General features: G+C 36.9%; 1 protein-coding gene across 2 annotated transcripts; it reads left to right on the forward strand.

The window, feature by feature from the left end:
- Positions 1-26,229: 26,229 nt before the first annotated feature.
- Positions 26,230-52,360, forward strand: LOC125241457 (M-phase inducer phosphatase 1-like). 2 transcript variants are annotated; one of them, XM_048149961.1, is made up of 7 exons: positions 26,230-26,359; positions 33,381-33,562; positions 46,023-46,525; positions 47,074-47,890; positions 49,291-49,439; positions 50,744-50,907; positions 51,098-52,360. In XM_048149961.1, exons 2-7 carry the CDS (start codon positions 33,472-33,474, stop codon positions 51,342-51,344), a joined length of 1,971 nt encoding a protein of 656 aa, XP_048005918.1. In that variant the 5' UTR covers positions 26,230-26,359; positions 33,381-33,471; the 3' UTR covers positions 51,345-52,360. The 2 variants fall into 2 exon arrangements, with proteins under 2 accessions (XP_048005918.1, XP_048005919.1); XM_048149962.1 differs by having other exon boundaries at positions 46,032-46,525.
- The last annotated feature ends 19,729 nt before the right edge of the window (positions 52,361-72,089 follow it).

Genomic DNA, 72,089 nt, shown 5'->3' on the forward strand with positions numbered 1-72,089 from the left:
CGCTGGGCGGGTTCTTGCAAGCGGGCGGTTATAAATTACGACCAGTTTTGATGCAGTGCGCCATTTTTTGTCTGGTAGTAGGATGTGAATGTGTTAACAATAAAATAAAACTTCTGTGAACTTAGATCTGTGTTCGCAATAGTATTTTCAGTACAGATGGTGTTTTTTTTACGCACTAGTGCGAGAAGTGGTTCATTATATGCCAGGTCGAAACTTCGAAGGCTCATCTGTACTGAAAAACGTCGTACGATACACGTGCGAAAAGGAAATTCCTCCCTTCGGTCGTGTTTTAATTTATCGCCACTCGTTTCGAACTTCCTTTTTTACGCACTTGTATCGTAAAGTTTGGGTTATTTTAACATAGGATTGTTTCTTGTAAATTTTGGTTTTGTAAATTGTTCCTTGTCCATCATAGGAGGTACGTAGTTTTTCGGTTCCAGTAATGGACACTCGCTAAATAACGCTATTTCTTTATATCTTTGGAGCAACAAACTAGTATGTTTTATACCTTATCTCATGCTTAATGCAGTAAGTAAAACGCATTCAAGTTTACACCGAGCATTATTTTATTATTATTTTATACGTGAACTCAACTCTCTTAACAACATTACTAAGAATTCGTCCTGATATTTTTTTCAGTAAACTGGTGAATTTTATCTTGTCGCCAAATCCTTCAGAAATAGCCGAATTAATTGAAACTTCAAAATGAAACAGCTCTACAACTCTAGTTTATGGTACATAGGCGTCAGTTTTTAGAAACTAATTTTAGATACTTATTTTTAAGGATTTGTGTTTTTTTGTCCATAATGGCATCACCGTCCATTATGGGGTATTTCACCTTATATACATAGAATTCAATTCATCCATGACTCAGGAACAAATATCTGTGCTCATCACACACACAAATAAATGCCCTTACCGGGATTCGAACCCGGGACCGCGGCGTAGCAGGCAACACTACCGACTGCGCCAGACCGGTCGTCAAATAATAATCCTTAGGCCCTACATTTTTCAAATTTGCCGCCATGTCAGTGTCAAGATTTACTTGACCGGTCTATGCTTCATAAAAAAATAATTGTTTATGACATAGTACGTATAAGCAAAGAACTTCGTATAGACCGATAAAGTCTAAGAAAAAAACGTACCACAAAACCATACAGAAAAAGGTACGGTGAGCTAGATGGCGATACACCTTTGGGGTACGCTCGGCTAGATGGCGCTAAATATTAATATTTGACCTTTTAAAACATATCAAACTAAGAATATGGGCCAAATTGTCAAAATTGAGGTTCAAAAGTTTTAAGCCTGTGTCGAGAGATGGCAGTCTATGCACTGTGATTACACATTTTACTTTGACAGTAAGGCTCCCCACAGACAGTCTTAAAAATGCATAATCTTAAAAAAAACTTGTATGCAATCTGACAGTTCAAACTGACACTGACAAGACACTGACAGATCTGAACTGTCAGATTGCATACAAGTTTTTTTTAAGATTATGAATTTTTAAGACTGTCTGTGGGGAGCCTAACTCTCTTTAATACTCGATCCTCTTTGGTATAAGTTAGTCTATGGTTTGCGATAGTGGTGCACTCTGGCGGCAAAACATTGCAGCAACACTCCTGTAGAGAATTTGCAGATATTTTTGAATTCTCGTTTGTATAGATATTTACGTCTAACTGTACACGAAAGAGTGGTAAGAGGGTTCAGAAAGTTGTGTTAAAGAATTTACTTTATATACTTACAATATATACATGTTTCTTCCAAAATTATGTGATAGGTGTATAATAAATGCCTAAATATGTAAGGTCAATACAGGTAAGTGTGTCATAAGGGAAAGTGTGTCTGGCCTTCACATTTGGCCTGTTTGAACAATGATCAGTCTTTATTGAGAGTTCAATACGTCTACCACTAATCGTGAGTAGCAAGTAGCAAAAGTATGAGCTCGCAAACCCACTTGTGACAATGAGTAAAAAGGCAAAATGTGAAGGTGTCTACTTCACCTTATGACACACTTATCCGTATTGACCTTACCTACTGGAAAATCTGCTACTACGTGACAAAATTGAATCGATTCATGTCGACATACAGTTTATGTAGTCTGCTTCAACGCGATCACGCTGCCATGGAATCAATAAGGTATTAATTAATTCATTATTTTTATAATAACATTAATAACTATCAAAAACATGATGCATATACACATTTGTCAGTGTCAAATATATAAAAACGTCAATTATATAAGTTAGGATTTTTAATGGAATGTTAGGTTTAGGAAAAGTGTAAAAATTGTACAGATGTAGTGCGAAAAGACTTTCATTCGTATTGTTACGGAAACGTACGAACACGTCATGCTATTTCAGTCAGTCTCAGTACAAGACGTACTAACACTGTCTGAACTAGCAGGACAAATACGAACGTTTCCGGAAAAATACGAAGGGAAACCTTTTCGCACTACATTTGTAAACACTTATTATACAAAATGCTTAGTTTCTCCGTCTAAATTAAAACTTACATTAAAAGGTACGTCGCTTTCTTTAAAGGCCGGTTTAAATAACTTTATAAAGGTACAGTCATCGGTAATAACATAAGCACAAAACGTAGGCCGTAAAAGTATGAGTGTCAGATGTTTATACACCCTTTATTTTTAACCCCCGACGCAAAAACGACGGGGTGTTCTAAGTTTGAGGTTGGAACCCACAATTTTTTGACGCATCCGCACACGAGGGATATTTGACCGAATAATAACAAGTTTTATTTTAGACAAACTTTTTTTTAACAATAAAAGTAATAACAATTAATAACGAAGGAATGTTAGCAATTTCAGGACACATATGTATAATATAATAAATAGACATTAAGGACTAAGGCCTAGTGAAAACCTTTTATAAATAAACGCCAATGGAAATTTAATAGAAAATGTTCATACTACGTGTTCTTATTCTTACAATGTTCTAAAGAAAATGTAGCCTCCGCGTCAATAATTTCGTATTCTTTGAGTGCGATAAGGGCGTTTTGGAATAAACTTAACATCTACTGCCAGGAACCCGCCTGGTGGGCACACGTGAACTTTGCTCAGATGCCGGACATGGAGAACCCGCTAAGCGGGTGGTCGCTAAAATAACAGTTATATTATAACATAGATTAAATATAAGAAGATCATACCATCCCATACATTAAAATGCGACCGCCTAAAGTATAATCGAAAGCTGCAAGACATTATTTTTGTGGCGCCATCTATGTGTGGTGTAGTGTATGCGCGTTCTTAGGCGGTCGCATTTTAATGTATGGGATGGTATGATCTTCTTATATTTAATCTATGGTTATAGATAACAGTCGGTTTCTGCAACTGCATAGAACTTCACAAAAGATCGTCTCTTTTCATTTCGATTGGCATTTTCCGATATACAACTGACATTTAGTCATCACATACAATCATACAACTCGGTTAACTCATTAAAATTCGGTTTTATAAGTCAAACCCGGTTTTTATTGAAAACCGATTAAAGTACAGTAAATGGCCATAAAGAATGCACATCGCTTTCTTCGTAGAGCTTTGTCTCTTTCTTGCTCATGTGACGTTAATTGTCTCTTTCCAAAGACCGAACTGCATTATTTATGGCCGTTTACTATATGTGTTGAGCGCGTAGGTTACATACCTACATTTAATTACACTCATTCATGGTGCAACAAAGTGACTATATGTATATGTATATATCTATAAAATCTTTTAAAACAAAGGCGCGGTACGCCGCATCTGTGTCTTTGTATGTTCACGATAACCCAAAATTATCGTAAATATCGTCCATATTACTACATAAGGTCAATATGGGTAAGTGTGTCATAAGGTCAATACGGGTAAGTGTGTCATAAGGTCAATAAGGATTAGTGTGTCATAAGGTCAACACGGGTAAGTGTGTCATAAGGTCAATACGGATAAGTGTGTCATAAGGTCAATACGGTTTAGTGTGTCATAAGGTCAATACGGGTAAGTGTGTCATAAGGTCAATACGGGTCAGTGTGTCATAAGGTCAATACGGGTAAGTGTGTCATAACGTCAATACGGGGAAGTGTGTCATAAGGTCAATACGGATTAGTGTGTCATAAGATCAATACGGGTAAGTGTGTCATAAGGTCAATACGGCGAAGTGTGTCATAAGGTCAATACGGGTTAGTGTGTCATAAGGTCTATACGGGTAAGTGTGTCATAAGGTCAATACGGGTCAGTGTGTCATAAGGTCAATACGGATTAGTGTGTCATAAGGTCAACACGGGTAAGTGTGTCATAAGGTCAATACGGATAAGTGTGTCATAAGGTCAATACGGGTTAGTGTGTCATAAGGTCAATACGGGTAAGTGTGTCATAAGGTCAATACGGGTCAGTGTGTCATAAGGTCAATACGGGTAAGTGTGTCATAACGTCAATACGGGGAAGTGTGTCATAAGGTCAATACGGATTAGTGTGTCATAAGATCAATACGGGTAAGTGTGTCATAAGGTCAATACGGGGAAGTGTGTCATAAGGTCAATACGGGTTAGTGTGTCATAAGGTCTATACGGGTAAGTGTGTCATAAGGTCAATACGGGTCAGTGTGTCATAAGGTCAATACGGATTAGTGTGTCATAAGGTCAATACGGGTAAGTGTGTCATAAGGTCAATACGGGTTAGTGTGTCATAAGGTCAATACGGGTAAGTGTGTTATACCTAAAGGGAGGATTACTAATTACATCGATTTCTCATTTCCTTTCACATAATTTCAAATCATAATCGCACCACAGCCTACATTTTCTCGTATATATTTATATTTATGCGATAAAATAACGGTCGTCCATGTTTTGTTTAGATTGCATAATCTTCGTCCTGCTTTGTTTAAAACATAATATTATTAAATATGTGTATATAAACATTACTGAACAAATCGCTTTTTTTTTATTTACATATGGAAACTAAGAGTCTAGGTAATAACAAACAGTTTAACATTTAGTGACCAAATTTTTAACATATTTTATGGTCTCTTTTATATAAAATTCGTTCTTGAATATTAGAATAAGGGCATTTTATTCAACTATTACTTATTGAATTTGATTTTTAACTGAATTATGTGAATAAAAACATTTATAATCTATTTTAACCCGGAAACCGCAAAAAGAACTAAAAAAATAAACATTATTATAAACCTCGTTATACCTGATTGAAAATATTATTCTTTGAATGTTTTTTTTACGATTCTCATGTTATATGCTATAGAGTGCTCTTAGCTTGAATAGATATATACTTGGACTCTAGATATTTGATCTAGGTACACTATTATGTATAAATCTTTCTAACATTGTGATGAGACCTATTGAGTTTCGTTAGCGATTTCTACGAAGTCCTATTGAGACTAAATAAATAAACATATAAGTATGTTAGCATCGTGAGAACGAAGATGTTATATGACTTATATGTTAATTTACATATGTAAATTCATCATGGTGTCTTGATATGTCTAAACCAGTTTTAGTTTGTCTACTTTGTCTAATCATCTGTAAGAACTCTATAAATAAAATTAGTTTAAGCCAAGTTAAAACAATGTTAGCAACATAACATGTAAGATACAAGAGTAGGCCTAGTTTGTAATCGAGCAGCGTAGTTAAGGGAGCCTGAAAGGAGTAAATAGAGCTGGTTTTCCATACTTAATATTATAAATGGGAAAGTGTGTGTCTGTTTGTTTGTCCGTCTTTCACGGCTCAAACGGAGCGACGAATTGACGTGATTTTTTAAGTGGAGATAGTTGAAGGGATGGACAGTGACATAGGCTACGCTTTTTCTCTTTCTAACGCGAGCGAAGCCGCGGGCAAAAGCTAGTAATTTATAAAGATATAAAAGCACAATAGGCTAGGACATGGACGTAAAATCAAATGGTTGTTTTTAAAAGATGAGGATTTCGACATCACAAATAGACTCCACAAATTTCCTAAAACATGAAAATGGGTATTTTAGCTCTGAAAAATAGTGTTAGGTCTGTTTAGAATTTATTAGTTCTTATTTTAACCACAAAGCGCTCTTTATGAACTCATAAGTCATAACTCACAATAATCCAAAACATTCCATTTTCAAACTGTAAACCGCAAACGGTCGTTCTAAGTTTAAAACTAAGTCGTTTCAGCGGTGACGTCACTAACGGTTTCGAGTCTCCCGTCTCTTTCTTACCTACTGGACAATGTGAGATAGCTACATAGCACCCTCAGTGCGATATGCTCCAGGAATTGTTACTGTATTTATAGATTTTTAAAGTTTGTATTTGATTGTAAGTTTAATTTGGATGTTAATTTCAGATGAATGAGTATAAATGGAATGTCCCTTGTTTATGTTTTGGATTTCATCTAAGAAGTTACTTTTAAAGTACTCATTAAGTTTTTTTATTTCCTTCTGAACTTAGAATTTTCTTTCTTGCTGTTTATTTTCTATTGTTGTAGTTTTTAAATTAGACTTTTTGAATCCCTCGTTACGCTCGTGGCTCTCGTTTGGAAATTTCTGTGTGTAATTAGTATTAGCTGTGTAAACAACAGTGCTCCCTTGTAAAATGTATTAGCTGTGTAATTAGTATTAGCTGTGTAAACAACAGTGCTCCCTTGTAAAATAAATACCTACTGTTATAATCCAAAGTTCCAAAGACTCGATATAATACTTTAGTGTTAGTCGAAACAAATATAAACTAAATGGCCACAATGATCTCATTGTATACTTAAAGTTAACTAGGCCACTTAGTATGATTAGATTTATCGCAGTCTGCTCAAAATGAGGTCGTTGCTGTAGTCCTCAGATATAAAAAAAAAAAGTTTTGTCTAAAAAAATGAACATTCCGCCCACTAAAAAGTAAAGGAATTATACTTTTTAGTGGGCGGAATGTTCATTTTTTTCTTATCAATTTCAGAGACAATTGCAATGAGGAACGCTTCTAAGTTCAGTTGCTGGCCTATGATCTAACAAATTACTCAAGTGATAAGCGGATGTGTTGACCCATTTATTTCAATTGACATTTAGGCCAAGGAAGCTCTCAATGCCATACACAAGATAAAAAAATTGGGTGACAATTTAACTTAAACATTAGTATCTTGAGGTTGGTCGGTGATTATTAGAAAAAGCTCCTGTAATATACATATTTACTTGTCTGACTTTCGTTACGATATTATTGTTTGATATAAAAATCTAAAATCCAAAGTTTATCTAGTTTAAAAAAAAAGTTCAAGCAAAATTTGTTTTTTGTAAAAAGTTAAAAAAGAGGGTGTGATATAATGTATATCAAGTCAAGATACACTGCCAAGAAAAAAGGGGCTAACTTCATAACAATTTTGAGCAGAAAAGGGGCTGACTTGCGTGATGTTACTTTCCTAGAAGTGAACGATTTGCGAACTTGTTACTGAAAGCTCGGGCCTTCGCGAATTTAAAGCAAAATAAGCTTTCAAATAATTGAAATAAGAGCCTCGGGAATGTCACAAAAGCTGGCCAAATTTCGAGGATGCCACAGCCCGCCATAATTAAAACATTAGTCAAAGAGTCTCGAGGGCATCCTGTTTTGCTTGAATTCCAAAATGGCGTCTTGTCAGTTGAGAAAGGCGGCAAATATGCAAAAGGTTTTTTATTGCGTGAGTTATGGTAGTTTTTGTGGCTAATAATCTCTTAACGGCTTTTAGAATTTAAGTTACAGGGATGAAAATATTCACTTAAACCACTTGTGTGTTGATTTAAACCAAAGTTCTCGGCATCTATTTGCCCTTTCTAGAACTATTTTTGTGCTTTATAAATAACAACCTGAGTTTTGTTCACCAAATAAATTTCAAAATGAAAGAGTGAACTTTTTTAAGATTGAAGCTGTGTGTTCAACTGTTCATTTAACTTTACTTGTGATACCTACAATTGTGGCTACAGAAAAAGTGCAGAAATGTCATTAAAATACAATTCATCATACAATGTTGCAATCCATGCAATTAAATACAGCTTTACATTACAATGTAAAGGCACATTATTGAAATGAGAGGCGATTCAGCATTGACAATTAAATAGCAATAAAATTTACCGTATATTTAGCTTTAGTGTCGTGAAGACAGCTTGGTTTAAAAAAAAAGATGTTCAAAATATCTAGGCAGGTAATGTGGATTTATTTTTATTTATGACCAAGTCGGTGGTGGAAGTAATGGCTGTGGGAAACCGAGGAAGAGGACTGTGTGAGACATGATATGGAACGAAAATAAGTTAATGATGAGATGACGAGTGATATAGATGTATGGAAGAGGAAAGACATGCTGCGCCGACCCCAAGTGACTGGGATAAGGGCAAAAAAATTATGATGATGATGATTTATGACCAAATCGGTGGGAGAAATACATAAAATCTAGGTTTTTAAGGTGTTTTGAAACATCTATTCCTATTCCTAGCATGAAGAGACTGCCTGAAAATGACAATAAATATAATGAGGAGGCACACTCAAAGATTATGATAGATGGCGCCACCTTATTAGTCCATTGCATAGATAAGGAATTTCATAACACATGAATGACAGTGACATGCCTAGACACTTGCACAGGCGCCGCCTGGCGGGATAAAATGTCAATGTGCCTCACCATTTTTAAATATGTGTTTTTCGTCTGATTTTCTCAAAATCCAGTACATAATTACGAGTAAGTTCATCACGAAGCCTCTGTATCAGCCAGTCATGTTCTCAATTACTTGCCGGATGTGGCATCAACGCCTTATCCTTTCCGGTCACCGGACAATGGGAACGAATTTATCTTGTTTATGGTCTTTCATCTGGCCTGTCATTTAGTCCGGCCCGGCTTACGATTTTCAATATTTGAAAAAAAAAAAACAAATCATGCTTTGTGGCTGTGCGCTGCGAATCTGCATATTAAGTTGTTTCTAATTTCACCCATCTAGTCACTCTAGTTTTCATACAACTTTTCACATGAATATAATTTGGCGAACCATAGACAACGTTTTTTTTTTAAATTTAGGTATATAATTGTTGGAATTCACAAAACTAAATCTGTCTTACTCTTAACAAGTATATTGTTATACTTTCTCTCTCATACATGTAAACTATTGAATAAAAAACAACAGCCCATAGTTCCTAATCTTAAGGACTTCGTTTGTACTTTAGTCGCTTGGTAGCTATTAATAGGAGCACACCTTGCCTTACTATATTGCGATAATATATTTCAACTCTTATAAATCGCCATGTGTCTTTTAATTAATTGCCCTAATTCTAATAATAATTTCATAATTCTGGACATGTAATAAAGTTGTTGACTCTCTACGGCTTCATAACCGTTAGTGTAAGCCAATATTTGATTAAACATGCAAAATTTCATGTCCCATTGCGTACGCCATATGCTCCACGCGTGAGGGCTATAGTGGGAGGTCTCCTACATACATACAATATGGCGTCCAGCTCAGAATAAACGCTTTGCGTGTGACTAAACACTTATGTTTCATATTAATAATTGTAGGACATCTGCATAAACTAAAGTTACTAACTAAACGGCAACATACAGTACGAGCACCAATGAGCACCAATACAGCGAACATGAACGCATATTTGGATACACTAAGTTTTAAGTTCTGCAGGTATTTTATTCAAAAAGTAAGCCTTTATTTGGATTCTTTCTAATCGTCTGTCGCTAAGATTGTCTCGAAGAGATCTTTTTAATGTTAATGATTACGCGCCCTACTAGAGACCTGAAACATTATCTGTAGTCAATGACAGTAGCCAGACTACAGACGATAAAAAAGCTCTAATCAATGCCCTTGAACAGTGCACAATAAAAAACCTAACACATGTTCGAAGCGATTCAAAAACGGAACACAAACTTATAGTGACGCCGGGAAAATTTCAAATCACAATTCTTTCATAACTAAATTCAAGAATCGCTAAACGAATAGCTGTTTGACAACTGCAAATGTTAAGTTGGCAAGTCTGGAACCAATTCGAGTTTTCGTTCGGGATTCTGGATGGTGTTTGTCTATGGTTCAAGTTGAGACCACACACGCCTTCTTAGAAATGTCAGGTGATTTTGGGTTTCCGCTAACGGATTTTAAGTACATGGTACTTGAGTTTAGGGTAGAGTGGTACGCCAACCCACCAGAACAAAACATTTAAATACTGTAACAATTCAAGTAATATTTGTAAACAATATCATTAGATGTAGTTTAAACTGTCGTGATTCATATGTTCTTATGATTAAGCTAATCTTTTCCTCGGCATGTTTCGAAGAGTCTAGATATTAATGTTCAAGCACTATCAGTAACAGTGCAAGACGCGTACCTAAAAATGTCTAAATTGAACCGTAAGATACCAACATGATAAACGCAATTGAGCTTTGACATCCGAATTCCTTCGCACAAAGACAATTCGAGCCGATAAAGAACTTTAAAATAGTGAATGGATCCGTTGAATGTCTTAAGAAGGACTTAAGTACATTTTATAGTAAAGTCTCTTAGGTTATTTATGGGAGGGTATTCTACAACGGATGTCGTGGGCGACCGCAGGATTCAAGCTTGGCTTGCTTCTTGCCCCTTGCGCAGGACAGAGATTTCCGTCTATAAATTGCGTCATATTTTCCGGTTTTTAACGCTTTTCTTGGTAGAACACGGCGAGATGATCTGTCAAACTAACCAATCCAAGGGGGTGAGGTGCGCGGCGTCCGGGCAGCCCCGCCCGCGCGGCTCTGTTCGCTTGTCGCACACGGGAACTCAAATTCGCGCGGCAGCATGGCACAGACGGATCGCAGTATAATGATCGCCGTATTTTAACTGGGCTTTCTTAGTTTTTTCATGAAATAGGAGGCAAATGAGCAGCTGTATCGCCTGATTGTAAATGATCACCGCCTTTATTTTCTTTATTAGGTTTCATCATTTGTGTAAGTAATACTAATTATTTATAGTTACAGTGTGTTTGGTCAGCGTTGTCGGAGATTTTAAGGACGTACCTAAACTACAATCAATTTTATCGTTTTTTTTGCATAGTGACTTTTGAGGTCATTATGAACAACTTTTATTAAGGGTCCAATGCTGAAACCACGAAATAAAAATTGGATTTTCCATAGAAATGAGCTGTAGGTATCATGACAGTCGAAATGTATAAAAAAGATATTTTTTTTTGCGTTTTCAACATTAGTCCCATAGTAAATAGGAGCACAATTTGAAAATAACGAGTTACAACTATTTACCTGCAAAGATAATACTGTGTAGAGAATTTTATGGAAATATACCTACTTCTCCTAAACATCATAACTGTAGCTTTTACGGTTTTCCTGGATATATAAAAAAAACTGAAAATGAATATATGAAAAACTGAAGGGAGGAGGGGAAAGATTAACATCTCGGCGAGTTTTCTACTTCATGTAGAAGTTTTTTCTTATAAACATATTGTTAACAGAACACAGTAACCGTCAGCTTCTTTGACCATAGACTTTATGTAAAAAGATTATTATGTCATGTCACTGTTGTTTAAAAATACACATTAAATTTGTCAGTCGTGAATAAATAACGCTTTTTCATTTTCATATTGAAAGCTTTTAAGCTGTATACATGCCAGGGTCGAATTTTATTCTTGTTGTTTATGAACCTACTAATGGCAGGTTACTTACTTGTATATTTTGATGATCATCATTCAAACATGATGAAATCACTCATCTAGTCACTGATGAAATCTATGCTATTTATATTAAGATATGAATAAAATCTATCTAGATATCATATCCTGACAATTATATTTATCTGGTTTAAACCAGACCAAAATTTCGAGGATTCAGAAGAACGACAAAATGCTTCAACAAACAGCTTTTCTCTTCGCTTCACTCGTGTTGGCGTGGGCACTACCGCCACTACCGTACCTCCAAATAAAATACAACCCAGCACAAGATAAAGTATCAATACCATTCTATGCCTACCTTGAATTCTTAAGTATATTCATATCAAGTATCAACTGTTGTCAAAGGAGTCAGACAGCTTGTTGAAGGATTCATATACTTAATCTTGCAAATTAGGCAAATATCTGTAAATATAAAGTACCGTAATCATACCCACCAAATAAAAGTAAAAAAAATTGTCCAGCTTTATCAATGTATGATTATGGACTTTCATCAAAATTTATTGAGAAGTTAAAATACTGAAATCTTTTAACTATTGTGGAAAAATGGCGACAGTTGTCAAACAAAATTTCTGTCAGGCTGGCCACATGTTTGGCATAGACACAGAAAAAATATAGACGGAGGGTAGCACGATCTAATTAACCTTATACCAAATTTTGAAAGACAGAAATACCTACCCTACCTGATCTTCAATCAGTACTGTACCTACCGCCGCCTTTTCTTTCGAACAACTCAATATTTTTATAGTTATTTGTTATACAAGGGGGCAAAGTTGTATTTTAACGCCGAGTGTGGAATTGAAAAACGAGCAAGTGAAAGGATTCTATAGTTGAACCACGAGCGAAGCGAGTGGTTCGAGAATAGAATCCTGAACTTGCGAGTTTTTTAACACACGAGAAGTAAAATACATTTGCACCCGAGTGTAACACAAAACTTTTCTCCTTACTATAGCGAGGAAACTACAACGCAAAAAATGCGTTTATCACTGCTTCCAGTAGTTCCACAGGTGGTAAATCATCTTTATTACTAGATTCACCTACTTTTATCAATTTTAAAGCAGTTATTTTGACTTTATTCAAGGTCAAATTACTTTACCCACTAGTGGATAAAATGCGTTTTTACCCGCTGGTATTAAAGGACAAAACACGTGTTTCCGAGCTAGTGAGGGGAAAAGAAAATTATACGTAAGTTTCTTCACTAGCTGGACATCAGTCATATATTTTCCAAGTGGAAAAGTTGTGCTGTAATGACGTCACAGACGCGTCATCTAGGGGTTTCTAAAATCTATGATGTTTAGATATCGTAAATGTCACTTGATAACATCATATGAAAATGAAATACTTACGAGTATATATAAATTATCATTTTCCTCCCTTTTCACAGTCTTTGATTATAATTTTCTTTATTTATTTGTATTCTAGCACGCAATTATTTTTTCTGCCTCCTCAAACCTTTGTTCCCCATTGTTTCAATGACACGTGACCACGCGGAGAAAACTGACACAGGTCCATCCTCTGAGAGCGCCGCCGCGCGACTGAAGAGGCCATAAGTGCCATCGAAAATATTTTCAATTTCAAAAATTAAAAAAAAAATTTTTTTTTTGCAAAAACAGGATTAGTAACAGGTCTTAAAATTGGGTTAATAGTTGTTCCATCTTTCCTTTGCGGATTTGGTAGTATTTGGTAAATATTATATTATTTTAATGACGCTACCGGCACAAACTCATCAGATTCATCTAGATAATCTTATTACCTATATATTGAAGTAAAAAACAAGTCAAAAAAGTTTTTATCCTAGCTATGGAAACGATTTATTGTTAAAAGAAGAGGTAACTTTGGAGTCATTTTCTATCGAGCGAAGTTGTAACACTCATGTTGTTCAACTCCATAACATACTCACCAGATCCTGAAATTTAACATATATCGTTTTCAGATTTTTCCATTGCGTTTTCCTATGTTTTTAACGGCTTCAAAAAACGAGTGCGCGCAGCGTCTACGGAAATATATCGCCTTAAAGTAATACTTGGGGCATTTTATTTCCTTATAGCTCTTATAAGATACGAATGCTGAAGCTGCCATATCAAAAAGTAATAACAAATTATAGATGTTTTAATACTCAATGTGTTTGTTTTGACTAAAACGGTCTTTATTATAAGTATAACCAATGGTTTAAGGATATCCAATTAACCACAATATTTTATGTAGGGTAAAAAAATAAATACAATATTAATGGTCAACGCAATCAACTCAACTTGTTCAATAAAACCAACTTATCCTTGCTAACAAACAAATTACCAACTAACTTTAAACTCTATACAGATCCAACTCGCACTTCGTGAAAAATGCCGCTCATGACGGCAAATGTAACTTTGTAATGTACCACAGATAGTCAATACGTCATAATACCATAATGCACCCTTGATTTTGAATAGCGAACAATGCACAATGGCGGGTATCGATCGCTAACGGTCTTTGCTGCGGGGATGCGAAAAAAAAAGTTTAGTCGGGATTGTTTTTGGTTTCGTTTGGAAATCAGTTGAAACAATAAGATGTTCGTTTCAATATAGGTACTTTATCATGCTCGCTTTGTTATTTTAAGCTTGTTTCACCGACTCTTTTGGTATTTTATTTTTCTTTATTTTAACCGAAAAGTTTGTTTTATTCGGTTTCTTTATTTTTAGAGTCCAGTTATGAATATAAAATCTAAATATATTATTTTATTTGACAGCTAACGGTAACTAGGATAATTATCTCATAAAGGTGTCAATAACCAAGTGACACCATACACCATTATTGTCATACAACTCTTTCATACATCAATGAAAGTGAATCGGATGCGCGATCTATTATTTGAATGAAGCGCACGTGCTCTTCCGGTTCCATTTTTTCGCTTTCAATTGCGGTCTAGAAAAAAAAAAGTTTTTTTTGTTGTACAGTTTTAAAAAAATAAGACAAACAAGTCTGTTTCCTATAGTATGGACAAAATGTAAGTTAACCGAAAAAAACCCTAATATAGATAAAAAATAAATGTAAGTTAGTCTATTTACCTAATTTTATATCCAACGCGGAACCGGAAGTGCTGCAAACTTAATGGGCTCTTTTGCACCGGGAACGACATGGAACAGTTTATTCGGTTTTTTTTTTTATTATGAGTTATTAGATATTGTTTTAGGTTTTAGTATATAAAATTTGTTAGGTTATTTAGTTTTAGTTTAATTTACCTAGTTAGTGTACATTTTTTTTATGTAAATATTTTATGACAGTAAATTTAGTTTATTTTGAAAGAAGAAAGAGAAAGAAAAGACATTTATTCAGTACAGCACACATACACAGGACAAAATGGTGAAATTAAAAAAAATAAACAAATACAAACATTTTGTATTATTGTCTTCGGTTACCGCGATAGTTACTCATGAAATAAAACTAGTTATTAACTATTTAAACGGATTAAATCGAGATTATACTCGATTTAATCCGTTTCCATAGTTTCATTTTATTTTGTATTGTTTTGTGAGACAGTATCATAGTAAATATCAAATGTTTCATTATTTTTCGGTGTTCAAATTTCAGGGATATGTTCTTTCGAAGTTATTTCTTAAGAAAATTTGGGGCTACTTGTATTGGTCACATACTGCACAATATAAGACGCCTTTCAGACTCCCTTCGTTATAGTGTTTGGATCAAGCACAGATCAGTGATCATAGCAGCTGCCTGGTTACACTTGTTACTTATTGTTATGTTGGCAGATGTACCGCCCCCGCACGCGCCAAGATAACAAATAAGATTGTCTATGGTATTATAAAGAAATTAGATTTTCAAATTTTGAAATTCGAAGTTCCTTTTATAAAAGATTGAATGCAGTTTAGAATAGGGTGCAAAATGCGAAAACCGTTGGTGGGAACTTTGACCTAATGTTATTGTAACAACAAAAAATAATTATTTATTGGACAAAAATAACACTAAATATTTTACAACCCATTATCCGCAACGCAGGCTTCGTCATGAGGTTACAGCCATAAATCAGCAACAGGCGTCGTCCTTACACACAAACAATAAAGCTATCCACAACAGGCTTCGTCATTTACCCATATGTGGGTTATTGCAACAACAACATACGCGCAAACTAACTAGGACCCGCCCGAGTCGTACCGGGCCCAAAGGTTCCCATCACACTAGCAGCATTTCCACGCTGTATAGCCAATGAAATCCCCTGCACCAGATACGACCCGGAACGCGGATCGCAGCCCCTATCCCTAAGTCGGCGACCAAGTTCCAACAAAGGCTTTAGCCTCAGTTCCCCAGGGTCCCGCCGTCTCCACAGCAAGTGGCACAAATTTGTACATTGCTTCCAGGGCGCTGTACTTTGCGTGCTTGAGTCTAGCTGCAAACTCTGCAGCTGACCCAGCAGACTTAATTGTGAGGCCAAGGTGGGACGGAGCAAAAGTACTCACACACGTGGCGTCCCACAATAGGCACTGACCCTTCTGCCACGGAACCAACGTGAGTCCGTCTGGCCTCTTGCCGTCCGTGCGAGATAACCCTGGAGGTTCTAACACGCAAGGAATGTTGGCTGCCACCAAAGCCCGGCGAACCACGTCATTAATCGTGTGATGCCTAGAAAAACGCCCTGCGCACCTTTGGCAACTAAGCCCATGGTGACCATCCTCCTCGACAATGACGCCACAAATGCACCGGTGCGGCTCACACACCTTACAACCCAACCGCAAGGCCACCGCTATTCTCAAAGAATCGTTATCCAGCATGGTGCCTAGCTGAGGGGAAGGTAAAGCGTGGAGCCACGCTCCGGATTCAGGACTCGTTGCAGCTTTGAAATGTTATTGTTATATTGTGAAGATGCTGACTTTTATTGATACGTAACGTCTTTTCCTTCCTTCCTTATTTCATCATCTGCTACTGTAATAACGGTTTTTCTCATTTATTCATAGATTATCTTTTTAAAATAATTTGGTTAATTGGAATTTAGATGAATTGATAGTTCTGAATAATTTTCCAAATGAAAACTATTTTTGTAACATTACATGATTAAATTACACCAGTGGACGGTATTTACAAGCGCGGATCCAGCTTCGTGCCCAGGGGGGAAGGGGGGTCACGTGGTAAAGGCCCAGGCCCCAAGGGAGGTCACGTCGTCTATTCGTGGCCCCCATGACACCCCCCCCCCTGGATTCGCGAATGGGTATTTATACTATTTATCGATATCAGTATAAATAAATTAGAATTGTGGGCAAAAAAAAAGACAAGTAGGCATTTTTTCTACTTCCCATAAATAGTCTAAGACGTACCTAAGTTATCGCAAAATCTTCTGCATATTTAATTTGAGTACTTTCTCACTCTTTCTTATCATTGACTGACCATGACCATACCCAAGGGTCCAGTAGTATAATCGACCAGAACACCCCTCAATCTCCTTACAGTTACTAAAAACATAATTCTTACAGCAAAAACCGTGAATAAACGTCAAATTCACAATGACTTCCGTTATCAGGTCATAGGTAACGGCGCGTGCGCCCACATCTGCCAACATTACGAACTTAACGTAACAATACCATAGATTATGCGACAAGTGAATTTTCAATCTGAACGCAGCTGTTACAGCTGCCGGTCGCACCTTTGCGTCTTGAGACGAAGGCGTTACGTTCTGCCCTATTTTTTTTTTCTATTTTTTTTTGCTGTACGATGACCTTTGCTAGATGGGTTACACGTCGATATCGAGTTTTCTGTTTTTTACTAAATTTATAGCGGTAATAAATGTGTTAGCCAATTGTTTTGCTTATTTATTGCAATTCTGATATCAGTAATTGGTTATTTATCTGCTTTATGATTTTCTTCGCTCTTGATTATCATATTTATAGTTTCTATCTTATCTTAATGATCATTTTTTGCCACTTTAGATGCACTCACATTACACGTTTATATGAATATATGTATACATTTATTTTTAAATTAAATTACTTAAGTAAACATAACATTGACATATTTTATTGTTTATGCGGCTAACTTTTTTATCACTAGACCACCCGGCAATCATACAAAACAAAACTAAGTAAACACACTTACTTATTTAATAATTTGACTTATTCTTATAATGTTAACCAATAAAACACCCAATAATTATAGTAAACTTTTTTAAGGTTTCACAGACAGTCTTAAAAATTCATAATCTTAAAAAACTTGTATGCAATCTGACAGTTCAAACTGACACTGACAAGACACTGACAGATCTGAACTGTCAGATTGCATACAAGTTTTTTTTAAGATTATGAATTTTTAAGACTGTCTGTGGGGAGCCTAGACTGTTACACTAGGGTTGGGCTATACCGGTGCAGCCAGTAACGGTTTTTCGATCGATTTTCGCCTCCCCAAAGTTATATATGATAGCGTCCTGCACGGGTAGCATGGTCGCGCGATAGACGATAAAATATCAGGCCGTCCCTATCGCACTATTAGTAAGTGCGATAGGGACGGCCAGATGTTTTATCATTTATCGCGCGACCATAATTGCCTGCCTGGATAGGGTCTGATTTAATCATGCTTTAGTTTTTGTGGATTTTATATAATTGACTGATATTACTGGCGTCTGTAAACGTCCCTATTTTGTTTTGATTAACCGATTTTGCTATGAGGAAGACATTAGAAATAAAATAGTGTAGTACAGAGTTACAGTGTAATATTTAGGTATATTCTACTAGTAAATACTGTCATGTAAATTAATTAAATTAAATATTAATTATATAGTTTCTAGTGTGGCAGTGCCTAACGAAATGCGTATTTGGTGGGTCTACTTTCCCTGTATTACCGGTCCGAATTGACATGTTTCTGAGTTACAGCAATTTTCTTTGTACATGTAATTACCTATATCCATATACTACTATTGTATTTCTTTGTATGTCGTTGTAATACCCATACCACAAGCTTTATTAAACTTACTAATTAAATTTATTGTCCCAAGTTACCGCAAAAATGCCGCAAAACTCGATTTGACAACTACTTTCGTAGTGAAACCAAAATAGGCATTTAATTCTAGATCTGCAGGTGTTCCAATGTGGTAAAAACAGGAAGCCACGTCGCATTTGAGCCGATATCCTTCCTACAACCTTGAATCTATATTTGGCTGACACATGTGGTATCCGAATCTTTTGCCGTTAATCATAAGTGACATCTGCATATTTAGTTGTGTTTATATTAAATTAAATTCTTTATTTGCAAAAAATATGGTACAACAAGGTGACAATGGTAAGGTTCCTGTACAGTGACATATTTTGCTGGTTAGGCATGCAAAATGTGGTCTTAATCTAAAATACATTGCTTGTATAAGTGGACAAGACATAGGTTGGGTAGGTACTTAAAACTATAACTATACTAACATTATTACTATTATTAAGCTTGTAGAAATTCATTAATAGAGTAAAACACTTGTTTTTTCAGCCATATATATAAATTGAATTTAAATTGTTTCAGAGGCAGGGGCTTAAGATTTTCAGGAAGTGCATTAAATATTTGCATACATAAATAATAACTATTTTTTGTAAAAAGGGAACTGTTTGGGATATAGGATTTAGGGCTCGTTTAAATTCATGCATACGATGATACGATACGAGGCAACGTTTGTTGCAATTGAAGTCAGAGCAACACGCTGAAATCTAAGGTGATGTAAGGAAAGTGTAACAAATACTTTTGTAACGATATGCATGAATGAGACAAAATATTGCATGAAAATTAACGTAGGTACGTATATCAGTCTTTTATCGACTAGTTTTCATTGATAGATTTTTTTTTTTCACAAAAAGCCTAGTAGAAGTTTTATATGTCAACATTTTACTTTGATTGCTTTTAAAAAATGTAACGTAAACTATTGCCCGAAAAGGATCTATGTTACTTAAATGTTCATGTTATATTTTTTTACGTTTCTTGTCATGTCTCGTTTTGAAATGAGAGTACTCTATGGCGGTGGCTAGGTTCATGTGACTCTTAATAAGTTCATTTCACAATACAGTCGTTAGTTTGAATGAAGCTCATCAAAGCAACAAGTACCTAATGTCACTGGTCACTGCAACCGCCATATTGCCCATGCGCATCCTTCAGCGTAAGCGCCGACCCTTTCCCCGCATACTTAAACCTTATTTACATATGATAAAGTATGAAATGCATTGTAGTTTAAATGTCACTTAATACGTTATAGTTAGTTTATTGATGCACTTGATTCTGACAATAAAAGACGTAACGAACGATTTAAATAACTGTAATGTTTTGGGTTTTTGAACCTTAATGGAGTATTTGGACGGTGTTATGGAATAGCGAACTAAGCGCCAAAATCCGAAAAAAAAGTTATGAATGCAGTTCGGATATAAATGTGATAATCTATAGTATTGACTATTTCTTTGTTGAAAAATCATGCTTACAGCCTTATTTTAAGGGGTAGAATCAAGCGACATGTTAAAATTTGTATGGCCCTGTGTACTAAGTCGTTACGTAAAAACGAATTGAACGCCAAATTTACTTTTACAAATTATAATAAGCGTATATTCTAAATCGCAAAATCGAGTTAAACGCCATAAAAATGTTATTAATTCGTTTTGGTTTAAAGTTTTGATGATTTATAAACGCAATATCGATTTAACCGCCCTAATAGTGTCGTTTAATTCGTTGTTACATATTTGAAATTGCAGGATATTTCGCTTAATGAGAACTAAGTATCAAGAGGTTTTGTTATATCATAATATCTTATGTGTGTAATCCTGGCTAGTACTAATGAATTATTATTAGTTACAATGCCAATTTTGCCATATATGCTGATTTTTTTGACATATTAAAAAAGTTGATTGGAGAACAAAACTAAATTGTTAGACGGATTAGTCCTAATCATTGTGGAGGAAAACATTGTTGTTGATTTATTTACAATAGCACTATTTACTCAAATATATGGAATTTTATTTTATTCCAGTATTCACTTTACCTCTAACAATTTGCATTAAAGAATCAAGCGACAAAATATGTCTCATAGTACGCTACGACGAAATAAATTAACCTCATCCCAGTATTAGTTCAATAAAGAATCAAGCGGAAAAACGTTAATAACTTCGAAACTTGAATAGGTATGGTGTTATTTTTTTATCTATTTAAATTATGAACACTTTTATAGGTTCAATGTCAAAATTAACTTTTTTACTTTATAAATGAACTTACAACAACTGATTCAAATTTCAAATCTTTCTAGCTCATTTTCTCGATTTCAACTAACTGTCGCTTGATCGCTTATTCCATAACACTGTCCATTTTTAAAGTTGATTTGAAGTGAATTTGTGAACACTAGGATGCGGATGGGGTATTGATTTCTAAATTTGTTTTTTATTGATGATTGATTGAGGTAGCTGTTCATGTAAGTTAGTTACTACTTAGTTAGTTTATACTTCTCCATGATCTAATTAAAAAAAATGGTATTTACATTTTTCGGCATAAGGGAAGTCAGCAAGTCACATTATGGAAGTAAATTTTAGAAAAAAAATGAGCGGCAATGATCACTTACCATCAGACGACCTGTCTGCTCGTCTGCCTCCAACCAATTGCATAACAAAATCTGAGGCCTGAGCTAGGGCTCAAAAATTCATGTAGGTATGTTACATTTTTTTGTCAGCCTAAAGAATATAAATTAAAAAAATGAGTAAAAAAGCAAACTTTACGCTTATTAGCAATCTGCACCAAACTATTCATGGTGATTTAAGAAGGGCCGTTCAAACATTGCATAGGGACTTTTGAGGTCATAATGAACACATATTTAAAATCACATACAGGTCGAACGCGATTAATTTACATTATTTTACCTTTTTTCCCAACGCGTTTAATTAACATTATTTTACCTTTTTTTCCCATCGCGATTAATTAACATTATTTTACCTTTTTTCCGCGACCACGGCCAGTGCAACCTGGCCGAAACGTTGAGAAAAAAGGTAAAATAATGTTAATTAATCGCGTTCGACCTGTATGTGACTTTAAATATGTGTACAAAGCGCGAGAACTTAAAGTGTTATGTCATAATGAACAATTTTAATTATGGGACCAATGCTGAAATCCCGAAAAAAAAATAGACTGTTTCAGAAATGAGCGGCATCATGACAGTCGAAATGTATGAATCAGCCAAATTTTTGCCATTTCAGCATTGGTCCCATAATAAAAGTTAATTATGACCTCAAAAGTCACTATGCAAAGTTTGAACGGTCCTTTTCACCCTGTATATTCCGTTAGGCGTTTAACGGCATTCGTTGAGAATCCGCGAGTCCCCTCGCCGTTATAAAAACCACCCTTAACATTGTGATAAGAAAACGGTAAGTGCACCGAATGCAGCTATTGTTGGGGCAGGCTGCACGCGTGGTGATAAACGGAGCGGGGAGCGGACATTGACACTTAAGCACCTTAACTTCTTACTATTAACCATCACTCAGTACCACAAGGTCCACAAGTTCAATACGATTTGGATTCTGCGTTGCGTTAGGTTGTCAATTCTTGTATATCTTATCTCACGAATATACTTTCTTCTTTTGTTTTTGTCTCTTTTCTTTTGTTTGTCTGAAATAAATGCATTTTTTTTTACTTTCAGGGTTTTAAAATGCTGTTGTCGTTCATTCGGGATTCGATATATAGTGAAAGAGATGCTTACCTACACAAGTATATTCGCTTAATCCTAAAGTGACATGAGTTTTGTAGAATTCGCCCAATTTTCGCGATTTTGATAGCCCAGAAGGGCTAGTGTTAAGTAAACTTCATAGTTTCATAGAAGTTTGACATTTATTTTATCTGGGATATCCAAAATATCTGACAACTTTGTTCGTTTTGACTCTAAAGGTAAATCGCTTCCGCTTATAAACCCGCTGCCGCTAGTGTAGACCGCCCTAAAAGTCGTCCGACGACAGAAATCCTGCTCCGACACCGACCCTCGCGTCGCTAACCGTTGACGTTTTGCTCATTGTCGACAACTCTATACACTGATAAAAAGCTCTCTCTCAAAGAAATGCTCAATTGAAGACGAACCGTTTTAAAAAGCCGGCTTTCACTTTAAATCCCACCAAACTTACAGTAAAGTTGGACCTTTCTTCCACATGTGTAATGTACCTAATGTTTGAATTTACATACACATAGCCAGAAATATTGTGTCAAAACTTACCTACCCTACGACAGAGCCACACAGAGCAAACTTTGAAAAAACATACATACATACATACATACATACAATCACGCCTGTATCCCATGAAGGGGTAGGCAGAGCACATGAAACTACTCAATTTTCAGTGCCACTCTTGGCAAATAAATAAGGGGTTGAAAGAAAACGAAACTGTGACATTGCAGTGACAGGTTGCCAGCCAGAAAAAATACATACATATATAAATTCACGCCTGTATTACCAGAAGGGGCCTGTATTACGAAACTACTCAAGTTTCAGTTACACTTCTGAAAATTAAGCCAAAATAATTATATCTGTCCCAAGTGTCGAAAAGAGTAAATAAATACGTCTATATAATTTGTCTATTATTTACAATTTAATTGTTAAACACAAGAAAAATATCACAAGCGATGACTTTAAGAAAATCCATAAACGCAACTGTAAAAAAAGTTTCCGTTAAAAAATCAAAACGGTTATTCAAAAACCGATATTAATGAATGCGGGACCCCAACCCTATTTTACTTGATAAATATTGATCGTGTAACCGATTTGCTTGTTGAACGTATTACCTATTGTAAATAATGCACATAATTCAATAAAAAGCTAATTTCATTGAACGTCTTTTACGTAATAAAGGGAGACAGTGATATGAATATGATAATGTTATGTCTAGTCCTTTTTACATTAACGGGATTATGGCGATATGGACTTATAACAGTGGTAGGTTAAGTAAATACACTAAATTTAACACAACTGGGATTGCAGCCGTCCATTGGCTACGGTGACTGCTTACAATCAGGTGTTTGCCACCATGTAGTATAATAAAAAAGGTAGATACCTCAGAATTAGAAAAACAAACATTAAATTAGGCTGACATGCTGTCAAAACTTTGCATTTGGAATGAGCTAGAGCGAATAATTCGTCATGTATTTTATCTAAAGCAAAATATTAAACATTCATAAACAGACATCATTAAAAACTTTGCATATAAAGTACCTAAACGCGTTTCCGAACGAAACGCAACTTGACAGCTCAATGAAAAAAAAAAACAAAGCGCGCGAATCACATATCGCACAGCTGACCATCGACTTACAATAGGGACTGAGCTCACACTTTTTTTGCCATACTAAATTGAACCTTATCACCTGCGCATAAAGGCGTTCTTGACAGACTAGCAAAAGTGTGTCCACATGAGAGGGTCAAAGTTGGGGCTGGTGTCCCTCTCGCACGTGTGACCAGTGTTAAAAAATTACTATAGTAGTAGTATTTTTACCTGTATGATAACTAAGTTTATAAACTTCTTAAATTATTTTTGTATTATATCGAGGCAAGGGTATTAATACCTTGTAACGAATTGGTAAGTCATTATTACGAAGCCATAAAACCAAAAAATTGCGCAATTATTAAAAACCTTTAATTGGGTATTAGTATATTTGGTAGTAACTTTGAATATTGACTGGTATCCCCAAATGATGACAGTGATGACGTCATTCAAATGATTTTGATAGTGGTAATAAGTGCGAGAGGGACACCAGCCCCAACTTTAACCTCTCATGTGGACACACTTTTTGGCCTAACAACTCATTCTGGTTTAATTATAATTCTGTGCAGCTGACTGACTCATAACATCCCAGTGTTGCCAGTTCGGAGATTTTCCTCCGATTTTCGGAGAATTTTAGCCTTTAGCGGAGAATTGGCGGAGATCAGGTACGATCGGAGAATTTCGGAGATTATGAAAAGGTCCCTAATTTTTTAAAGTTAAACCGCTCGGAAAACCTGAATGCATGAATTAAATATTTCAAATATTCTCAATGTTCTGTGCATTTCTGATATAAAAGCGTTAAGTAATAAAAAGTATGTATTCACTATAAACATTTTTTTTGTTCATAGACGGTCAACCAAATCTTGGCAGTAAAAAAACCGGCCAATTAGTAAAATGTATCCTAAACATTGAAGTTGGAGGAATGGAATCATCGAGGAACTGCTGGCGTCCACTAGGCTCGCCGAGTCGAGCCTCGTTAATTCGTTTTCTGCATTTCTTATGAGACCGCGTCCATTAAAGCGGAGGCGGAAACAGCCGCGTCGAGTCGCATTCAAAATGTATGAGGACTCGATGTGATGCGGCTTGATTCCGCCTTAGGCCGGCAACAGACAGTCTTAGGCACGCCACAGACAGTCTGAAAAATTCATAATCTGAATTTGGATTTGTATGCAACCTGTCAGTTCAATTTGACAGATTTGTCAGTTTGAACTGACAAGTTTTATACAAATCCAAATTCAGATTATGAATTTTTCAGACTGTCTGTGCTGTGGCCTGCTTTATGAAATCAGATCTAGTGCACGGATTTCCATACAATTCACAACTGTCCGTCTTAGTTTTTAAGATTATGTTTTTTTTCTGATCGATCTGACAAATTGCGAATAATCTTAATTTTCAATGCACTCGATCTGATTCCATAATATTTTGATTTTTTAAGATTATGAAATGAAGACTGTATGCAAACTGTCAGTTCAAACGGACACTGACAGATCTGTCAGTGTCAGTTAGCATACAAATCTTTTTTCAGATTATGATTTTTTTCAGACTGTCTGACTGTTTCCGGCCTTAGTGGATGCCAGGCTTAAGACGGAATCGAACTGTGTCGAATCGAGTTCTCATACAATCGAATGCGATTCGACGCGTCGCTGATGGACGCTATTTCATAAGAAATGCAGAAAGAAGCTTAGAGGGTGCGCTCACGGGCGACTTTTCGAAGTGACTTTTTTGTCGCGACCATGGGCTAGTATGAAAGTGCGCTCATGAAGCAACGCAACTTTTCATACAAATACGTAGGTCGCCGAGCAACTTTGTCGGCCGTGGGCGCGCACCCTGAATAGATAATATGTTGTAAATAAATAAAAAAAATATTTTTTTTAGCTCTGTCGGTGACACTGACAGCTACAAACTGCGCAGCCATTAAATTAAAATGCGAGTACAAAGCTTTTGCGTGTAAAATGTAGTCGGTGAACCAAAATTTGGCACTAAAAATTGGCGGAATATTTGAAATGTTAAAAAAGGGGCTCACCGGCCAATTGTCTTAATAAAACGCGTGCCGGTTAGCCAAATGTTGGTACAAAAAAAGACGCGTAATTCAATATGCCCCTATATTCTGGGTTGTTGATTCCATCAACGTTAAGGTTTCGAAAGGCACGCGCTTTTTTCAGACCCCCCCTCGCCGAAAAAAAACTGGTTCTTGTATACGTTACGGAACATATGGATTGCAAAGGTCTGGCGGAGAATTGGTTGACATTTCGGAGATTTTTGCGACCGACTTCGGATAAAATCGTGGTTCACAGCTGGCAACACTGTAACATCCATCTACCTGAAATATCTTCATTAAAACAAGCTTTTCGACTCCAAAAACCGTGTGTTACAGTGAAATATGTGTATGACAATCGTTTCCGAGTGTTCGCACGAGAAATTGACCTTAAAATTCGGTTTAAGTTCTCATAACCTTAAAAAGTTTCGATGTCTATTGTTATCTTTGAGAAATAAAATACAATAAGGAGAAGGGTTTAGGTAAGGAACTGGTTTTTTCGATTTATTTACGGCCCTTGATAGGCGATATTGATGGCGGAGGGTCCCGATGAGCTTAAGGGCAGCATTGTTAAAACACTTTGTCTTTTACACCCGTAGTGGCTATTTGGTTTTTTTGTGAAACTTTGTGTCTTCGTATTTACTATGGATTGTTAAAAGCAGGTATATTTTTATAACAATCTTCATATTCATTTATTCATGCTTTCACATAAGTATACAATAGTGGGTAGGTACACGTTATATGACACCCTGTTAGGGCATAGCAGGTAAACTTATGATCTAGAACTTAAATACTAATCTATCCTAATGAAAATACATACTAGTTAACAATAAAAACAATATATACAAAGCTTAATCACAGTAAATTATAAGTTACCTAAATATTTGACATATTATATACACAAATCATTAATTTAAATTTTAAATTTCTTTATCTAGCAAAAAATCTTGTAAATTATAATAACATTTCCCTATAAGTTGATTTTTTAGTTTATTTAAGAAAGTATTGGTGTTTTTCTCTTCTTTTAATTTATTGCTTAATTTGTTATATATCTTGATAGACATGGAGTGTGGACTGTCACTATGTAATTTCATTGTTGACCCTGAAACTGGAACTAGGTTATTTTTGAACCTAGATTCATAACGGCGGGTCTGGTCTATAATTGACCTATACAATTGTGGGTTTCTTCTTATAAATTTACACACCTCATAAATGTACACTGAAACTAAAGTTAACATATTAAATTGTCTAAAATAAGGAGTACAGCTCTCTGGGATTTTTATGTTCGCTAGAATTCGTACACACTTTTTTTGAAGAATAAAAAGATCCTTGACATCTGTACTGTTACCCCATAGTATGATGCCGTATGTAAGCCAAGAATAGGCATAGGAGTAATAAGCTGTAATCGCAGAGTTGAAGTCAGTTGATCTTTTTATTTCTCTTAATGCGTACACGAAAGATGATAATTTTGGCTACATGATCCTTCCAATTAATATTTGAGTCAATAATGAAACCCAGTAAGTTTGCAGAGTCCACGAAATCCAATTTTATTCCATTTATGTCAAAGTGTTGTGATAAGGGTGTTTTTTGATAAGGCCTAAATTGTATGATTTTAGTTTTTGAAATATTTAGTTTTAAATTGTGGTCTTCCATCCATTCTGTTACATTATTTAAAGTATAATTTACGTCTTGATTTATATTCGTGTCATCATTGCATGAGGTTAGGATCGAGATGTCATCGGCAAAAAGTACACAAGACTGTGAAACTGTTTTAGGAATATCATTAATGTAAATCAGAAAGAGCAAACATCCAATTACACTTCCCTGAGGGATAGAATGCCTGACGGGCAGCTGGTCAGATATTACGCTTGTCATTTCGCCCGTTGTATGGTTCAAACATTCTATTGCGACACACTGTTCTCTGTTTTTGAGGTAAGACGTAAACCAGTCGTGAGCAATTCCCCTTATTCCTATCTCATATATTTTATTCAATAGTATGTCGTATTGGACCATATCATATGCCTTAGACATATCTAGTAATATGCCAATTGCGTACTTTTTGTCATTAAGTATATCTAAAACATTTAATACATATTTATATGCAGCCAGAGTAGTAGAACGGCCTTTCCGGAACCCGTTCTGAGCGTCATCAAAAATATTGTACCTTTCACAAAAAGAATATACGCGATTGTACATAGCAGTCTCGAATATTTTTGATGATGTGGGTAGAAGAGCCACGGGTCGATAGTTACTAGGGTCGTTTTTTTTGCCCTTCTTATGTATGGGTTTAATAATTGATTTTTTTAGCATATCGGGAAAGGATCTATCGGTAAAAGACTGATTGATTAATAGGTAGAAAGGAAAAGTTAATTCGTCAGCACAGTGTCGAAATAACATAGGCGGCAACTCGTCAGCTCCGGAACTTTTTTTATTTTTTAAATTCATTATTATTCTTTTTACCTCTGGCATATCTACTGGGCTTAGGTAAATTGAGTTTGTGGTGGGTAGGAGTACAGGTCGGCCGCGCGGCTTGGTACTTCCGGCTTCAACTTGTCCCACTGATGCAAAAAATGAATTGAATATGTTCGACACGGTTGTCTATTGTTTGCCCGACAGTCATTTAACATAATATTCATTTGCCCGAATCTAACTTGCCTGAATTTCATTTGCCCGAATGATTTGTTTACCATAAAAATCATATGACATACTCGTTGTTTATCCGAATATTACCTTCCATAATCATACAATGCCATACTATTTGTTAGCCATATTATTAAGTGCAATAATATGGTTTCATAGAATATTCAAACGCCATAAGCAATTATTGCCATATTAATTGTTGCCCATATTATTACCTAACCTAACCTACTTTCTGATAGCAGTTTCATTTTCCAGGGGTCACAGTTCTAACCTAACCTAACCTACTTTTCCAGCAGTTTCATTCTCCAGGGGGTCACAGTTCTAACCTAACCTAACCTAATACTTTCTGATAGCAGTTTCATTTTCCAGGGGGTCGCAGTTCTAACCTAACCTAACCTACTGTCTGATAGTATTTTCATTTTCCGGGGGTCACAGTTCTAACCTAACCTAACCTACTTTTCAAGCAGTTTCCTTTTCCAGAGGTTCACAGTTCTAACCTAACCTAACCTACTTTCTGATAGCAGTTTCATTTTCCAGGGGGTCACAGTTCTAACCTAACCTAACCTACTTTCTGATAGCAGTTTCATTCTCTAGTCTTTCTAGTACCTATTATAGTAGTTTTCGATTCTGCCAAAGCACATTATGGAAATTGACTTTTCTGGACGCTAATTTGTATGACAAATGATGGTATGGAATGTGGTAATTACGGATTTCGATGATTCTGACAAATGACATTATGGAAACTGACTTTATGGGAAACAAAGTTTCTGGCACTAGATTAATATAGTAAACAATGATTATGGCATAAGATGTTATGAGAAACAATATTATGATTGTTGAATAGGATGGCAAATAAAATTATGGCAAATGAAATTCTGGCAAATGGGGGTATCCCGTTCGACACTTGCTTAGGATCCGACGTTAGCTTATTATGGATCGATAACTCAATATTTTGCCGCGTTTGAGAAAAATTTTTGTTAGTGCGCTCTTTTATTATTTGCCACATAGTTTTAACTATATTATCAGATTTTTTAATTTTCCGTATATATTGGAGTTTTTTAGACTTAAATATGATTTTTTTCAATAATTTTTGGTACTGTTTATAATGTTTAGTAAGTGTTACGTCGTTTGATTGGGTAACCATAATTTTTAATAATCTTTTGGTTTTGCAAGAAATTTTTATACCCTTTGTGAGCCAGTTTTTTTTAAAGTTAGTTTTTACTTTAATAGTTCTTAAGGGTATACATTTATTTAGAATGTTTTGTAAGGTATTATGGAATTTGTCGTAATTATTATTTATATCATTTTCTGGTTTAATTACTTGCAGCCAATCAATATCTTGTAGCATAATTTTATAATTTTGAATATTTTTTATACTATATAATCTTTTTTTGCATATATAGAAGGATTTTTTACCTTGTTGTTGTGTTGATAGGCGGATAATGGTACTTTTATGATCTGAAAATCCGAAATCACACACTTCGGTTTTTATAATGTCATGTGTGAAGTTTGTAAAAATAAGATCCAAACATGTTGACGTAGTGTTGGTAACTCGAGTGGGATCCTTTATATGTTGGATAAAATTGTATTCCTTCATGAGGTCTATTAATTGTCGTGATTGTTTGTTATTTTGAATCATATCTAAGTTAAAGTCACCGCCTACTATAATTCTTTTCCCAGAATCTTTTTTACTTAACATTTCTAGAAGTAATGACATTTGCTTTAAAAAAGTCTCATATTCACGACCATTCCAATATATGACTACTATCAATGTATTAAGTGACGGCAGCTCAATAGAGGCCATTTCTATGATATATTCAATGGACATATCCACGATGTCCTCACGCTCGGTGTAAATACTCTAGTTGTTTACGCAGAAATATGCAACACCCGCCGCCCGAGTAGTTTACCCGTGAGAACGATGATGCGATGTCGTAATTGTTTAACTGTATTAATTTTTGTTTTTCCTTGGATAGCCATGTTTCCGTAAGACAGAGAACTTCAAAGTTATTATTTTTATCATCCAAAAATGCATCTAATATGGCTTGTTTATTGAAAAGGCTTTGTGTGTTTTGGAACATTATTTTAAAAGCATTTAGATCTGATTTATCATCCAATTCAGTGGCATCTAGGTTAGAGTAGGCCTCGAAAAAACGTGGTGTTTTGTGCATTTGACAAGTGAACTTCTGGGTTAACACTGTTGACTGTGGGCTGCTTGTTTTGTGTGAGATCTAGTGGCTGTGAGTTATCAAAAATTATGTGCTGATTACTTGTGCATGGTACTGAACATGTGGATTGCAGTGCGTAGTCATTTGTGCCGAGTGTGTTTGTTTTGGGTATGTATGTTAAAAAGTCTATTAAATCGTTATATATTGTGATGAACCCTTGCCGGTTTATATTTCCAGACTTAGAGAACATAGTGATATCATATGACAAATGTAGGTTCGAATCTAGAATGTAGCCAAATTCGTGTTTCAAGTTGCACTTATATAATAAATCATTAACACTTTCGCTACCAAGAACCCGACTGTCGGGCACACCGCTCGTAGAAGCGTAGCCGATTACATGGGTTTCCCCGTATGTAGCGAAAATGTCGTAGCGCCGCGTAGAGCCCGGTTTAGAAAGTGTTAAATGTTTCGACACGCTTATTAAACAAAGTACAATAGTAGTTTATTTTAAATGTTGGCAGGCAAACAATTACATTCGTGTGTTGGACATATCTTAATTGTTCTTGTATGTGATTTACTAAAATATGCTAGGCCGCTCACGTCGCTGCCGGGCCCGCCGCTCGACGACCGCAACCCGCACCGCCTGGACCGCTACCTGAGGCTGGAGCAGCTACGGCAACACTTCTGGAAGCGCTGGTCGGCCGAGTACGTGTCTCTACAACAGCAACGCTATAAATGGCGCGAGAGGCAACGTGATCTACAGCTGGGAGAAGTAGTACTCATCAAGGAGGAGGGCTTGCCGCCGCTACTCTGGCGCATGGGCAGAGTCGTCAAACTATACCACGGGAAGGATGGCGTACCTCGCGTGGCAGACATCAATACCGCCAGAGGGGTGATCAAGCGTGCGCTGAACAGAATATGCCCGCTCTCGTCACAACAAGAATCCTGAAAGAGAGTCTTTCAGCGCCCCGGAGTATGTTAACGCCCTGACTGGCAACACAGACAGGATAGCCAACCTCCGGTCACCCCGCTGATCCAATGAGCAGCGGCCAGAGCCCCGACTGCCTGACCAATAGGAATGAAGACTGAAGCGCCGCGGTTTTCCCCCGTCGCGACACTATAAAAGCACGGCACCAGCGCCCCTTTTTTTTTTACTAATCGAAAACTCTCTCTGTCGCGTGTCCTAGACAAAACCTGTAATTTAAAATCCATTAAAAGAAATGGTAATATTTTATACTGTTTTATTTAAACAATTGAGTTCAGGCTCAAACATTTGGCATCTTACAATTGTATCATGTAGCAAATATTTGAAAGTATATAATATAAATTTGTTGTTGAAACATTAGATCGATATTAAAATTTTCTGTATATATAATTAATACTACTTTAAATGTACATTTTTTATTTTTGTTTAAGTTAAGACAGTTTTGTATATTTTTTTCATGTCATACAAAAATACATATCATTCTTTTTTCGGGCCCATCCATAATTACGTCACATCTTTTTTTTTTTTTTATATATCAATTTCATGATTTGATTATGAAATCCATACTATCCATACTAATATTATAAATGGGAAAGTGTGTGTGTCTGTTTGTTTGTCCGTCCTTCACGGCAAAACAGAGCGACGGATTGTCGTGATTTTTTAAGTGGAGATAGTTTTAAGGGATGGAGAGTGACATAGACTACTTTTTGTCTCTTTCTAACGCGAGCGAAGCCCACCTAGTAGTGATAATTTACGCTATTTGACGCGTGAATGACGCTAGATGTCACTACAATAACGTGCATTTACTTTTTTTTTTTAATTTATTGAAAACAAAGATTACAGTTATACAGTTTCTAGTTTTTTCGCCAAACTTACGTTTAACGGCGAAATGAAGCACTCATTTTCAAAGTTAGTACCTTAAATTATATTAAAAGACTTATTCTAGTGTCAATAGATAATAATATCTAATAATATCTTATCAATTACTAATGGCGCTTTTCATTAACGCTTTAAAAACCTGAATAAGCCAAAAAATCGCTGTCCCTATCTGTCATGTTGACTTATGTATATGTGAGAAAGGGACCAAGCACCCCTTATCTAATCAGTTCAGTAACTATTTTAAAAATGCGAGGGTAATTGACTGATGTATGGAGTTACAACTCTTCCCTTTTATTATTTCCTCTATGGTACCATAGATTAAATATAACAAGATCATACCATTCCATACATTAAAATGCGACCGCCTAAGACCGCGCTTACACTCCACCACACATAGATGGCGCCACAAAAAAAATGTCTTGTAGCTTTCGATTATACTTGTAGATGGCGTTAAGTGTCACTTTTGACATAGATTTACGGCTCGGAATTGACACTTAATGCCAATCTACAAATAATCGGTGGCAACAAGGCATTTTTTGTGGCGCCATCTATGTGTGGTGGAGTGTAAGCGCGTTCGTAGGCGGTCGCATTTTAATGTATGGGATGGTATGATCTTGTTATATTTAATTTATGATGGTACCTATTGATATTGACTTGTAAAAGAACTATGTAAATATTTGTTTATTATATGTCATTGCCTGAGTACCCACAACATAAGCCTTCCTGAGCTTTGACTCAGTCAGTCTGTGTATAAAGTACCATAATATTTATTATTTATAACTCTGTGGTCTACTCGAATAAATGTTTAAATTTCGAACATTATCTTTCCAGGCTCATCACAGACACCTTTACCATCAACAGTGGCAACAGTGCCAGCAAGCGACGGCGGGATAAAGCGCTCCTGACCAGCTTCAAGTTTAAAATGGACCCACACACCCTTAACCTGTCGCCCAAGTCCCCGACACCGCCCAAACGGAGGTTGGGATCTAAAGAGAACTCCTCACCTAATATTGGTAAGATTTTTTTTTTTTAACCCCCGACGCAAAAACGAAGGGGTGTTATAAGTTTGACGTGTCTGTCTGTCTGTCCGTCTGTCTGTCTGTCTGTTTGTCTGTCTGTGTGTGTGTCTGTCTGTGGCATCGTAGCTCCCGAACGGATGAACCGATTTTGATTTAGTTTTTTTTGTCTGAAAGCTGAGTTAGTCGGGAGTGTTCTTAGCCATGTTTCATGAAATTCGGTCAACTATGTCGCGGTCGGGGGTTTTTTCAAAATTTTAATTTTGTGGTTAGGTTAGTTAATATATACACATGATGTAGTCAGTCAATTGGAACCCTAGGCCACTGTAGAACTATGTCATAGTGACGTTATTAATCAGGTCGTAAGAAATCTCTTACGGCTTGTCATTTTGACATGGTTGTAGAGTGGCCTGGGGTTCCAATAGGTTGACTGTACTTAGCAGCAGCGGCTGGTCCATACAAGCCGATTCCCAACGGCTTGCCTAAATGATTACTAGTACAGGTTTCTTTTTGCTCAATATTGCCTAGCAGAAATTTTCACCAACCGCCACTGGTACATAGTGTACATACATAATAGTACATTACGATACAAGTGCGTAAAAAAGGAAGTTCGAAACGAGTGGCGATAAATTAAAACACGACCGAAGGGAGTGTTTTAAATCGACACGAGTTACGAATTTCCTTTTCGCACGTGTATCGTACGACGTTTTTCAGTACAGATGAGCCTCTGCAGTTTCGACCTGGCATATAATGAACCACTTCTCGAACTAGTGCGTAAAAAAACGACCATCTGTACTGAAAAAATATATTGTATGGTAGAGTCGTAGAGAACTGGATAATACTAGCTCAGGACCGGGACAAGTGACGTACTGCACAGCAGTGGGCGATAAAGGGCTGATATGATGATGATGATGGTAGAGAATGCCTTCTGGCATTAAGTTCGCCTTTTGTGCACGTTTCACAGTGCAATGAAGTTTAAATAAATAAATATATGCAGTAAACGGCCATAAAGAATTCACATCGGTTTTTCGTCTTTGTATAGCGTTGTCTCTTTCTGTGACGTTAATTGTCTCTTTCCAAAGACCTATGTGCATTCTTTATGGCCTTTTACTGTACACATACATAAGCTCACGTCTGTATTTCCAAATGGGGTAGGCACTAGACAGAGCACATGAAACTTGTATTTTTAAATGAAATCAAAGTCCATAGCCCATGGTTTAGTCCTGCGGCGCTGGCTATATTTTGGGTCCTAAGTTAAAAAAATATTAAAGTTTATTTTGTTTTCGTTTATAAATACTTTGCTAACATATAAAATTTAATATTTCGTTTTGGGTCACATTCCTAGGGTGCTTTTTCAGTAATTTGGTAATTTATGGTTATAATTTTTAATTTCACCTAATGTGGTCAAAAAAATATTCGAGAGAAAAATGTAACTGTAATGCATTTAGTATGACATTTTTAGCGTGTATACGTAGTTTGTGTTAATTTCCTCGAATGCTATATGACAATTTGTCATACCTAGCGAAACAGACGCAAAAAAATATTCATGTTAAAAAAAATTAGTGAAGCCGCATTAGCTCCTTTAAATATATCAATAAACTGAAATTGTGTTTTTCTACTCCAATGCTTTATAAAATTTGCGATAATTTAGCTAAAATAGGTTCTTACCATTACAAAAAAATATTAAAGTTACTAGAGTTCACATCTTAATAACTAAAAAGACAGGGTAAATAAGATACATGAATTTGGGTCAGTTTAATAGAATGCTTCGAAAAATAATACGGTATTAATATTTGCGTTCGATCAAGTCAAGCGGGCGCGTCCGCGCGGCCGTGGCGCGGGAGCAGGGAAGGGCAATGACCTCTCTCGATATTCGACAAACCGCACGTTGCGTACAAAACGCAAATTTATTTCAACTGTGCAACCCGAAAAGGTTGTATTTGATAAGACCACTAGAGTAGCAATTTTAATTAAATATACCTATTTTCCACATGCATCAATAAAATAATTTCATTTCTAAATAATAAATTTAGTATGCAACGTGGAATCTACTACTACTAATAGTAGATGCGGCAGGCTGGGCTGACAGCTGATGTGGTCGCGTTCAATGTAATGTATGTAGTTGATAATGTTTTATTAAAATTTGTGTTCTGTTATGTTTTCCTTTTTTTCCCGTTTTTTGTGATTTATGTGTATTCTTGGTTTTTTTGTGTATTCTTGTGTATTTATGTGTATTCTTGGTTTTTTTATGTAAATAGTTTTATTTTTTCTGTCTCTTTTCTTCATTTTCTTTTTCTTTGTTGTGTGTTTGTTATCTGTCGTGGCATCACCGAATGGGCCCTACGGAAGACCAGCGCTGGCTTCCAGCTAGCATTATGCTGAGTTGGGTCCATTTCGTGATGCGCACTTACTTAATGTTCTGTTCTCTGTTTTTTGTCCTATTCTTGTGTGTACATGTACGTACGTGTTTGTGAGCGTCATGAATAAATGTCTTTTATCTTTTATCTTTATCTTTTACTACTGTCAAATAATTAGTCGATTTATCTTCTAAGTACTTTAAAATTATACTTATATTAAGCGTGTCACTCACTATGCAGATTGAAGAGCGCTTATCTTTCAATATGAATCCACATATATTGGGTTGGCACAAAAGTAATGAGACACTTGGTTTACGTTTTATATTTTTTATTATTATTACAATACAAAAAACTTAGTCGATGATGTAATCACCATTAGCATCTATGACTTCTTGCCAACGATCCGGCAAAGTTTGGATGCCTTTCGCCCAGAACTCTGATGGCTGTGCCTCGAAAAAGTTGTTCAACTCCACCTGTACATCATGGAAATCATTGAATTGTTTACCCCGCAAATGTCGTTTCAGGGCTCTAAACAAATGAAAGTCTGATGGTGCGAGGTCTGGAGAATAAGGTGGGTGGGGTATCGTCTCCCAGCCCAAGTTCTGCAGCTGTTGGCGAACGGTAGATGCGACATGAGGTCGAGCGTTATCATGTAGTAAAATTACAGTGGCTCGTCTTCGTCGTTTTTTCTTGATAGCAGAAGATAGTTCGGTTAGCTGTGTTGAATATTTGTTAGCGTTTACAGTTTCATTGTGTAATAGTTCATGAAACAGCATGCCTTGCGAGTCCCAGAAACAACAAAGCAAAACTTTTAAGCGGTTCTTTTGACTCAGCACCGGTTGAGTTGGTGGCGTTTCTTCTTGAGGCAGCCAAAAAGCACGACGTGTATCGTTCTCATAATAAATCCATAATTCATCTCCCGTAACCAGATCAGTCAAAAACTCTTTACGTCGGGGTCGCAGCAAAAGTGATTGACAGATGGCGACACGGACTGCACGACTGGCGTCGGTAAGGATGTGTGGTACCCATCGAGCCAAAACTTTTCGATACCCAAGCTCATGCAGATGGTATTCCACAGCGTGGTGACTGCAGTTAAGTGCTTCCGCTAATTCACGAGTAGTAGCATCAGGATTCGACTGTAGTTCGCGGCGTAAATCGTCATCATTGAATGCAGATGTGGTCGCCCTGAGCGTGACTGACTTTCAAGGCTCCTGTCTCCTGATTTAAAACGGTCAAACCATCTGGACACCGTGGCATGGCTTGTACTTCCAGCGCCCAATGCAGTGTTGATATTGTCAGCCGCAGCCCGCGCACTGTGGCCTAACAAGTACTCGTACTATAAGTAAAGTGTTTGAACTTGTCGCTCGTCCATTTTATTTCAATCTAACTAAACCAATCACGAGGGCGGCTTTATATACCCTCACATTAGAAGTACCTAGAATGTTCTACAACATACTAGAATATTATCGAAAACAATTAACTTAAGAAAGGAAATGTATAGAGTTTTGTAGAGTGTGTCATTACTTTTGTGCCAACCCAATATAAAATAATATATAATTCAATGAGCTAACACACGCACCGCCGATTATTTATATTTTATATTGAAGTACATGTGGGCATCGACGTAGGTACGTCTAAGCCTCTATAGACGTACCTACGTCGATGCCCACATGTACTTCAAAATATTATATCATAAAACGGTGAGGAATTTATCTGTATAAAATACAGGATTATAAAGCAAAATACAGGATGTACTTTTTATAACCGGCAATATTTAAGGAGGTGAAGTCATATAACTGTTACCGAATACAAAACACTAAGTAAAACTGCATCATAGTAAAAAAAAAACGCCCAATGGACTTGCCTCGCGTGACGTCACGTAGTGTTTTTAACCGTCGCCTCAAATCTTTCAAGAAGGACGGTTCTCAAGTCGTCTGTATGTTTTTTATTTTATGTTTGTTCCTCGATATCTCCGTCGTTACTGGACCGATTTAAAAAAAAAAAAAATTTATTGAATGAATATGCATACAGATTGGTCCCACTTTTCTCAGAACCCAGTTCTGATGATGCGATCCTGGAGAAATCGAGGGAACTCCTCAAATCTGAAAGGTGTACATATGGTGATTTTTGTGTTTTTAAAGGAACAGCATGCATTTACGTACGGAACAGTGACATTTGGTGCAGTGGAACTGCTGATGATGGCCAGAACGGAACTCTTCAAATCTGAACGGCACGCTTATAGTGACTTTGGTATTTTTCTAAGAACAGCATGCACTTACATCCAGAACAGTGACATTTGGTGCAGTGGAACTGCTGATGATGGTCAGAACCGGACTCCTCAAATCTGAACGGCACGTTTATAGTGACTTTGGTATTTTTACAAGAACAGCGTGCACTTTCGTCCAGAACAGTGACATTTGGTGCAGTGGAACTGCTGATGATGGCCAGAACCAAACTCCTCAAATCTGAACGGCACGCTTATAGTGACTTTGGTATTTTTACAAGAACAGCGTGCACTTTCGTCCAGAACAGTGACATTTGGTGCAGTGGAACTGCTGATGATGGCCAGAACCAAACTCCTCAAATCTGAACGGCACGCTTATAGTGACTTTGGTATTTTTATAAGAACAGCGTGCACTCTCGTCCAGAACAGTGACATTTGGTGCAGTGGAGCTGCTGATGATGGTCAGAACCAAACTCCTCAAATCTGAACATTGAGAAATAATATATAGATTACAAAAGGACTTTTAAATAAGACAATTTTTAATCATGTATTTCTTATATTTAAAAAAGAAACAACCCCAATGAATGATCGATTAACGTTACACCGTTACGCCACCGTTTTTGTCTTTCCCAAAAAAAAATTCTCATTCCTATTCTTGGCCTCCGGTTTTACCTCGTGCCAAATTTTACCGCGCTCGGACCGCAGATAAAAAAAATCAAAGTCGGCCATTTTGAAATAGTGTAGTTCAAGCTTTTTTGAACTTTTTCCAACCGTTACGGAGATATGGTTATTAAAAAAACTTCCATACAAATTTCAATTTGCCTTCAAAGACCGCCACTTTGTATCTTGAGGCGGCTGTCCACCCGTGTGCCGAATTTCAGCGCGCTCGGACCATTTTGAAATATAAAAAAAAAGTCGGCTATTTTGTTTTATTTTTAAATGTCATTCGATGGATCTCAGATGACTGTATAACATTTGTTCAAGCACTTTTAACTTATTTGTATTATTATGGAACCATGGCGACTAAAAAAAAACCTCCACACAAATTTCAATTGGCCCTCAAAGGCCGCCATTTTGAATTTTTCAAAAATATTCTTTTTGAATACTAATTTTGAGGTGGCCATCCACTCGTATGCCAAATCTCAGCGCGCTAGGACCATTTTGAAATAAAAAAAAAGTATTAGTAGTATTATTAGTAGCCATTTTGAATTATTTTTAAGTACAACTTTTTTCTACTCCCAGACTTGTATGACATTAATTTGGTCGAGCACCCCCGGCTAACTCTTACGATTTAAAAGTTGCCATATAAAACAAAAGTGGCCAGTTTTCTCACATTTGCAGCAGTTTTAGGATTCCGTAGTCAACTAGGAACCCTTATAGTTTTGCCATGTCTGTCTGTCCGTCCGTCCGTCCGCGGATAATCTCAGTAACCGTTAGCACTAGAAAGTTGAAATTTGGTACCAATATGTATATCAATCACGCCGACAAAGTGGTAAAATAAAACGTAAAGCGGGGACTGGTTTTCTTTTTATTCCAACCCCAACGTGTGATATATTGTTGGATAGGTATTTGAATAACGGTTTAATAAAATAGTTTTTTGGAAATATTAATATTTTCGGAAATAATCGATCCTAAAGGAAAAAAAAGTGTGTCCCCCCCCTCTAACTTATGAATCATAATATGTTTAAAAAATATTTAAAAAATCACAAAAGTAGAACTGTATAAAGACTTTCTATGAAAATTATTTTGAATTTGATAGGGTCAGTAGTTTTTGAGAAAAATACGGAAAACTACGGAACTCTACACTGAGCGTGGCCCGACACGCTCTTGGCCGGTTTTTCCAAAAAAATTTATTTCATTCCAATCAAGGCTGCTTGGAGATTCTACTACCAAAATTTGAGTGCTCTACGACAAACTTGAAAAATCGTCAAAAATAGTCGGCCACTTAGAAAAAAATGGCGGCGTCAAAAACAGCCCAAGATCCTCTATGACATTTGGTCGAACACCCCCGGCTATCTCCCGCCGTTTGGCCAGGCCGTCCAATATTTTTTTACCCGGAATAGGTAGACCGACGGTCGGATTTCTATAGGGTCGCAGGACAAACCTCTATACGGCCACACTAAACACTGCCACCGGCGGATCCTCCTTCTGGCTATTTTTGGAAAAATGTCAGTCGTGTTGCAGCTTTATATTATAATAGCTTTTGCACGCGGCTTCGCTCGCGTTAAAAAGAGACAAAAAGTAGCCTATGTCACTCTCCATTCCTTCAACTATCTCCACTTTAAAAAATCACGTCAATTCGTCGCTCCGTTTTGCCGTGAAAGACGGACAAACAAACAGAAATACTTTCACATTTATAATATTAGTACTTATGGATAGATAAATGTGAGTAAAAAAATTACATACCTATTTTGATTACCATTTTTTTTAAGGTAGGGTTAAATTCTTAACCAATTGGGATAATGTCGAAAGTCTGTGAAAAGGATTCTTATGCCATATAATGAGAATAATAACAATAATGGCTACCGCAGTCTCACCACCCGTGTTTGCACACACGCGCGCGCACACAGACACACGCGACTTTTGTTTTATAAGGTGTAGAGATATATTATACCGCCGTGCGCTTCGTGTCCATTATAAATGAAAATTAAGGAAAATATGGGAAATAATATTCATGTTACAATTTATGCAGATGGTATTCCACAGCGTGGTGACTGCAGTTAAGTGCTTCCGCTAATTCACGAGTAGTAGCATCAGGATTCGACTGTAGTTCGCGGCGTAAATCGTCATCATTGAATGCAGATGTGGTCGCCCTGAGCGTGACTGACTTTCAAGGCTCCTGTCTCCTGATTTAAAACGGTCAAACCATCTGGACACCGTGGCATGGCTTGTACTTCCAGCGCCCAATGCAGTGTTGATATTGTCAGCCGCAGCCCGCGCACTGTGGCCTAACAAGTACTCGTACTATAAGTAAAGTGTTTGAACTTGTCGCTCGTCCATTTTATTTCAATCTAACTAAACCAATCACGAGGGCGGCTTTATATACCCTCACATTAGAAGTACCTAGAATGTTCTACAACATACTAGAATATTATCGAAAACAATTAACTTAAGAAAGGAAATGTATAGAGTTTTGTAGAGTGTGTCATTACTTTTGTGCCAACCCAATATAAAATAATATATAATTCAATGAGCTAACACACGCACCGCCGATTATTTATATTTTATATTGAAGTACATGTGGGCATCGACGTAGGTACGTCTATGCCCACATGTACTTCAAAATATTATATCATAAAACGGTGAGGAATTTATCTGTATAAAATACAGGATTATAAAGCAAAATACAGGATGTACTTTTTATAACCGGCAATATTTAAGGAGGTGAAGTCATATAACTGTTACCGAATACAAAACACTAAGTAAAACTGCATCATAGTAAAAAAAAACGCCCAATGGACTTGCCTCGCGTGACGTCACGTAGTGTTTTTAACCGTCGCCTCAAATCTTTCAAGAAGGACGGTTCTCAAGTCGTCTGTATGTTTTTTATTTTATGTTTGTTCCTCGATATCTCCGTCGTTACTGGACCGATTTAAAAAAAAAAAAAAAAAATTTTATTGAATGAATATGCATACAGATTGGTCCCACTTTTCTCAGAACCCAGTTCTGATGATGCGATCCTGGAGAAATCGAGGGAACTCCTCAAATCTGAAAGGTGTACATATGGTGATTTTTGTGTTTTTAAAGGAACAGCATGCATTTACGTACGGAACAGTGACATTTGGTGCAGTGGAACTGCTGATGATGGCCAGAACGGAACTCTTCAAATCTGAACGGCACGCTTATAGTGACTTTGGTATTTTTCTAAGAACAGCATGCACTTACATCCAGAACAGTGACATTTGGTGCAGTGGAACTGCTGATGATGGTCAGAACCGGACTCCTCAAATCTGAACGGCACGTTTATAGTGACTTTGGTATTTTTACAAGAACAGCGTGCACTTTCGTCCAGAACAGTGACATTTGGTGCAGTGGAACTGCTGATGATGGCCAGAACCAAACTCCTCAAATCTGAACGGCACGCTTATAGTGACTTTGGTATTTTTACAAGAACAGCGTGCACTTTCGTCCAGAACAGTGACATTTGGTGCAGTGGAACTGCTGATGATGGCCAGAACCAAACTCCTCAAATCTGAACGGCACGCTTATAGTGACTTTGGTATTTTTATAAGAACAGCGTGCACTCTCGTCCAGAACAGTGACATTTGGTGCAGTGGAGCTGCTGATGATGGTCAGAACCAAACTCCTCAAATCTGAACATTGAGAAATAATATATAGATTACAAAAGGACTTTTAAATAAGACAATTTTTAATCATGTATTTCTTATATTTAAAAAAGAAACAACCCCAATGAATGATCGATTAACGTTACACCGTTACGCCACCGTTTTTGTCTTTCCCAAAAAAAAATTCTCATTCCTATTTTTGGCCTCCGGTTTTACCTCGTGCCAAATTTTACCGCGCTCGGACCGCAGATAAAAAAAATCAAAGTCGGCCATTTTGAAATAGTGTAGTTCAAGCTTTTTTGAACTTTTTCCAACCGTTACGGAGATATGGTTATTAAAAAAAACTTCCATACAAATTTCAATTTGCCTTCAAAGACCGCCACTTTGTATCTTGAGGCGGCTGTCCACCCGTGTGCCGAATTTCAGCGCGCTCGGACCATTTTGAAATATAAAAAAAAAGTCGGCTACTTTGTTTTATTTTTAAATGTCATTCGATGGATCTCAGATGACTGTACAACATTTGTTCAAGCACTTTTAACTTATTTGTATTATTATGGAACCATGGCGACTAAAAAAAAACCTCCACACAAATTTCAATTGGCCCTCAAAGGCCGCCATTTTGAATTTTTCAAAAATATTCTTTTTGAATACTAATTTTGAGGTGGCCATCCACTCGTATGCCAAATCTCAGCGCGCTAGGACCATTTTGAAATAAAAAAAAAGTATTAGTAGTATTATTAGTAGCCATTTTGAATTATTTTTAAGTACAACTTTTTTCTACTCCGAGACTTGTATGACATTAATTTGGTCGAGCACCCCCGGCTAACTCTTACGATTTAAAAGTTGCCATATAAAACAAAAGTGGCCAGTTTTCTCACATTTGCAGCAGTTTTAGGATTCCGTAGTCAACTAGGAACCCTTATAGTTTTGCCATGTCTGTCTGTCCGTCCGTCCGTCCGCGGATAATCTCAGTAACCGTTAGCACTAGAAAGTTGAAATTTGGTACCAATATGTATATCAATCACGCCGACAAAGTGGTAAAATAAAACGTAAAGCGGGGACTGGTTTTCTTTTTATTCCAACCCCAACGTGTGATATATTGTTGGATAGGTATTTGAATAACGGTTTAATAAAATAGTTTTTTGGAAATATTAATATTTTCGGAAATAATCGATCCTAAAGGAAAAAAAAGTGTGTCCCCCCCCTCTAACTTATGAATCATAATATGTTTAAAAAATATTTAAAAAATCACAAAAGTAGAACTGTATAAAGACTTTTTATGAAAATTATTTTGAATTTGATAGGGTCAGTAGTTTTTGAGAAAAATACGGAAAACTACGGAACTCTACACTGAGCGTGGCCCGACACGCTCTTGGCCGGTTTTTCCAAAAAAAATTTATTTCATTCCAATCAAGGCTGCTTGGAGATTCTACTACCAAAATTTGAGTGCTCTACGACAAACTTGAAAAATCGTCAAAAATAGTCGGCCACTTAGAAAAAAAATGGCGGCGTCAAAAACAGCCCAAGATCCTCTATGACATTTGGTCGAACACCCCCCGGCTATCTCCCGCCGTTTGGCCAGGCCGTCCAATATTTTTTTACCCGGAATAGGTAGACCGACGGTCGGATTTCTATAGGGTCGCAGGACAAACCTCTATACGGCCACACTAAACACTGCCACCGGCGGATCCTCCTTCTGGCTATTTTTGGAAAAATGTCAGTCGTGTTGCAGCTTTATATTATAATAGCTTTTGCACGCGGCTTCGCTCGCGTTAAAAAGAGACAAAAAGTAGCCTATGTCACTCTCCATTCCTTCAACTATCTCCACTTTAAAAAATCACGTCAATTCGTCGCTCCGTTTTGCCGTGAAAGACGGACAAACAAACAGAAATACTTTCACATTTATAATATTAGTACTTATGGATAGATAAATGTGAGTAAAAAAATTACATACCTATTTTGATTACCATTTTTTTTAAGGTAGGGTTAAATTCTTAACCAATTGGAATAATGTCGAAAGTCTGTGAAAAGGATTCTTATGCCATATAATGAGAATAATAACAATAATGGCTACCGCAGTCTCACCACCCGTGTTTGCACACACGCGCGCGCACACAGACACACGCGACTTTTGTTTTATAAGGTGTAGAGATATATTATACCGCCGTGCGCTTCGTGTCCATTATAAATGAAAATTAAGGAAAATATGGGAAATAATATTCATGTTACAATTTATTTTACTGTTTTTGGGTTTTGTATTTATTTGCATCCATAAATATTTACCGTCATAAAAATTACACCCTGTATTGTGTAACTAAAAACTGAAATCAATAGTTACAATAATATTAATCACGGTATATGAATAGGAGTGCCGGATCGAATTAGGCACTTCAATATCGGAACAAAGGGTTCCGGAAATTCGAGGGAAATGTAAAATAAAATAATAGTGCATTAGGGTAATTCCGAAAGTCGTCTAATTACGAAAGTCACATAAAAATCACTATTATTTCCATCATATCAAGATTCCCTTTTCGGAATTACCACAGCATTTTTGTCATTCGGTATTACCCTAATGCACCACAATAAAACTTAACTATAGTTTAGCTAGATTAATTCGTTTATTTTAGATACTTTTACGTGTTTTCGAGATTTATAATTGGTCTGTTTTCATTACTAATGTAATACAGTTCTTAAGGTTAGTAATGTATAAGTTTTAATTGGGAAGACATGCAAAAAAAAAAATCAGGAGAATCCCGCCAAAGCCCGAACTTCTGGCAATCTTAAATTATGTATGACTGCGCACGAGAAGTAGGTACCTACGCCTCGTGTCACAGCGCGGCGTCGCACCAGCGGCATGCGCCAACCTGATTGGCTATCGGTTGCGCGCCACACAGCGCGAAAATTTAAAATACTATTGCGTTGCGTTTTATTCTGCCAAATATTGAAAACCCATGGATGAAAGTGACCCAAATTAAAAATGATGACTTGATATCATATTATAATTATGTAGACGTCAACTTTTTAACATGAAAATTTTTTGAGGCTTTGACAGGGTTTTTATTAAAAAAATTTTTTTTTAACCTAAGCATTGGATGAATGTGACACACTTTTAAAATATATATATATAACAATGTCCTGAATAGTATAAGACTTCACTTACCAACTCTAATATTTTATTAGGTGTTTAAGGGCCAATATTAGACATTTTTAAAATATAATTAAACCCATCTATGAAAATGACCCAAAATGCATATGTACATCGGCAACCACGTTGTTTTTACATAGATACAAATAATTTCTTCTCGAATATTTTTTTGACTGAACACTGCTTAAAAATAGAAATACCTAAATTTCGAGCTAAGCAAGTACCTAGGACGACCCAAAATATTATTTTTATATTTGATCAATAGTCTGAAAACCATATGCAAAAAGTAAGCAACATGAATATTATCGAAACCTCAAAAGTTATCGCTACCCGACTAGTTGATGTCAATCTATTATAAACTTATTTATTAAAATTAATTTTTTCCCTCTACTTCATTTATTTAACGTAACTATATGTTTGGCAAAGGTGTTTACATTGCCATAACTTGTTCCAGGCCTTTCGTACGAAAACAGAATAGAAAGAGACTTCTCACTCACACCGAAACCATACAAAACATCATATGAGAACAGCCAGAAGTCACCGTTCAACCCGACACCTAGAAAAGTACTTGGCGAACAAAACTCTCCATTCAACCGAACACCAAGAAAGATTCTCGGCGAGCTCCAAAATTCTCCCTTCAACCCGACGCCAAAAAAGGTCCTCAGTGAAGTTCAGAACTCTCTACCGACACCGAGAAAGGTCCTAGGAGAGCTGCAGAACTCCACACCGACTTCAGCACCGAAAGACTTAAGCTCGCTAACTCGTTCTCCACTTTTCAAACTGCTTGATACCCCGGTGTTGTCTCCGGTGAGCAGCCAGCGTTCCTTCAAGAAGATTAACAGGATTTTTGAGGAGCGCAGTCAGTTCAAGATGGAGAATATGGACAAATTTGAAGAGGAAACTAGGGCTCCGTTCCAGTTTGAACAGGAGAATTGGACTGCTACTAAGGTGAGATTTTATACTTTAACGCGTTACTTATAGTATAAGGTGCAGTGGGGTAATTTCGATTAACAGAAATGCTCTGGTAATTTTGAAAGGGGAATCTTGATGTGATGGAAATAATGGTGATTTTTATATGACTTTTGAAATTACCCCATTGCTTACTCCATTTGAATGCTAGCACATGAGACTAGGCGTTAACTATAGGAGCAGTGAAAACAAAAGATATCTGGCCAGATCCTTTTTCGGCGTAGCATTTTTAAGCCCCGACGCAAAAACGACGGGGTGTTATAAGTTTGACGTGTCTGTCTGTCTGTCTGTCTGTGGCATCGTAGCTCCCGAACGAATGAACCGATTTAGATTTTTTTTTTAAAGCTGAATTAGTCGGGAGTGTTCTTAGCCATGTTTCATGAAAATCGGTCCACCAATAAATGGATGCATAGCGTGGATATGTCGCGGTCGGGGTTTTTTTTTTCAAAATTTTAATTTTGTGCTTAGGTTATCATAATGAACATCTCAAATAATTTTAATAAAAAATGTATATTTCTAATTTCCAGCTGGACTTCAGAGACGTCCTCCAAACGACCTTCATAGAAGATTTCAAGACTGAAGACACTTTCGTACCCGAGAAAGAAGAATTGGACCAAGAATTCGACACTCTCCACGATTTAGAAGAAAAATTCGATAACGACACATTCGACCAATGCAATAAGTACGAAATCATATCAACGGATAGCCCGGATATCATATCCAGAGGCAGGAACCCTTCGAACAGGAAAATCAATGGCAGTTTTGTCTTCGGAGCACCGTTAGCTGACACCGAACAGTCTACCTCCTTCAACCGGCCAGCGAGGGCTTTAAACTTCGAAGACAGCTTCGAATTCCCTTCGCCGGTCATCAAGAAAAGCTCAAGCTCCGGCTCGGTTAAGAAATCTCTAAAATTCAGCGAGACACCGACAAAAGACTCCATGAATCGGATATTCACTTCAGACAGCACTACTTCGATGGAGAGCGGATTTGTCTCCGAATTCGATGACCAGTTGTTAGATATTGAAGAGTCGAACTCTCCAAAAGTAGCTTATTTTGACACTTTGCTGTCAGGACAGATTATTAAAAATAATGTCATAAGAAGTGGTAAGCAGCCACACTATAGAAGTATCCGCATTAATCCGGCCCAGAGCAAAGCAAGAGTGTCTCTGCTGTCGATACTGGAGTCTCCGCAGTCTATCCTGGAGTCTCCACAGAAGAGGAGTAAGCGAAGTGAGCCAGGGGAAGGGGGGGAGAGTAAGAGGAGGAAGTGTGAGGAAGTCAGGCCGGTGCTGCAGAAATACTTCTCTGAGAATAACGCGTTGATTATGTCCGCTTTTGACCGATGTGAGTATCTTATACTTTTAAACGAGCAATTCTTGTATATTTATTTATTTATTTATTTATTTATTTATATATATATTTATTTACACTGACGATCTTGGAAACCGCTCTAACGATTTCGCAGAAATTTGTTATGTGGGGGTTTTTGGGGGTGAAAAATCGGTCTAACTTATCCTTAGGTCCCGGAAAACGCAAATTTTCGAGTTTTCATGCGTTTTTCTTCGCGCGCCATCTCGTGTGCAGTAGTTGTACTGTTAAGACAGAATTCTTTCGGTCGATGTAAGTACTATTTATTGCAAACACTAGATGGCGACACAGGTCAAGGCTAAAACGAATAGAAAATACACTATTTGAGTTTTTGTGGCGAAATGCGCGCCATCTCGTGTGGAGTAGTTGTGTTGTTAAGGCTGAGAATTCTTTCGCTCGATGTAGGTACTATACATTTTTGAACTAGATGGCGACACATGTCAAGGATACGAAACAGAACCGAGCGAAGCTCGGTTGCCCAGATATTAATTTTATTATTAAACATTAACATTCGTAGTTTGCTACACTCCTGGTCCATGTATGTAATACTAGCTTTTACCCGCGGCTTCGCTCGCGTTATGAAGAGACAAAAAGTAGCCTATGTCACTCTCCATTCCTTCAACTATCTCCACTTAAAAAATCACGTCAATTCGTCGCTCCGTTTTGCCGTGAAAGACGGACAAACAAACAGACACATACACTTTCCCATTTATAATATTAGTATGGATTCAGTGTCACAATGAGGGAGTTAAAATGTATCTTTCATCCATACTAATATTATAAATGGGAAATTGTGTGTCTGTTTGTTTGTCCGTCTTTCACGGCGAAACGGAGCGACGAATCGACGTGATTGTTTTTAAGTACAAATTGTTGAATTGATGGAGAGTGACATAGGCTACTTGTTGTCTCTTTCTAACCCCCAACTTCCCTAAAAAGGGGGTGGAATTTTGTATGGAGGATTCCGCTGTTCTTGAATTTACCGCGAGCGAAGCCAAAGCTAAGTTATTTTAGAATAGAATAGAATAGAATATAATTTATTTCAGTATAAAAACACAGTTATACAATGCATACACAATGAGATGAAAAAAAAGAAGACTTATAACTAACATGTACACTGTAGGTAATTACACTGAAAAAGGTGAACACTCAGCATAATGCCCGGTCCTACTGGAGTAGTACCCGACGCTGGTCTTCCGTGAACACCTGTAGGGAGCGTAGTTTCACGTAGCTATTTATAATTACTACATATAGGGTTATATACCTATATTATACATATATGTACTTCACAAAATTTTTGACGCTAACAATTAATTATGACGATTAGTCTATTAAGAGAAAGGACATTTTGTATATTAATGAAGTAATTTTGTCCCCAGCGGATGGGAACCCGGACCTGATAGGCGATTTCAGCCAGCCCTTCGCCCTGCCCCTGACCAGGGGCAATCACTCCGACCTCAAGAGCATCACGTGTGACACTCTAGCTGGTCTTATCAGGGGGGACTTTGAGAACATCACGGATTTTCAGGTAAATGATCAGGGTCCCGTGTGCTGACGGGTTAAGAATTTCACCACCCCCTTTCTTCCCGTGGGTGTCGTAGAAGGCGACTGTGGGATATGGGTTAAAGTGTGGTGTAGGCGAGAGGCTGGCAACCTGTCACTGCAATGTCACACTTTCGTTTTCTATCGACCCCTTATTTGCCAAGAGTGGCACTGAAACTTGAGTAGTTTCATGTGCTCTGTCTACCCCTTCATGGGATACAGGCATTACAGGCGTGATTGTATGTATGTATGATCAGGGTCATCTTAAGTACATATTTCGGCGGCTATATTTCCGAGCTCATATAACCCGGCAACCTTCAAATCAAGAGTGAACAGGCATCTTCTGGGCGAGCTCACTCCATCGTAGGCCACGTCTTTGCCTTTGGCTAGTCTGTGGCCAAGAGTAAGCCCATTTATAATTTTAAAAAAAATGAGGTAAATTTCTATCTATGTAAGTATTTGTAAGGTGCAGCGGGGCAAATCTCGACTGGGGGGCAATTGTAATTGATCCATTTTTTCCGTTATTACCAAAGACACATCCATAGAAAACATCCATGACTGAGGAACAAATATCTGCTCATCACACAAATAAATGCCCTTTCCGGGATTCGAACCCAGGACCGCGGCTCAGCAGGCAGGGTCACTACCGACTGAACCCATAGATTTAGAATTATTAAACTAGATTGTGGAATCACATTTTTTGCCATACTAAATTGAACCTTATCACTGAGACAGAAAGGTGATCGTATCAGACTAGCGAAAACGGTCCACATGAGAGGGCATTGTTTGGGCTGGTGTCCCTCTCGCACGTGTTGCCAGTGTTAATGAGGTTACCATAGTAGTAGTATTTTTATCTGTATATTACCTGACTTTATTACTTCTTATATTATTTTAGTGTTATATTCAAACTAGGGTTTCGATATATTTCAAAGAATTGGAAAATAATTATAATGTAATTATTTTGATGTCAATAAATCAAAGATTTGTATAATCAAAAAATATGTTCAAATGGGTATTAGTAGATTTGGTAGTAATTTTGAAAATTGACTGGTATCCCCAATGTATGACAGTGATGACGTCACTGAATAATGTTGACATTGTCAGTAAGTGCGAGAGGGACACCAGCCCAAACAATGACCTCTCATGTGGACACACTTTTTGACCTAACTACTCATTCTGGTTTAACTGTAATTCTGTGACTGAACCAGACTGGTCGTCAAATCATTTATTTCGGTTTATATTTCGCATACTCCTATAACTCCACGCCATAACATTATCCGTCTCCCACAGGTGATAGACTGCCGTTACCCGTACGAATTCGAAGGCGGTCACATCGCCGGCGCACAGAACCTCTACACACCCACACAGATACTACAACTAGTGCAAGGACCGAGACCCCAGGGCAAGGTCCTGGTCTTCCACTGTGAATTCTCTTTGGAGAGGGGACCTAAGCTGTAAGTAAACCTTAGAAAATGCATTTTTGGTTTGGTCTACTCGAAAGACCTTTGGTCTACTCGAAAGACCTTCGGTCTACTCAAAAGACCTTAGGTCTTAAAGTACTTTTAAATACATGAAAGTCTTGTTTTTTTTCTCGGATTACATTTGTTCTCACAGTTGATTGAAATTTATTTTTTCCTTTTTCAGTTCTCGCTTCCTCCGCTCATCCGACCGCGAGAAGAACAAGGAAAACTACCCCTCCCTCCACTACCCCGAAATCTACCTCCTCCACGAAGGCTACCGCGCGTTCTACCAGCGACATCCGGATCTCTGCTCCCCAGCAGGATATACCGCCATGTTGGATCCTAAACACAGGGACTTACTGAGGCAACACCGCTCTGTGCAGCAACCGTCATCTTCTACGCATTATAGGAGGAATAGACTGCTGTTTTAGAGGGTGAAAAGGCTTGGTCTACTGGAAAGACCAATGGTCTACTTGGAAAGACCGACGGTCTTTTGCCCAAGACAAGCTTTTCTGGATGTGGTCTACTTGAAATAACAGAGATCTATGGAAAAAGACTTGGTCTACTGGAAAGACCGACAGTCTTTTTTCAAGACAAGCTCTTCTGGATGTGGTCTACTTGAAATAATAGAGATCTATGGAAAAAGGCTATGGTCTACTGAAAAGACCGATGCCCCACTGAAATACCTCTCTCTTCCGTGCGAAAGTGATAGTTGCGTTTCGAGCTACAGTGCGGGAACAATTGGCATACTGGCCATGCGTTCTGGTCCCTAAAGCATTTCTAAATTATTATAAAAGGTCTGATTTTAGATAACTAAGAGCATGGTCTATTGGGAAGACTGGTCTACTTGATCTTTTCAGTAGACCATGGTCTTTTAAAGACTAAATTTTGGTAAAAATACCGCAATAAGCCTCTAATATAACACTAAATATAATTTCTAATTTGTAAATACGAAAAATGCCATATTATTGTTAAAAACTAAGTTTTTAGTACAAAAATAGGCTTAAATTATCCCACCTATCTTAGTTATGCCATAGTTTTAGATTCATTCGACTTTGCAATATAGTTTTAATTTAGGAAAATAATCGGGGAAATATCCACAAACGAAACTTTTCCATATTTGTATAGCCAGGAAAAACAGTAGAAAATATGTGGCGCTACCGTCTAAATGTAGTGCTAAAAGATTTGCCTTCGTATTGTTACGGAAACATACGAACGTGTCATGCTGTTTCAGTCAGTCTCAGTACAAGATGTACTGACATTGACTGAACTAGCATGACAAATACGAACGTTTCCGGAAAAATACGAAGGGAACCTTTTTCGCATTACATTTGTAAACCGTTTTGCATGTCGCAACTAGGGATGTTACGAATATTTGCATTCGCATTCGCATATGCGAAAGATTCGCATTCTTTTAAACATTTGCATTGACATTCGCATTCGCTTCAAACGATGCGAATGTTTTGCGAATGCGAATGTGTGCAAGTCGCAGCTTGTTCCTCGCCCGCGCCGGCCGCTCCAATTGCTACTTGTCGACTGTCGACTCGCGCATGCGCAGATAGCTCAAATTCGTACGGCGTGAAGTTCGTACTCGGCATTTTGACCAATAGTAAGCATTTTTACCTAGCGGGTTGTTGGTGATTGCTTGGTTTTTATTTTGGTTTTTTATGAAATTCAGCGATATTCGCATTCGCACATTCGCATTCTGAATATTCGCATTCGCATTCGCGAATGTGACACATGCGACATTCGTGACATCCCTAGTAGCAACTATCGAGTCACTTTTGTATAAGTGTTGCTATGATAAAAAAATTGTTCCAAATTCTACTCTTTTGTACTGTACATACATATTGTTGGAATTGTTCGTTTGATTGTCCTATCTAAAACCTAAAACTTGGCTATGAATCTTGGTTAGAAAATTGTGTGAATTGTAAAAAATTTCTCGAAGCTGCAAGTTACAATTTACAAATGGTTGTTAATGTCTAATATGACAAGTTGGAAGCAGACTTCCGCTTGTAACTTGAGGATTTCTTTTTTTTTGCCACTTTTATGAAGTGTGATATTTTTGAATATAATATGCTATTTCTACTCAGAATTACTAGCTTTTTCAATCTTAGTAGTTAAAAAAATTGTCCCATACGATTTTTTTCTTATTTTGTTACCATTTTTCGTACATGTTATATGGGGTAACAAAAGAGGAAAGTAACAAAAATGTATGGAAATTTTGGGACACTTGTCTCCCAGTGAGATTGAAAGTACTCGTGATTCTGAGTACAATTGACCTAAAATTCCCTAAAACAATAAAAAAAAAAAATGCTTACTTACAGTTTTGAAAAATGGGCCCCTGTACATACTTAGTAGTGTAGTGTGGAACGGCCACTAGAAACGTAATAATTTCATAATTTGACGTGTTCACACTGTCAATGCAAATATGCGCAAATTTAGCTTGGTCCGACTAGTGTATTACGAAATATTGTAGCTTTAAAGTCTGATAAGAAATATATGACAACGCGCCATCTTGCGGAATTTCATTAGAACTATTTTCTTCATACTATACTGAACTGTCACCGCATACATCAGAACAGCGCCCTCTTGACAATAGTCACATATTTCTAGTCAGGCTCTATAGTGTCATGCTATGATTCGACTGAACAGCTGTCAAATTTCAGAGAGTCAGGGGCTAAAATAGTACATTACGATACAAGTGCGTAAAAAAGGAAGTTCGAAACGAGTGGCGATAAATTAAAACACGACCGAAGGGAGACACGAGTTACGAATTTCCTTTTCGCACGTGTATCGTACGACGTTTCAGTACAGATGCCCCTCCGAAATTTCGACCTGTACTGTACTGAAAATACACATACGTCTCAGGTCGAAACTTCGGAGGGCCATCTGTACTGAAAAACATCGTACGATATACGTGCGACAAGGGAATTCGAACTTCCTTTTTTACGCACTTGTATCGTAATGTACTATTTTTATTTAAATTACACAATTTTCTATCCAAGGTTCGACCTTCCCCCATCCCTTATATTCGTATAGGTGAAAAGCTTTAATAAAAAAATGTGCCGTTTAAAACCCAAGATAAAACTGTAAATATTTTAGAAATTATGCTATTTTGTGTTTGAATATAAGTTATCTTAAAACTGTTTGCAATAGTTATATTTATTTAAAAAAATTAAAATCTTAACTTTTTCAGCAATTTCGGTGCATCATGGTAGAAATTGGCCACTTTGTAACATGGGTATTTGTTACGCGATAGAATCGCGAGGTCTTTCGACCCAGATAGGAGAAAAAAAATGTCTCACGACTTCCATACATTTTTCAAATTCAAACTTTCCATCCTGTTACCGCCATACAAAATGTATGAAAAAATGGTAACGGAATGGAAAAAACCTTGGGACAGCTTTTTCTCCTATAAAGATTGAAAGAACTCGCGATTCTGAGTGGAAACCACATAAAAATTTCCAAATCCAAAAAAACTTGTCGCCTGCGGTATTTCCGGACCGATACGACCTTCAAATCTTCAAGAAAAGAGCGTACACCCATCTTAAAGGCCGGCAACGCACCTCCAACACCTCTGGTGTTTCGGGTGTCCATGGGCGGCGGTGATCGCTTATCATCAGGCGACCTGTCTGCTCGTTTGCCTCCTATCCCATAAAAAAAAATGGGGTGAACAACAAAAATGGCTCAAATATAGGAATACATACAGAACATGTGTTTTCTAGGTACGTGATCAATTAAGGCTCATTTTACTGTTATTTAACCTAATTAACTATTTATCGCGACAATACTACACCAAAATTGCTGGAAAATATATCTGTTCATCAATAATTTCATGCTTACAGATGTGCGAAAAGATTTTCCTTCGTGTGAACGTGTCATGCTATTTCAGCCAGTCTCAGTACAAGACAGACACTGTTTGAACTAGCATGACAAATACGAACGTTTCCGAAAAAATACGAAGATTGTTTTCGCACTACATCTGTATTGTCTATGCTATTTTTTAAATATTTCAAAAACTAAGAGTATGACTCATTTTTTAAGTGAATATAAATATTGCAAACAAAATAAATTGTTCGTCATGATTATTTTATTAATTATTTATTATTATTAAATACGCTTTATATGATAAGTTAAAGAAGATATTATATTATTATTATAATAAGATAAGAGATTATGACAAACTCGATTTTAAGTTAAATATGTTCAAAGTCGAAGTTATGTGTTTAGAAGAAAATTAAGACAAACTATTATTATATCAACGTCGTATTACATTACGATACAAGTGCGGAAAAGATATATAACGAAGAGAGAGAGAGATTCGATACGAGTTCCCTCTTCGTACGTGTGTCGTACGACGTTTACAATAGAAACATATGGCCATTAAAATTTTTGACATAGTTGCGTAATGAGCTTATTACCTAACTAGTGCCACAGTATAAGGACGACCCAGTAGTGAATCTCCCGCGATCGGTGTTTGGGTCTCTCGCACGCGCCGCTCGCCGCGATCGCGATCGTCCGTTTCCACATATACTCGCTGCACCTCGCGTCGTGCGAGCGCTACTCAAGGATAAACCGCGCGGCGCAAAATTTGTTAGAAGAATGACTACTGGTTTTATACTGTGCTAGTGCCATATGTACTGAAAAAATTCAAGCTACATATACTTCGACTAAGAATGATATGAAAATTCGAGACAGTACGCTTACTAGAATTATTATTAAGTTGTAAATTAAATTATTATAAAAATTTAATTCTAGATTTATTTTATTATGAAATAAACGTGTTAAAAATGGATAGTTTGAAGATTTCGATATGACAGTTGTAACTGTTTAAAAATTAAGTTATTATAAAATTTTATATCTTTTCGTTTTTCTAAAATAAATTACCTAAATGTTGAACAGGACTTACAATTTTTTTGTTTTCATAATTTTTGATTTCACATAATTTTTGGTTCTTATTTAAAAACTATGGAAAAAACATAATTTGAACACTTACAATGTTAGGGTATCAAATATGATTTCTTATTCACTTCAATAACAACTAAACCTATATATTTTGATACCATATTCATTTTAAGGGTTAAAATTATCTGTTTTTTTGTCAAATTTCTCAAAAATTTTACATGATGTAAATGGTTTAACTTATTTTTCACCACACCAACTGGTAAAGGCTCTCTTGACACTTCAAAAACGGATGAGGCATTAGCATTTTATCCACAAGAGTGCTAAGTGATTTGACACAAATCTTAACTGGTCCTATGACTGATAATTTACCTGTAAATATTTATTAAATTGATAGTATTTTCCTAGTGTCGGTGTGGTGAAAAATGTTGCTTCACTCGGGAACAGAATCTGTTTAACCTTCGTTCTTTGAAACCCTCGCAACGCTCAAGATTCTATTTCTTGAACTCCTTCTTTCCAAAATTTGAAGCCTAAATTAAGATTATGTCAATATTATATTTTAAAATGGAAATGTTTACCGTTTGAATGGAATTTTTTCAAGTATTTTTATTTCGTTTTTATCTGTTTTTCGTTTCATACACATTGTCATACATTTAGGTGTTGAATGAAAGAGATTTTTGGTTTTAACTGCATGCGACTCTATTATAAACGCGAGATATTAAATAAATTGTGTACTTATCTATTAAAAATAAAGTATAAAAATAAATTATATCAATATTTACCCTATAATTACTAGCTAGTGTTTTTTCCTTTATCCATGAGTGATTTTATCCACTGGTACCTCAAATAAAAATTGATAAAAGTAGTTGAATCTTAATAAAGATTTTTTACTTCAGTTTTTGCGTTGTAGTTTCCTCGCTATAGTGTTTTGTGTTACACTCGGGTAAATTATTTTACTTCTCGTGTGTTAAAATGTTTCAATTCCACACTCGGTGTTAAAATGCAACTTTGCCCCCTTGTATAACAATAGTTATTTGTTATACAAGGGGGCAAAGTTGTATTTTAACGCCGAGTATGGAATTGAAAAACGAGCAAGTGAAAGGATTCTATAGTTGAACCACGAGCGAAGCGAGTGGTTCAAGAATAGAATCCTGAACTTGCGAGTTTTTTAACACACGAGAAGTAAAATACATTTGCACCCGAGTGTAACACAAAACTTTTCCCCTCACTATAGCGAGGAAACCACAACACAAAAAATGCGTTTAATCACTGCTTCCAGTAGTTCCACAGGTGGTAAGTCATCTTTATTACGAGATTCACCAACTTTTATCAATTTTAAAGCAGTTATTTTGACTTTATTCAAGGTCAAATTACTTTACCCACTAGTGGATAAAATGCGTTTTTACCCGCTGGTATTAAAGGACAAAACACGTGTTTCCGAGCTAGTGAGGGGAAAATAACTATTTCAGCACCAACTGTTGAAAGATTCATTGGTAAAATCGTATTTTATCCAGTTATTGATACCCGAGCAAGCAAAAGATTCCAATATTGAACCGCTAGCGTAGCGAGTGGAAAAGTGGAATCTTTAGCGTTGCTAGGGTTTCAAGGCACGAAATCGAGTGAAACTAAAATTTTTCACCAACACGAACAAAATACTAACTGTAAAACATGAAAGTATATCAAATCCTAATGTAAATACCTAACCTAAAATACTTATTTTTTCACTACCGAAAGTACAGCGCCATCTATTGGTCCGATGTTGAGATAAAAAATCGTATTGAAAGTTTCTAAATATTTCATTTTCCGTTGAACAGATGGCGCTGAATACTCCTACACTTACAGCCGAGTGCATGAGTGGTTGACAATATTATTTTGATTGAATAAAATCGCATTTTATAAACGCATAAAATATTTATTTACAAAATATGCTTACACTGAAACACGTACATACAACAACCATTTTGGCAAAAGATTAAAAAATATGACTATTCGCGGTGACTAGATTAAGTTTCATCATAAATTAAATATAACAAGATCATATACCATCCCATACATTAAAATGCGACCGCCTACGAACGCGCTTACACTCCACCACACATAGATGGTGCCACAAAAAATGCCTTGTTGCCACCGATCCGAGCCGTAAATCTATGTCAAAAGTGACACTTAACGCCATCTACAAGTATAATCGAAAGCTACAAGACATTTTTTTTGTAGCGCCATCTATGTGTGGTGGAGTGTAAGCGCGGTCTTAGGCGTTCGCATGTTAATGTATGGGATGGTATGATCTTGTTATATTTAATTTATGGTTTCATACTTAAGGTACAGTCAACCAAATTGGAACCCTAGGCCATGACTGTAGAACTATGTCATAGTGACGTTATAAATCATGTATAAATCAGATTATAAAAGAAATCTCTTACTGCTTGTCATTTTGACATGGTTGTAGAGTGGCCTAGGGTTCCAATTGGTTGACTGTACATAGTTTGTGGCGTTCTCGGGCTAAAAGGTATCACATTGCCGCTATAAGGAGGCTCTAACAGATTATTAGTATGAAGATACGAGAAAAGTCGTCCTTATGGTAGGCGGAAATGTGGTATATTTTACTTGAGGACGTCATAATGAATCCTAGGGAATTCTCTTAAAATACTGGGTTACTGTGCTAGTTTATGTCAGTTAAAAAAAGAACAATAATAATGTAGGTAGTACATACATTTTATATTTTACAAGTACCATATAAAAATTGCTATACCGTGTGTTAATGCAAACTAGAAAAAGTATACATAAACTACACAATGACCCTTCTTCAGTTTAATTTTTTTTATTCATCACCCTTTGAAAACCCAAGAGTAAATATATACAGGGTGCCCGGTAATTAATGGACAACCTTTTAACCACCAAGAGGGCACCTTATACTGGTCCAGAAAATCGACTTTAAGGTTTAGTAAAAGTAGCCTGGTTTTCGAGATTTTCACACTTTTTAAAATTTTAATACTACCACAGAACTTAATTTAGATAGAAGAAACAAATTCATATATTTGTATAGGGGCCGAGCGTGTCAAATTTTGTACTGAAGTTGATTCTTGCCTGTAATTTTAAATATGTCTCAGGCTCTTGATTGTTCATAATTTTTGTGTTGTTGCAATTGAATATCACGTAACGAGGCATTTTTTATGTTTTGGTTGACTTCAACTTACAAAAATTGACGCCCGAAAGCTGCAAGCTGCGAGTAAAGACGGACAACTCAGTGGATTTCACTGAGTTCATTTGACACGCTAAGTAGATACGTTTGCTTGATCTATGGTATATGTATATGACATCTGTGAATACTACCTAAAATTTTAAAAAGTGTGAAAATCTCGAAAACTAGGCGACTTTTACTAAACCTTAATGTCGATTTTCTGGACCAGTGTAAGGTGCCCTCTTGGTGGTTAAAAGGTTGTCCATTAATTACAGGGCACCCGGTATGTATGTATAGTTTTTTATACCACGTCGGTGGCAAACAGGTATACGGTCCGCCTGATGGAAAGCGGTCACCGTAACCTATGTACGCCTGCAACTTAAGGGGTGTCACATGCGCGTTGCCGACACATTAGAAACTTGTACACTCCTTTTTTGAAGAACCCCATACTGTAGTTCATCGGGAATACCTCGGCAGGGAGCTCATTCCACAGCCGGAGCGTTCGTGGGAGGAAGTTCCTCTGAAACCGCACGGCGCGCGACCATTTAGGTTGCAAGGTGTGTGGATGAGCGCCCTGTCGATGGCGAGCGGTGCGATGATGAAAAGTAATCAAATGCATTGAGTATGATGACCACATGGCGACAGATGTCACGATATATAATTTCCTGTCGGTCTAGCACAACTTGCACACTCGCCCGCGACTCCATACTTAAGACGATACAGGAGGGGTCAATTCTCCATACAAACGCTCTCGACTATTTCCTCCCTGGTTTTTGAAGATAGAGCACTGTTTATTTATTGATCGGAACCTGTTTAGTTATATAGAGCGGAACCTCGATTAAGATTTTTTCGCAATATCTTTTAACTGAGTTGTTCTGAATGGACAATTTTTTTCGATAAATCTAGTTAATAACACTAGTATATTTAACTAAAATTCCCAAATTGAAAGGGGGGGGGGGGGGCTCCTTTCCATTTTAGTATTTTCGCTCCTGTAGCGTCTTAAAGTCGCGCTTGATGTATGGACTCGCGCGCGAGAATGCAAGTTGTGAAGTGTCTGTAAGAAACAATAGACATTTTATATCACCTCAGTTTTCTCTTCCTTTCGTTCTATTTCTTCATTTTTACCATTTTCTTCTTTTTTACCATTTTCTTCTTTTTTACCATTTTCTTCTTTTTTACCATATTCTTCTTTTTTACCATTTTCTTCTTTTTTACCATTTTCTTCTTTTTTACCATTTTCTTCTTTTTTACCATTTTCTTCCTTTTTAACAATTTCTTCCTTTTTACCAACTTCTTCTTTCTTCCCAACTTCCAAGCTCTCCTTCGCCTTTCTCAAAGACCCCTCGTCTATGGAATTTCTCGACAACTGCCTGAGAATGTTCTCAAATATTCTCGGCGCGCTCTTCGTGTTCGGTAGGGAGATATCTGTTTGTGTGGTTACGGTTTCGCTTCTCTTTTCCTCCTTAACTTCGGCGGGTATATTTGTCTCTTTCAGGTCTAGTGTCATTGATTTTTTCTTCTGATCTTTTTCGGTGTCGACCTGAAATAGAAAGATAACTATTACATATTATCTTATTATGGATATACTTTAGCACTTACAGCATATCAGTAGAAAGACGAAAGAATAGTTATTTGTGTTACTAGGGGGCAAAGTATAGTATGAATTTTCTGAGATGAATTTTTGGGTTGTGCCGTAATCTGTTAAACAAAAGCCTTTGTTTCTATTATTCACAGCGGCTAGCTCCCGTTAGCTAAAGTCTCAGTGTAGTTAAAAAGCAACTATCATGATAAGGTTCAAATCCATAAAAAGCCCTTTCGGAGATAACACGTTTTGGCATCTTCAAAAAAAGTTACCTGCATACTGTAAACTGTTTCATAAATTTGAACCTTATTGTTATCATGATAGTTGCTTTTTAACTACACTGAGACTTTAGCACGTGCTGCGGAAACGGGAGCTAGCCGCTGGGAATAATAGAAACAAAGCTTTTTGTTTAACAGATTACGGCAAAACCCAAAAATTCATCTGAGAAAATTCATACTATAGTTGTTTAACCGCACGTGCCAATATTGACACCCGAGCAAGCGAAAGATTCCACTTTTTGAACCACTCGCTACACTCACGGTTCAATATATTGGAATATTTCGCTTGCTCGGGTATCAATATTGGCACGTGCGGTTAAACAACAACTTTGACCCCTTCTTATAACAAATAACTATTACAAATAACTCATAGCATACTAAAAATATCACCGTGTAAAGCATACTAAAAAATTGCTATACCGTGTGGAACTTTAAATATGCAAAAATTTTATTTGGGATACCGCCAAAAAAAAAGTAGACATAAACTAGCACAATTAATCCTTCTCCAAGATCATTCATACATTAAAATGCGACCGCCTAAGAACGCGCATACGCTACACCACACATAGATGGCGCTACAAAAAAATGCCTTGTTGCCATCGATTATTTGTAGATTGGCGTTGTGTCACTTTCGAGCCATAAATCTATGTCAAAAGTCATTTAACGCCATCTACAAGTATAATCGAAAGCTACAAGATTTTTTTTTGTGACGCCATCTACAGGATGTAACATTAATGCTGGTGATCCATTTAAGAGCATAACCGGTATCGAATAGCGGTTACGAATACCACTTCCTTTTTTTAAAATAAACACCATGAAAATTAAAGGTAATGTATAAGCCGTAGGATTTATCTTCGGCAATTATGTTACATAGTGTATGGTGTGGAGCAGTGTACGCGCGTTCTTAGGCGGTCGCGCGTTCTTATATTTAATCTATATTATAATTTATCCTCCTGAGTCCCCGCGTACTTGTACAAGTACAAATTAAATTCGAGTTTTGAACTCTTAAACAAATAAAAGAAAGTTCCAAATTCAAAATCGGAAAAATTGGCCCGGGACTCAGGAGGCTATAATATTTTTTTTCAATAATTATTTTTATTAATACTGACATTTTGACCTAGGTTAGCCCTAGCTAATTATACACTAGCATTTATTTTTATTGTATGTGACATCTATGACATTGTCTTATTTATTGATTTGATTTGTATTTTGTTTTGTATAATTTTAAGTTGATACTTGTATTGTTTGTTATCATTTGACGATCTTTTAGTGAAAGCCTTTGTTTTATAATTATGTGAAATACTGTGTCTTTTTCTTCAAGAAATAAAGATATCTATCTATCTATCTATCTATGGTTCCTTCACGCAAATACAAATAACTATTGTCCTGGGGCTCGTTTCTCGAAAGATACAAGCCTTGTATTACAAGATTTACAAGTGCGTGAACTGTCAAATCGTATGGGGTTGTCCTTTCGAGAAACGGGCCACGATCTTCATCAGCAGTTCCAGTGTATAAGTAACTACGACGTTACGCTTGTGAATGAATGTAATACCAAATACTACGATTTGCATCTGAATTTAAGTTCGCAAAACCAGAAAGTGACAATGGTTAGATCATATTAGCGGGTTAAAATTAAAAATTATACTATCTCGCTCTAACTAGCCCCTTTGGCCATAAAATAGGGTACTACCTGAGTCCGAGCAGTGTCTAAATTATGAATTTACATATTTCTTATACATTCTGTGGTAATTTTGTAAAATAACCAGGTTGATATTACACGTTTTTATCTAAAAATACATATTTTTTCAATTCCGGAATTTTGGAGATTATGTGTTTCAATTCCGGAACTGTAATATCGGAAAAATTGACCGAAATTCCGGAATTTCGAGATTCCGGAATTCCGGAATGCAAGCCCTACGAGACCCTGCCGAGACCGACATCAAACACCTCAGGAAACTCAACCATGACAACATAGGTTAATTATTAATACGTATAGATCAACAACGAGATGGTTGCCGTCAAGAAACTGCGAGACCCGGCCGAGACCGACATCAAACACCTCAGGAAACTCAACCATGACAACATAGGTTAGTTATTACTACATATAGATCAACAACGAGATGGTTGCCGTCAAGAAACTGCGAGACCCGGCCGAGACCGTCATCAAACACCTCAGGAAACTCAACCATGACAACATAGGTTAGTTATTACTACATATAGATCAACAACGAGATGGTTGCCGTCAAGAAACTGCGAGACCCGGCCGAGACCGTCATCAAACACCTCAGGAAACTCAACCATGACAACATAGGTTAGTTATTACTACATATAGATCAACAACAAGATGGTTGCCGTCAAGAAACTGCGAGACCCGGCCGAGACCGTCATCAAACACCTCAGGAAACTCAACCATGACAACATAGGTTAGTTATTACTACATATAGATCAACAACGAGATGGTTGCCGTCAAGAAACTGCGAGACCCGGCCGAGACCGACATCAAACGTACACCTCAGGAAACTCAACCATGACCACATAGGTTAGTTACATGCATATAAACCAGTTAACGATAAGATTATACACCAAATAAGGATATTAAAAACAGGTTGCTAACGCTGTGACTTGCGTGGACGACGGTCGCGCGACGGCGATGCGACGCGACGAAATTAAACCTTCGATCTCTATGGAAGTGCCTTAGGTAGGCGACGTCAATGAACTATCGATGAGAGGCGACGCGACGGCGACGGACGGCGTAAGAGACAGTTCCGCTTAGTTTCATATTTATATACTAGATTTTGCCCGCGGTTTCGCTCGCACTAAATTCGAAAATTGCTGAATGCTCCATACAAACTCCCACCCCCTTTTTAGGGAAGTGGGGGGTTAGAAAGAGACAAAACGTAGCCTATGTCACTCCATCCCTTCAACTATCGCCACTTAAAAAATTGCTTCAATTCGTCGCTCCGTTTTGCCGTGAAAGACGTCTAATGCAAATTGTCATACACTTACTTTCAGTCAAAACTTTCATACAAATGACCAATTATAGGATGTCCTATCGGCTGGATTCTTGTTTCTGAAACACTTCATACATGTCTTGTCGTCGTGATGCTGATGAGTGATGACCCTAATGCCGGGGCCAAAATACCTATACAAATATCTTCATTTTAATTATTTAGGCCCCTTTACAGAATTTAAAACAAACCGTCCTATTTTTTTGTTATTGTTTATATTAATTCCTGTTTTGACTTATTATTTATTAAATACGATGCATAGGACTTCAGGCAGGCAAGTATGGTCGCGCGATAAATTATAAATAAAATATCAGACCGTCCCTATCGTGCTACATATTTGTAAGCTCTATAGGGACGGCCTGGCGTTTTGCCTGCCAGACCTTGTAAGAGGTTTACAGATGTTCCAATTAATTCGTTTACAATCGAATAGACATGCAAGTATGAGAAAGATAACCATTGTTCATCAATTAAACTTGCTACATCTGTAAAGCCCTTAATAAATAACCTCAGAATGAGAAAATAATGATAATTAAGTTATTTGTGCATCAACCTCAACAACTTATATACATTCTTTGTATATAAGTTACTTCCTCGTGATTTAAACACTGAAACACTTAAACGAATCTACAACAGGGTAATATCTTTTTTATTTACAACTTGGAACAATGTACTCTGTTGACTTTGGAAAGAATCTTAATGATTATGACGACAAGTCACTATAGAGGCCTGTGCATACCGGATGTGCGTTGTTAGGGATTTCTATGAGATAAGCCACACTGCTTGCGTGACGTGTGCGGTGCGTGAGCGGCGAGTACACGCAGCCGATGTGCACTGGCCTTGTATAGTGACAGGCGTTTAACGCGCTGACACCGAGATCCATCAGGGAAGCGATATAGCTCTCACTAACGTGCCCTCAGTAAATATCTTGTGTAGTTGTTTTCACCTTGCCACGTTTTCACCTTAAGTTGCATTGTAATAAGGTGAAAACGTGGATACATCTCTTTGTAGTCGACTGTACTAATATTGTTAACCCTGTGGACGTTTTAAGCCATATACAAAAATGGCATATACACACGAGCTAATGTGAGCTATATTAGAAAGTGTGAGGGTTAGTTTAATAGCGTCTCACCATAATATAATCTTCCACGGTTCTATGGACACAATAATCACGTTGTTAACCTTTTCACTGCCGTAGTATGATCATCAATTAATTTCGTCAGGGGTCCTGATTGTAAGAATAAGTCGGCCATATTGCTCCGTCCCGGACGGCAGCACAAGGAACCCCGGTCCACATTAGGTAGGTGGACGGTCCGCCATTTGGTGACCTCAAAGATGTAATTAATGAAAATTATGGCCTGAATTGCTTCGAGAAATAGTTATTTGTTATACAAGGGTGCAAAGTTGTATTTTAACGCAGAGTGTGGAATTGAAAAACGAGCAAGTGAAAGGATTCGATTGAACTTGCGAGTTCTTTAACACACGAGAAGTAAAATACATTTGCAAACTTTTCCCCTCACTATAGCGAGGAAACTACAACGCAAAAAATGCGTTTATCACTGCTTCCAGTACTTCCACAGGTGGTAAATCATCTTAATTACTAGATTCACCTACTTTTATCAATTTTAAAGCAGTTATTTTGACTTTATTCAAGGTCAAATTACTTTACCCACTAATGGATAAAATGCGTTTTTACCCGCTGGTATTAAAGGACAAAACACGTGTTTCCGAGCTAGTGAGGGGAAAAGAATATTACGGCCGTGCCCCCTGGTATGCAGATGATGTTGTCGAATTCTGATAAGTAAATCAAAATTTCGTGTTATTTGCTAGACGAGCTGGCTGGCTTAAAAATAGTAAAAATGCTAAGCGGTTAAAAAATCTTAGCGTTCAAAAGGGTGCGTTTGTCGCAGATCGCGATGTCAGTGTGAGAAGCGCCTTAGATTTATAATGTATTATTACGTGTACCTGTACAAGGCCCTGGTATCAATGTGTAGTTTAAGTACAATTCTAGTCCCGCTCGAAATGTATTGAACGAAGTCTTGCTGATTACCGAAATAAATTACTTGGACACTATGATTGTATTATTGTGTTTGTAAAAGTAACCCTTTCTGACCTGAGAAAAACATGACTATTACCAAGAGGGCGCTGTTATTCTGATGTAGTTCTTGGGGTGACAGTTTAGTCTGTGCAGTATAGTATGAAGAAAATAGTACTGATGACAGTGATGATGATGACATTTTTTTTTATGTGATAGGAGGCAAACGAGCAGACAGGTCGCCTGATGGTAAGCGATCACCGCCGCCCATGGACACCCGAAACACCAGAGGTGTTGGAGGAGACATGGCGCGAGTCAGGCTTTAAATTGTAGGGACGACTTGGACAGAACAAGGTGTGTGTTCTTATTTGTCCACGGCTCACATTAGGGTGGACAAAATATAAATGATTTGTATGCACGTAGCCTATTGCTTCTTACCCAGGGGCGATGACGGTAGACTATAGACTGTATTAGATTCATCAGTCCCAAAAATCGGTACTTAGGTTTTTTACTAATTATTATGAACCCCCGACGCAAAAACGACGGGGTGCGGGTGTTATAAGTTTGACGTGTCTGTCTGTGGCATCGTAGTCGTAGGTCTCCAACGGATGAACCGATTAAGATTTAGTTTTTTTTGGCTGTAAGCTGAGTTAGTCGGGACTGTTCTTAGCCATGTTTGACAAACCGGCCTACTATATCGCGGTCGGGGGTTTTTTCAAAATTTTAATTTTGTGGTTAGGTTAGTTACTTTGTTATTTCAAATGACACGCAAAATAAGCTCTAGATGTGACCTTGTATGTTTGTCTTTATTTTATTTCAGAAAATTGGTAGATATTTTTTTTATATTCCTTTGCCGTCCGTCAGAGCTAAACATAAAATAAATACAAAAACATAAAATAGATTTAGGGGTAAAGCAATGAAAACACTGTTTGTATTTTATATACACACAATATATTACATTTCTCTGTGGTTGTTTCACATTGGTCCAACGATCGGGGAACCACCGCGAACATCAACAAACCTACATCGTCCATCACTAAGCTAAGTTTACAGTGATTTAGCCGGTGTAAATGTTAATTAGAACCAAGAACCCGCCTGGTGGGCCCTCGTGAACTTTGCTCAGATGTCGGACAACCCGCTGGGCGGGTTCTTGCAAGCGGGCGGTTATAAATTACGACCAGTTTTGATGCAGTGCGCCATTTTTTGTCTGGTAGTAGGATGTGAATGTGTTAACAATAAAATAAAACTTCTGTGAACTTAGCTCTGTGTTCGCAATAGTATTTTCAGTACAGATGGTGTTTTTTTTACGCACTAGTGCGAGAAGTGGTTCATTATATGCCAGGTCGAAACTTCGAAGGCTCATCTGTACTGAAAAACGTCGTACGATACACGTGCGAAAAGGAAATTCGCAACTCGTGTCGATTTAAAACACTCCCTTCGGTCGTGTTTTAATTTATCGCCACTCGTTTCGAACTTCCTTTTTTACGCACTTCTATCGTAATGTACTATTAACATTCCAATTGCAAATAACCGATTTGCCCCATTATTCATAAACGTTCTCTAAAGTTATCAAGCCGATAAAGTTCGTCTGTCCCTTTCTAACACACCAATAACAACTTTACCGGCTTGATAACTTTAGTGAACGTTTATGGATACCCCCTTGTAAGTATATAAAAACAAACCAATAAACATACTTCATATTACATGCGAGTCCACGATAATTCGGCGTGTTGGGACATTGTATACAATGTAATGTAAAGTTAATCCAAGATAAGTTTGCAACGATTCTTGAGAGTTTTTTCTATTCTATTTTTTCAGTTTCGCAACCAAGAATCCGCCTGGTGGGCACTCGTGAACTTTACTCAGATGCCGAACCCGCTGGGCGGGTTCTCACCATACAAGGTTATACATATAACTAATCATAACATAATCGGTTTCTGACGTAATGCGCCATCTTTTTTCTGGTACTTATCTGTTAAACGTCAAACTTCAATGAAATTTACCTACTTTAACCCTTGCAGAGGAAGGGCTATCCAAATCGTTGCCCAGTCACCTAGGACTGACTTTTATAACGTACGTGCATAACGCTACCTAACTCACATACGTCTGTGTGAAAACTGAAGGCCCTATTTCACAAACTGGCAATAGTAAAGCGTGCTCGCACTTGACCGATGACTAGAGATCTTTACCCGTATTACCAGCTAAATTTATAGTTTTATAAAACAGGGCTCAAACGTATGTTGCATACAATTGTGGTTCTTATAAACGTGCGCGTTGCGAAAATTTTCCAAAAAGTTTTATAAAATCTAGGAAAATTCATTATGGTAAATAGACTTATATTAATTACTATACAAAAATATTAAAGTTTCGGAAAAAACATCTATGTGGAATATTTGGTATATCCCACATCTTTTCAATAGACAAAATCTTAGTAATTATTATTTAAATTCTAGTATTTCTTGTAACTTTTCAAGTAGTTATTCGCGCTGAGGGTTACTTAGTATTAAACATTCAACTAATACTTATCTATACTAAATCCTGATGTTCCTATCAAATAGCACTTTTGATAACAAAACGTATCCAGCCGGCGTGTTATGCTTCCAATTTTATCACTTATCTATGTCGATAAAGTATCCGCTTTGGCAAGTATGTCAGTGTGAGAGTGACAGATGTCTTATCCACGTGGATAAGTGATGAAATTAGAAGAATACGCCGGCAGAATATATCAAGATGTACCATGTAAGTTCATTTACATTATTTTGGTTTCATATGTACACTAAATTTTTTAAAAGCACATAACAAGATAATCTCACCCCAAGTTTTGTATTGTTTATCGGTGACGACAAATGTCTAATGTTCAAAAGCGAGATATAGGTAGTACAGTCACCGGCATAAATAAGTGATGATTTCTGTACCTTGTCACATTAAAATCTTGTTTGAAATGTCATAAGAAGTTGTCAAATGATTAAATGTGACAAGGTACAGAATCATCACTTATTTATGCACCGGCATAAACAGTTACCGAACTGTACTATAATATTTACACTAAAATTCATAAGAAATAAAACATCTTCAAGTGAATTAGGGCGTTTTCCAAAACAAATCTCGAAAATCGAATTTCACCAGATCTGGACGTGTCTGAGCTCATTCTTTTCAGAATCACGAGCTGATTCGATCCTGACGATAAAAAAACGTGTCTTAATTTTTTCTCCTTTTACGTCACGATTTTAGTATGAAGTTACTACGTGCGTGACGTATTGGAAACTCGAATTTTGTATGGAAAATTTGGGACACAATTTTTTTATCGTCGGGATCGAATCAGCTCGTGATTCTGAGAAGAATGAGCCCAAACACGTCAAGATCTGGTGACGATATTCGACACTTAATTTGGAAAACGCCCATTAATCTAAATAGTTAAAATAGCTTATTTAGTCTATTTGCAATAAAAAAAAAACATCAAGGGAAGCGGTTTAAACAGACGCGGAATTCAAAAATATCTTAGGCATATTTCTTACGCAAAAGTTTTTAGTAAATTCCTATGTATATCTACATACTTTAATACAAATTTGAGTACAAAAATCGTTAGTTATTCGTTTATACATTCAGTATAAACCTTATAATATTGATGTGAAGTGAAGGAATATTACTCGCATCTCCACGTAGGGGGCACCCTAGCACAGTACACAAACCTTGAAGCATCATTTCATATTTACTTATAAAATAATTCGTTAAAATAGACGGTCAAACAAATCTTGTCACTAAAAAAAGGCGCGAAATATAAATTTTCCATCCATAGATTTTTTTTTTATATATAGGACATTCTCACACAGATTGACTGAGGCCCACGGTAAGCTCAAGAAGGCTTGTGTTGTGGGTACTCAGACAACGATATATATAATATATAAATACTTATATACATAGAAAACATCCATGACTCAGGAACAAATATCTGTGCTCATCACACAAATAAATGCCCTTACCGGGATTCGAACCCGGGACCGCGGCGTAGCAGGCAACACTACCGACTGCGCCAGATAATAATCCTTAGGCCCTACATTTTTCAAATTTGCCGCCATGTCAGTGTCAAGATTTACTTGACCGGTCTATCAGGGTGTCCACTACTAAACCCAAAAAAAATTCCCTGACTTTTCCCTGACTTTCCATGACCATTTAAGAAAATTTCCCTGACCAAATTTTCAATTTTTACCGCTTTTGCTTAGGGTTGCAAAAAAACGTTTTTTTTCTCTGTCTTGAAAAAAAAAACCTAAAAGTTTTTAAGGATCACTCGTGCGTCTGTCTGTCCATTTACTTTTGGCTATACCAGTGCCGGCCCGTGCATCATGGTAGAGCGAGTTTGGGTTTCGGCGCCCTTAGATATCCTACACTAGAAAAAAATATCTCGCGAGCGCAGCGATCGCGAATTTTTTTCCCCTTTTTTACGTCCCTGGGACTGGTTAACTAACTAATTATTATGTACATAACATAGGAAACAAAATGGAGTACCTAGTCTATCAGAGCAGAGTAGTTATGTGCAAGTTGCGGAATGATTCCAAAAAAAATTTAAATTTCATGAAAAATTCACGAAACTTTCACCAAAAATAAAGGGAATTTAAATTTATGAAATGAATAATAGTAAACGCGAGCGAAGCGAGCGCGAAATTTTTTCTTTGTTGTCAGCGTCGGGATGCCCATTTAGGTGTTTTGCCACTACATGATGCCTTTAGGTTTCCAAGTGTTTGAAGTTCTCTCATCGTCACGCTTATTATCCTCCTATGCTCCTTTGACTCATACAAATTGCGCCTCTATGTGACGTTTTGCGCCATTAGCTTTATGAGGAACTCCGCTTTGAATTGTCGGATAGATACTTGGACAGCGACGTAACTTTGCTTTGTCGTTTTCACATCGCCCTAACAGAAGCACCTGACTTATGAATGTTGTACATGGTGACATTGTGGTGCAACTTTCTAGTTAATCTGAATCACAATAACTGAATTTATTCCCGACCCCCTTCGCCATTTTGGAATATGTGGGTAGGGCACGCAATGTAAAAAAAAATGTGGATTTTTCCACATCTACGATTTTGGGCCGGATAAATTAAGGTCAGCTAGAGCATGAAGATATATCTCGTTAGCAATCACTGGGATAGAGGCCAGGTACTATACTTGTCATGAAAAGTCTAAAGAGACAATTTTAAATGGCCTTAAAATCACTACCGGGAATCCATCTTTGCTGTCATGGATGTGGCCAACCCAAGAAATCATATTATTTTTTCAATACTTTTTGATTTTTTTTCTTGGTGCCAAGTTTTTCCCTGACCTCCAAATCATTTCCCTGACTTTCCCTGACTTTCCATGACCACTATGAGCTTCCCTGACTTTTCCCTGACTTTCCCTGACTTTCCAGAAAGTGGACACCCTGGTCTATGCTTCATAAAAAAATAATTGTTTATGACATAGTACGTGTAAGTTAGTCTATGGTTTGCGATAGTGGTGCACTCTGGCGGCAAAACATTGTAGCAACACTCCTGTAGAGAATTTGCAGATATTTTTGAATTCTCGTTTGTATAGATATTTACGTCTAACTGTACACGAAAGAGTGGTAAGTGGGTTCAGAAAGTTGTGTTAAAGAATTTACTTTATATACTTACAATATATACATGTTTCTTCCAAAATTATGTGATAGGTGTATAATAAATGCCTAAATATGTAAGGTCAATACAGGTAAGTGTGTTATAACAATGTTGTTTGTTTGAACAATGTTTGTTTGAACAATGATCAGTCTTTATTGAGAGTTCAATACGTCTACCACTAATCGTGAGTAGCAAGTAGCAAAAGTATGAGCTCGCAAACCCACTTGTGACAATGAGTAAAAAGGCAAAATGTGAAGGCCAGACACACTTCACCTTATGACACACTTATCCGTATTGACCTTACCTACTGGAAAATCTGCTACTACGTGACAAAATTGAATCGATTCATGTCGACATATAGTTTATGTAGTCTGCTTCAACGCGATCACGCTGCCATGGAATCAATAAGGTATTAATTAATTCATTATTTTTATAATAACATTAATAACTATCAAAAACATGATGCATATACACATTTGTCAGTGTCAAATATATAAAAACGTCAATTATATAAGTTAGGATTTTTAATGGAATGTTAGGTTTAGGAAAAGTGTAAAAATT

This window comes from Leguminivora glycinivorella, chromosome Z, assembly GCF_023078275.1.
Source record: "Leguminivora glycinivorella isolate SPB_JAAS2020 chromosome Z, LegGlyc_1.1, whole genome shotgun sequence".
In the NCBI taxonomy this organism is placed as follows: Eukaryota; Metazoa; Arthropoda; class Insecta; order Lepidoptera; family Tortricidae; genus Leguminivora; species Leguminivora glycinivorella.

Bases quoted from the DNA above. Each gene is read 5' to 3' on its own strand.
- LOC125241457 (XM_048149961.1), top strand. From the start codon at position 33,472: ATGGACCCACACACCCTTAACCTGTCGCCCAAGTCCCCGACACCGCCC. The intron at 49,440-50,743 runs GTAAATGATCAG...CGTCTCCCACAG, and splicing joins AGAACATCACGGATTTTCAG to GTGATAGACTGCCGTTACCC. The intron at 50,908-51,097 runs GTAAGTAAACCT...TTCCTTTTTCAG, and splicing joins TTGGAGAGGGGACCTAAGCT to TTCTCGCTTCCTCCGCTCAT.